Here is a 71,654-nt window from a genome sequence, read left to right as displayed (position 1 = left end):
ACGCAGAAAGCAAAGGAGAGTGATCTGTTACCTCTTTGTTACTTTGTAATTTCGGACAGAGGAGCTTGGAATAGACCTTCGTTCCTTGCTTCTGATGAGTTCGTAGCTTCAGAGATCGAAAATAAATCGATCTTTTCACTCTTCTTCTTCTTCGTGATTTTCGTGGAATTTCTGTGAATTCGTTGTTGTTTATGATGAGAATTGATGAGGATTGAGTGATTCAATGATGATCTGCTGCGAATTTGAGAATCTGGAGAAGTTAGGGTTTCGAGTTCTTGACGAACTTTGCTGTTTGATTTGTCTTCTTCTCTTTTCTTCGAAATCCCTTGTGATCGCGTCGAATTCGTCTCGATTATTGACGGATTCACGCTTGAATTGCAGGGAACAAGCTCAATGATGATGATTACGCCGGTAATCACTGAGAGCTTGTTGAATCCGAAAATGTTTTTGGTGAATTGCAAGCTTTTGATTTTGATTCTGAGAAACTGGTGTTGATTTTCGTGTATTTGGCCATGAATTGATGAATTTGTGATGATTTTGGACGAATTCAGAAACGGTTAGGGTTTGAGGAACCTTCAAACCTTCATCGTGTTCTTGAGTTTTTTCTGTTTTTGATCTGTTAATTCTGGAGAGAGAAGTGGAACGGTGTTTGTTGAGTTGGCACCTTGTGATTGCTGATTCTGACACATTGCAGTAAATGCTCCTTTTATAGGGAGCCATGTGTAGCTTCTGGACCAATAGAAAACTGCCACCTGGACTTGGACTATGGTTCGAACAAAATGACTGCATTTGGACTTGGGACCCCTTTCTGCAATTTTTGAAAGTTGGAGGACTATTTTGCAAAACTAAAAAACTAAAGAGGACTGAATTGCAATTTTAATAAAAAAAGACTTAAAAAGAAAACTGAAACAAAAAGGACTAACATGCAAAAATGCGAAATTAAAAGGCCTAAAAAGAAAATTAAAAGGGACTTGAATGTAATTTTGGACACTTTGGACTTAGAAAAAAAACTAAAAATAAAATTGGAATAAAAATGGTAATTTGACTAAACGTAAAGCGAAACGATTAAAATTTGACGAAATGGACTAAAACGAACCAATGGCCTAAATGAGGTACTTTAAAGTAACCTCTCTCTGCCGAAATTTCGTGTGAAATGACCAAAATGCCCCTAGGGCTAAAACGACTGAAAATGACTCAGATACAAATTTTAAAATGGATTTTTTACAAGAATTTGAAGCAAAGACTCATACAATCAAAATTAAAAGACTCAGAGACAATTTTTTAGGATTTAAACAGGATTTTGACACATGAAAAGACCAAAATGCCCCTAGGGGCAAAACTGACTCAAAATGACTTCAAATGCAATTTTTGGCGAGGGTTTCGACATAGAATGAAACAAAGACTTATTCACACCACTTGAAAAGGGTGTGGTTATGGTGCATAAGCCAAACTTATGCACCATGCATAAGCCCTGTATGGGTCCAGCCCATTAACACCACCCATTAATGAAATTGCTTTCTCCACCACAGAAAATTGCTTTTTCAACGCTCCTCTCTCTCTCTACTCATTCTTCTTCTTTGTTCATGACCTTCAACATTTTCCAGATTCCGGCACGGTGGCCGGCCGTTTTCCGGCGCCGGAGCCACGGTGCCGGAAAGTCAAACAATTCTTTTTTAAAAAACAATCACAGTTTTAGATATCCTTTTTCGCGTAGAGTTCAAATCCGAACTTAGTTTTTCAAAATCAAGCTCACAGCATCCTAGATCTACAATTGGATTTCGAAATTCGGACAAATTGCATAGCAAATCTGTGCTCAGCAATCTGGAACTTGGAGTTGTTGCAGCTGATGATGCTCGATGTTCTGCTATTGGTGTTTCAATGCTTAAGCTTGGTGGACATGTTGTTGATGTTGCGTTTTGCGTTTTGCTGCTATTGGTGTTGTTTTTCAAGCTTCAGTTGGCGGAATAAAAATATTTCTTCAATGAGATAGCCTCACTGCACCACCTCATCCTCACCATGAGATTATAGATAATCTATTTCTTCAATGTAGTATGATATATGTTATTTCGGATTGGAATGTTTTTATTTTATTTTATGTGGATTAATCCATCCATATAAAACATTATTTCATGCTATGTTATTGTTTTCTTTTATTGTATTTGCATGAAAAGATGATTGAACATCCACCCTGTTGAAAAATTCTTCTGCATATGTGGAATAACAAGGGTCGTATCCCCCAAAAATTCTCATCCTCTTCATTCTATAATTATTTTTCGCCTGCAATAACCAAATTTTCCCTCAATTTAAACAAACATATCGTTTTGTAAATTAGTTTTTTTGAGTGCTTTTTGTAAATTATTTAATACCTGATTCATATTAAGTTTCTTTTGTAACATTTGAGTTCTATTGAAGAAAACAGAATAAATTACATGGATTTAGTGAAGAATCTAATTTCAATCGAAAGAAGTTACAGATTCTAAGGTTCATGCTAAAACTTTGTACCTTAAAAGGAAACACGAGTACATTTTACTCATTTTTCACCGTCTGACAGCTCATACAGTTGGGTTGCAACTAAAGTGCAACAAAACCACAATGGAACTAACAACTCCACAATTATGGTTTAATGGTTTTGATAGTCTTGTATGTGAAACCAAAATAATTGTCTAATAGTTTTGTAACAAAAGAAAATACTTTAAACCATTATTCACTAACTTCAGGGTATAGATTACTGAAACCATAAGTATGGTTTAATGGTTTTGATAGTCTTGTATGTGAAACCAAAATAATTGTGTAATGGTTTTTAATGAAACTATTATTGGTACATGATTTTAAATAATGATTAAGATGTTATACACTGAAATTATTACTGAAACCATAAATATGGTTTAATGATTTTGATAGTCTTGTATGTGAAACCAAAATAATTGTGTAATGGTTTTTAATGAAATTATTATTTGTACATGGTTTTAAATAATGGTTAAGATGTTATACATTGAAATTATTACTGAAACCATAAGTACGGTTTAATGGTTTTGATAGTCTTGTATGTGAAACCAAAACAATTGTGTAATGGTTTTTAATGAAATTATTATTGGTACATGGTTTTAAATAATGATTAAGATGTTATACACTGAAATTATTACTGAAACCATAAGTACGGTTTAATGGTTTTGATAGTCTTGTATGTGAAACCAAAACAATTGTGTAATGGTTTTTAAAATAATTGTGCTGGTACTCCAAAACCATTTTATTGTGGAAATGGTTTATGTGAGTTGTACTTCAAAACCATTAAATTTCTCACAAAAACACTTTCTCACAAAAACACTTTCCCAATTTCTTTCCCATCATTATGCCAAAACCATTTTGTTGTGAAAATGGTTTCTGTGAATTGTACTCAAAAACCGTTGGATGTATTTAATGGTTTTCAGCAGGTAACACAAATTCATCGATCAAAACAAAACCAAAATTAACTCGTAACAAATATCAATTAACTCGTAACAGCGATACTTTATATCAAAAACATTTTTGTTTTTTGACACTACCACGACACCAACGCATTTAATTATATTTAATCACTTTGATTTTTTTCAAATTATTATCGAAGGTCGCTGTATGTCCATTGTTCGTGTATCTGTTTGTGCATATATATATTGATTTTTTTCTTCTTCATTTGATTGATGGATTAATTTTTGGTTTGTGCATACATGAATATTGCAGTGTTCAAGTATCCCGGCAAAATGATTATTTAGTCCCTGGTTCAGTCAAAATGATTATCATTATTGATATTTTTCAAATAAAAAAAAAAGTATCCCGCTGAATGAAGTTGATTCAAGTATATTGCAGTGTTCAAGTATCCCGCTCCAGGAAATTCCATGGTTGTTTCCAATAATTTACATGTCGCAGGCAACAACAACGCTCGTATTGCATTGGATAACGAGGTCACCATCCTTGTATAATTCATACAATCAAAAAACAACCTTTGTAACAAACTGAATCAAAAAAATTCGAAAATCATTTCTTAGATCTAGGATTTTCTTTAAGCTTTCTTTGAAAAACGATGTTGGATTCATACTCAGAAGGAGAAATCGATTTGAAACATGTAAAATTTTGTAAAAAAGGTCGACGTTGGAGCTCCGGCCACCGCGCCGGAGCTGTTTTCCGTCGCTGGTTTTTTGGTAGGGATGACCGGAAGTTGCAGAGAGAAGGAGATAAGAGAGGACCGGTTGGATGACAAGATTAGGACACGTGTCCCTGATCTGACGGTTGTGATATGTTTGAGCTGAAGCACCAGATTATAACACATGTCCCTCATCTAATGGCTGTGATTAGCTTATGCATGATGCATATAAAAATCCTTATGCATAATAACTTACACCACTTGAAAAGACTCAAACAAAATTTTGAAAGACTGAGAGACATTTCTGACATAGGAAATGACTAAAATACCCTTGCATGTAAATTTTGCAAATAACATTGAAATAAAATGCAGAGAAAGATGCAATTGATCAGAGACATATCAGATGACTTATAATGCAAGAAAAGAAGAATTGAACAAGTATTTTTAGGTCCAAAATTAGGGTATAACAATATGCTATTTTTTAAGAATGAAAATACAAAACATAATGAAGTGTATCATTTGGTTTTGTTACTTTTAATTTCAAACACAAAATAATTTAGATATAAATAGATTCGTGTGTATATGTGTGTGAAAAGAAAAGATTCAATTAAAATAATAGTTCAGATATATTATATATTTAATATTCCATGAATAGCAACACATGAAATTAGAATAATTTTATAAAACTCAAATAAAAATAAAATTAACAGCATTAAATGTCAAATTCATTGTGAGCAAAAGAAAACATATATATATATATATATATATATATATATATATATATATATTAATAATATGGCTCGTTGATATAAGTTATAAAACATTTAAAAAAAACATAAAAAAAAATAATGCATGTTTTTTTGTTTTTTGTTAATAACATGGCTACTTGATATAAGTTATAAAATATACAACGACAGTCTTAAATTTAATCGGTTTCTCTAAAAAAAAAAAGATTAGTTTAAATAGGGTATCAATCGGTCAATGTTACAACAATATTTTTCATTAAAAAAATTATTATTAATTTCTTTTTTAGAGAATTTATATATTGCATTACATTATAATACAAATAATATAACACAATGATATAATATAATTGATACATATGATACCAAAAATGAATTACAAAAATTAATAGTAAAAGTTATAATAATGCAAAGTTATAATAATTCCAAAAATAATGCATAAGAATAAAACAACATTAGAGTGCCACGTGTCGTGACTTGAAAGAAATTCTAAAACATTAAAATGTGGTGACACATGTCAAGAAGAGAAGAGAAGAAAAATGAAATAGGTCCTAAATTTATATAATATAGATTCCATTTTAAAGAAGTTTACTTTTAGTTTATTTTTATTAAATCCTTTATCTAAAAAATCTATTAAAGCAAAATGAAAGAAAATGAAAAAAAAGGAAACGAAACAAATTTTTTTGAGAAAAGGATGTTCGCCAAATGATTTATCAAACATCAAATAAAAAATTTAAAAAAACTGTTGTTCGCCAAATCATTTAACAAACATGGGCATTTCTATCATTAAATTTCAACAGGGGGCTTATCCATCAATTTTTTTTCAATTGAAGGGTAGAAGAATAAAAAATTCTTGTGTTGCATTCCTCACCGACCTTTTGTATGTTCTCTGCCCATTGGAATTAGAATTCTGCTCTTCTCCCATCAAGTTTTGCTCGCGCCCAGCTGAAATACGCAAACTACCCCTGCGTTAGTTAACTAACGCAAGTACAAAATTATGCGCAAATTAAGTTACGCTGCGTGACTTTTTTTAATTTATTTACTATATTCAAATTATTCTATTTACTTTATTCTAATTTATTTTTTCACTTTATTCTAATTTATTTATTTTCTAATTTATTTGTTCACTTTATTCTAATTTATTTATTTTCTAAATTATTTGTTCACTTTATTCTAATTTATTTACGTATTTACTTTATTCTAATTTATTTATGAACTTAAAATAAATATTGATTCGATTTTATTCATTAAATAAATACAAATATAAATCAAAGGAAATGAACTAAATTAATATTTATTCATTAAATACAAAATTAGAAAATAAAAGCAAATATAAATAAAAAGAAATGAACAAAATTGAGGCATATAACAACTATTCATTTTATTAATAGAATTCATACAATACAATAATTGATACAATAATTTATTCGAATTCACTAAATCTACTTATTTTCTTTTTACCCTCTTGGGGTAAAAAGTGACCAGCCTTCTTGGGGGTAGAATAATGAGCAGCCTTCTTGGGGAAAATCCATCATCAACCCTTGGGCTAAATTTAAATATGTTTTTTTTTATACCCCAAGAAGATTCTTTTTACCCACGGTAAAAAGTTTCTTTGGTAAAAAAAAGCAGATTTAAACTTATCCCAAGGGTTGATCACTCCCCCAAGTCGGCTATTCACTATTTTGGCCCGAAGAAGTCTGATCAGTTTTGCCCCCAAAGAGACTATTGGAAAAAAAAAGAAGAGAAATAGAGGGAGAGAGTGAGGAGGGAGGGAAAGTGATATGATGTGAGGAAATAGGGAAGTATGAAGGGTATTTATAGATGGGAATAGTAGTATAGGTTATAAATATCATTAATGTGGTCAAAAAAACATGTAAAATTGATTAAAAAACGTGTAGATTGAATGTTGAAAAACTAACCAAAGACCAAAAAACGTTTGTTCTTCACCTCTAACTACCGGCCAACGTGCGTGAGTTAACTCGGGCACATCCCAGTGGTGCGTGACTTAAGTCACGCAGAGCTTATAAGGTGCGTGCGTGACTTAACTCACGCAGGGGTATAACAGGAAATCATGTTGGGCGCGAGCGAAAAATGCAGGGAGAAGAGCAGAAATTTTGAAATTAGAGTCAATGAAAAATTGATAGATATGTAGGTTTCTATGAGATATGAGGCTTTGACCTTCAATATGGATCATGATGGATTGAGTCTTAGTCCAGTCTCTGAAACTCCTAAGCTCAATGGATCAAAAATAAACTTTGATATTTTCGTAAAAATTGAGTTCATGGACCAACTTAGCTTCATGAAACTAAGTTATTATACCCACGAAGTCAACTTTAATTTGACAATTTTTTATCCCACCATAATAGCTTTTTGCATGCCCTATAACATTTCATATTATATAATTTGAAACAAAACACCCTCCAACACCCTATATTTTTTTTTCTTTATGGATTTCATAATTCGAACTAGGTGCAAAGGGTGGGAAAAGAAATTGTCCTTTAATTCTTGACAAGAAATGATTCTGTTTATATAAGGACAAGTAAATTGAATTCATACAGAAAAACAAATTAAATTTTACTATTTTTACACTACTTTAATTTCTACTATTTCATTTAATATATCATCATCGTAAGTATAAAGAAAAAATGAAGTTTTTATTATATTTTTTTTTGTTGAGAAAATATATGTAATAGGAATATATACAAAATCAATGAGCATATTCCTGTAAAGTTGAACGAAATTTGAGGATAAAAAATCGGGTGTGTAGTAAGAAGTTAGAAGAACGTAGGAACAGAGAAATGATGCCAACCACTTCTTTCATTTTCATGTCTTTCTTCCATCTCTCTTTCTGACTCTATCCGTGCGCGTCATTTCCGTTCTTCTTGGTTCTCGGTGTCTCCTCCTACATTTTTCCATCGCCATCATGAGCGATGAACAACGAGAACCACCACAACCTTCTTTCTCGAGGTAATACCACCTTTTCTTATAACATTTGGTGTTCATTTCTTTATACGTGCATGCATGCGTGCAACGTTATTTCCATCTCATTCATTAATCAATATGGTAATGTTTCCTTAATAATGATCTATATTGATTTTACATGCAAGTAAATTGACTTTTTTTTGCTTAATGTACCATTTTTTATACATGTGTATTGATTGATGTTGTGTACTTGTGTTGATATATTTTGTTTCGGACATGTCTTTGTGTACGTTTGGTTTCGGTTCCACTTTTGAAAAATATAAAATCATTTCGAGATTCATAGAATTGATTTTGACACGTTTATATCCTCTCGAGTAGAATTTAGAGCTAGAATTTGGAGTTTTTGACTCTACAATTGATTTTCAATCTTGAATTTATTGCTTACTCACTTTTATATTTAGATGAATGTATTCCAACATAAATGACGTTTTACATGTTTGATATCACGTAGGTTTGCCGGGTTTAGCGTTTGCAAAATCATGGTGTCTCAACGTGATTTCAACAACCCCACCGTAATACCAAACTTTTGGCCTATCTTGTTCCTATGTTATTAATTACTATTATTATGCTGGGTCATTTTATTGGAAATTTTGACAATGTACATTGTGTCACATTAATTCTTTAGTGTGTGCTGACAATGGAGATTGATATATTGGCAGAAATGACGTTCACAAGTCAGACAGAAAAAATTTAGAAAAAAAGGAGAGTACCAATTTATTAAGAGGCAGTAGAGGCAGACGACAACGACCTGGATTTTCTGATTCTTTTTCTAATATTGGTAATAAATTAATTTCAATCCTTTTATCTTTTCTCTTTAATTCCATCTCTACTAAAAAAAGGTTAAATTACCGACCAAATTAGAGACGGATTTCATTTTTTTTCCGTCTCAAATTTCCGTCGCTAATTCAATAAGATAACAGTTCAATTATTTATTTGGTGTACTAATGCTTGAATGAATGTACCATATATGCTATTAGACTTGTCAGTTTTGGAGATTGAAGACGGAGACCTATCCGAGTATTCACCTAGAAGTGAAGAATCCGATACACCAAGTTCAAGGGCAAGCACTTCTGATTCTGAGGGAGGTACAAGACAGTGGCGTGGTTTCTTTAAATTAATCAAAAAGGGATCACAAATGCCATTTCATCACCTTCATCCACTGAAAAATGTTCCAAAACTTACTAGAAGAAAAAGCAAAAGAATTCGGGAGGATTTCATTCCATCTCTCAATTCTCCAGCTCTTCAGTCTTCTTTTGATTCTGAGTTTATGTGCTTCAAATCTTCATGGAAAAATTTCACTCTCGCAGAAATCCAAGCTGCAACCAATGACTTTAGCCAAGGTATGACAATGTAAAAGACACACCTTTGTTTTCTTTTCATGTTGACATCATTCTTGTTAGCTATGTCACATCGACACTTTAGATTGAATATGTGTTCATTGCCTGACACGTGTTAGTGTCAGGCACCGATAAGTTTGCTTACATTCAATCACTTATGTGTTTATTTTTGAAGATAATTTGATTGGGGAGGGAGGCTATGCTGAGGTTTACTTAGGAAAACTGGAAGATGGAAACTTTGTTGCCATTAAAAGGTTGACAAGAGGTTCCCAAGAAGAAATGACAGCAGATTTTTTGTCTGAGCTTGGCATTATAGTGCATGTAGATCACCCCAATATTGCTAGATTGATTGGATATGGTGTTGAAGGTGGAATGTTTCTTGTTCTTCAATTGTCTCCTCATGGAAGCTTGTCATCCTTACTCTATGGTATGTTTCAAAATTTGCATTTCCATGCAAGTCCAAGAGTCTGTTCGAATTAACTTATTTGAACTTATATACTGGCATAAACACTTACTGGATTGTTTGAGAGAGCTTATAGAAACTTCTCATTCATGATTAAATTGTTTTCATCTTATTTCTATAAACTCTCCAAGATAGCTTATGAAAACAACTTATAACTTGTATGAAAATAGTCTGACTTTATTTTATCTTTTGTTATAGATATAACCTATACAATCTTATATGATAGTCACTTAATTAAGGTTGATTTCTTTCCTTTTCTGGATTTCAGGACCTAGAGAGAAACTGAATTGGAGCCTTAGATTTAAGATTACTTTGGGGACTGCTGAGGGTCTTCGCTATCTGCACGAGGGATGTCAAAGAAGGATTATTCACAAAGATATCAAAGCTTCTAACATACTTCTCTCAGAGGACTTTGAGCCTCAGGTGCCTCTTAATTATGCCACACAAATCTGAACATGCATTTTTCAGCAAATATTATAATTCTTATATTCTAAATCAACAACAATTTGTGCGTTTAACAAAATCAGTGTAACATGATTTTGTCGAGAACGTTTGCCAAAATCACAAATGACACCTGATTATGTCAAACTCACTGTCAATCCAAAGATGCACTTTTGTTTCATCGAAGTTTCTTCTAACACTTTTAACTGCTATCTTAAACCAGATATCTGATTTTGGGCTTGCAAAGTGGTTACCTGATCAATGGACTCACCATACTGTTTCCAAAGTGGAAGGCACATTTGGGTTTGTATCATTTAGCAGCTTCACAAGTTCTTCACATTTTCAGTAATTACAATATTTTTCTTTTCACCTCTTCTTTAACTTATAACAATTTTTTCTTCTGGTGAATGTCACAACAGCTATCTTCCTCCTGAATTCTTCATGCATGGTATAGTAGATGAAAAAACTGATGTATATGCTTATGGTGTACTATTATTGGAGCTCATTACTGGGAGACAAGCATTGGATAGTTCACAAAAAAGTCTGGTGATGTGGGTAAGTGTCTGCTACTGCATTCTGTTTATTGATCATCTTGATGTTGAAAAGGTTAATTCTTATACACTCTATGAAAAATAAACGTGGCAGGCAAAACCTTTGCTAACTAGTAATAACATCAAAGAGCTAGTTGATCCAGTTTTGGGTGATGCTTATGATGCAGAACAGATGAAACTTGTAATATTAAGTGCTTCGATGTGTATAGATCAGTCCTCAATACAGCGACCGCATATGAGTCAGGCATGTCCTTCTATACATGAGATATTTTAGTTTAATCCAGTAGTTATTGAACTAGATTGCTAGAGTATGAAAGATGATTGGACAAGCTAATATCTCTTTTTTAACTAAAGAAAAAGAGTTTGATATTGCATGTTTGCTTATCCAAGTATCTTTATAACTAAAACTAATTTTTACCATATCTATTCTAACTTACTAAACTTCATGTATGACTAATGTGAGTGGGGGTATTTTAAATGGAATAGATTTTTATAAACTGATTTCATTACAATTGAGTTTGAAGTGAAATGATTACCTTTGGATATTACTTATTTGTTGTAAAATTTAGTGTAAACTTTTCAATCTGAAACAAACAAGGTCTACCCAAGGTCCAAGTTGGTAAAAGTATTATGAAAATTAAAACGATCTCAATTTTTTGTCAAGACCGCTCTTTTGAGTTCGCTTTAAGCCTCTCAATAAGTGTTGGGCCGACTCTGAATGCAAAAGCTACTTTTCCATCGGTTCTAATCGAATTGAGGTTTGCAGGCAAAAAAAGTTTGACTTGTAGAAATCAAACCCTTATATTTCTACTAAATCATGTTCGGCCTAAGACAAAATTAATTCTAATATTTGGCTAGAAAGAAAAACTTGGTGTCTGTTTGGAAATCATTTTCTATCATGAAAAAAGCTACACTTTTAAAAGGAGAGCTACCGTGTTTCCAAACATACACTTAGTAGACTCCAGCAGACACCTTACTACAATATTAAATTCTTACAAAAATACCTAAAGGGATCATAGAAGCAAAATTGATTAATTACATTGTTGACGATCTTACTGATATAGGACATATACTTTTTCTTGAATGAATGCAGGTCTTACAGATACTAAGAGGTGAAGAAGAGAGTTTGAGAATGTTGAAAGAGAGGCAGAAGTCAAAACTTCATAGGACGTACTCAGAAGAACTATATGCTGCAGAAGATTACAACTCAACGAAGTTTTTGAGCGACAGGGATCGATATATGGAGATGATTTTAGGCTCCAGCAATCCAAATTAGATTATGGTTTGTGATTGATTCAGATACATTAAAAGGAAGTGATGTATATGAGCTGATTCCACTTGTGGATTTAGTGTTGGCCAGAACATTGGTTGAAAGGGTTAACAACAAACACAAAATGAAGACGAAGAGGCAGAACCTTATGTGCATGAATCATGTATTTTATTTAATCAAAATGGTTTAGGGTGTAATTTGTGAGTCCCAATTAACCCTTCCTGCCTAAATGAGGACTGTACTTTTCCATCTTATTCAAAGAGCTGAAGTGATTAAAATGAATTGGACATACCTTCTTTAGCAAGCAACTGTATTTAAGAAATCCTGGAATCTTTTAATTCTGTCAAGTGGTTTGTATTTAATTTTCACAATTATTACCTTTTTTAGCTGAATAGAAAATAATATTGTGATTATTACATGCTTGTGACACAATTTATTTTATATTATAACAAACATACTACATTAATTCATAATCTTTGATCAGAATTGAAGTACCTTATACAATCACTTACTGTACTACTATTTAAGAAATTATTATAATCTTACTTCAAAAACTGCAAAGATTAACATATCTTTATTATACCTAACAAAATCACCTATGTGGCAAGGTAAAACGTATAATGTCTCAAGTTTTTGTCAATCCAACAAAATATGGCATCGAAAGACATTTAATAGTAACTCTTTTTTACTCCTTGTTTTACAGAGATTTCTCCCTTCACAAGAGGTAACATGAATTTAAGGACAAAAATTTGATGCATTTCTTTAAATGTTTTTCTCATGATTATTAATTTAAAATACACTTTTGTGATTACCACAAACTTTGAAAAAGTTACAAATTTGTGGAAATCATAAGCAGTTAAGTTAAGAACCATACATAAAGTACTTGAGGAAATGCATTTATACATGGATAATCTCTATTATATATATTTGCCTTATTTTTTTTTGAAAAGTACACTTGGCACTCTTTCTTGCTTCATCTCATTAATTACTTGATCAAAGATTCAAATCACCATATATTTACTCACATTCTTTTTATGTCATTTGCATCATTCACACAAATTTAATTTATTTCAATTAATTTATTAAAAAGCAAAATGAAAATTATAAACATTTTAATAGCCTTATCATGAATATGTTTTGTATTATCAACCAATAAAAATTGATCATGATTCATGGTTTAAATTATCAGCCAATCATGATTCATGATTAAAATTACCAACCAATCAAATTTAAGCATACATGTCATCTTTTTAACTTTTACTTAGGTTTTTTCCCCCTCTATATAGTCAATATGTCTGTCATCATTTTCATCTTCATCGTAGCACACATCCTTTCTCTCTATCTTCATTGTGACACACACCTTCTCTCTCTCTCTCTCTCTCTCTCTCTCTCTCTCTCTCTCTCTCTCTCTCTCTCTCTCTCTCATATGTTTATAATTTTATTTGTTTTCGTTTCCTTTATTTTTCGTTTTTTTATTACAACAATTCTTTTTAAATACGAAGAGACAACTCTCTAAATTTTTGTAACGCCTTTCATAGTTTATGCAGCATGAAAGGAATGATATGATACATAATATGTTTATACACATTTTTAGTTTTTTTTTGTTACACATTAAAATTAAATAAAAATGTATTTGGTCAAAAAATAGTGTGCGTACGTAGATGTCAAATATATGGTTACCAATAAAATAAAATTGTCAAAAAAAAAGTTATCAATAAAATAAAATCATTTGGTTTGAATTACTACGATTTTGTTTCTAAGATCAAATGCACCAATTGATGAATATTAATGTACAATTTTTTTTCCGTTACGGTATGCATGAATCAAGCACTTGATTATTTTGGTTACTTTATGTCTTTGGCTATAAATATCCGTTTTGACTCTCACATTTTTCACACCACTCTCTATTCACAATTCATATTATTGAAAGTCTTCTATGAACCTCTATTTTCTCTCTTTGTTACAATGTCAATTTTTTTACATATTTCTCTTATTAATGTACATGACCCATGTATTGTAACAACTTATTTGATTTCTTTGATATATATAAGAGAAACACGAGTTTCGGTAATTCATATTATTGAAAGTCTTTTCTGATTATGTTTTTCTTTTTTTAATAAATACAATGTAGTTTTTCTTCTTCGGTATAAAGTTGTGTTGTTGAATATTTTATAACTTTTTTGTTTGTTTTGACTTTTTAACTTGCAGAAATTATTCATGAATAGACAATATTCATGAAGATTGAATTATGGAAAGAAAAAAAAAGTATAGTCGAGATCCAAAGAGAACAAAAGACAAACGTGCTTCTTTATTCTTTTAATTGGAACTTTTTATTTGGCATTGAAAAAGATAATTATGATAGTAGCTATACTACCATTTCAGTTGTAAGATAGATGTCAATTATAATTATAATAGGTGATGACGTTATAAATTGAATCAATATTCTATATTTTTAGGAAATTGTCTTAAGGATGTATCTAGCAAGGGCAGGAACAAGACGATAGACAATACTACTATTGTAATTGATCACACATTAATATGACAATTGATTCTTGCACTTAAATTCATGATCAGAATAAAACTTATTTACTACGTTGACTACCCTGCCTTAACTATATTAGAGTAAATAATTGTAATTACTGTTTATTAGGGTATTAAATTATTTTGATATTGATTGATTTACATTTATTAATATATATCTTTTCATTATTGTGCACTATTTTTTTTAGAGAAGGAAATTTGTATTAATGATGTAATTGTATTATTATCTTTTTTTTAAGCAAAGAAAATATATTAAATAAAAGCAAGTATAAAAGCTGAGAGTATATAAACCTGACCCAGCAACCACGAAATCAACCTTAAAAGTATATTAAAACATATGATAAACAACAAATTGTATTGCTATCAATATTGATTAAACTCATAAAAATAAGTAATGTAGAATAAATTGATTTTGATATATCAGGAACTAAATTAAAAACTAATTATTAACATGATCGTAAAATAAATCAAAATTAATCAATTTAAGAGTAGTACTCATCACTTTAAAAAAATGTAGCACAATTGTCAAAAACAAATGTAACACTCATCTGACATTTTGGAGTATCCTCTTTGATAGATAATTTTCAAGTATTTGTATAAACGCTCTTTGAATCATGAGACATGTTATGATCCCGGTGAGCAATTGAGAATCAAACTCATCTACATTTTTTATCTTAAAAGAAAATGTATTGTTTAAATTTAAAAATTTAAATTTCAATATTGGTCATTGCAAAGCCTCAATTTTTTTTATCCAAAATGAAAGCCTTAATTTTGATATTCTAAAAGAAAAAAGATTACTCAAGAACATAGAAAAGTCATATGATTATAGAAATGTAATAACAACAAGAGTATAAGGAAGAGTTGAATGATACCCAAAATTAAATTTAAGCAATAAAACCATTAATTTTTCAAATTCCAATTTTAGTTTTTTTTTTCCTAAAAAATTGTCTTAAAAAAAAATCAAAGTACATCGTGTCTTTTAGTAGGATTTGAATTCTCTACATTGAAAATTCTCTCAAATTTTCTCCAGTGTAGATTGGAAATGGATAAAAATTGAGAAAATTTTCAATGGAGATAATTCAATTCCCTTTTAGTAGCATAGTGCACATAAAAGTCTTTTATAATACAAAAAAAAAAAAATTTATGGTTAATTTTATAAAAAAAAAAATATAAATGGAATAACACCTTAATGATCTTTGCGCCGTAATGATTTTTGAGGTTTAACATTTAATGTCGTTATTTAAATAAAATTAAAAACCACAATGAATTTATTTCTACCAAAACCATACAAGACATTAGTTATATTGGTCTCCTCACTTATATGTTGCTCAAAATATACTTTTGAATTTAATGTTGAACTTTAACTCATACTTGATGACACGTCAACATCTTTCCCTTCAGTGTGAGACTCTTTATGTTTGTGCTATAAAGATATAAACAAATAAGATCAGACAGAGACACAACATGCTAAAAAAGATGGGTTAGTTGTGTTTTCATGCAAGAAGATTTTCGTTCCTTTCTTTCATGAGAAGAGGGAAATAAACTTAGAAAATATAACAAAATGACAAATGAATTTACACCTAAGAAAAATGATAAATGAAAAAAAAGAAGTGTGTGATATGTTCTTAAGGGTATAGAAAATAACGTGAGTTGCTGGTAATTTTATGAGTTTGGCAAATAAGCTGGAGATTTACGAGTAATTATTTTAACAAAAAAATTAGACTCATTTAGAAAATGCGACATCATTTTGAAATATCTAATGAGCATGTATTTCGTCAAATCAACATCATATATATGCCTCTTTCCATTTTCACATTCACCAAAGACAAAATGTGAAAGAATTTGAACTAATGGAGGTTAAATAGAAAAAATAGCATAAAAATGAATGACATTGAAAGACTTGATTTTTTTTTTTTTTGGTTGCATTGAAAGACTTGATTTTAAGATAAATGAATTAAACAAATGATATACAATCTCACTAAGAAGTCATAATGTTGGGGCTTCATGGGGAGCCTCGATCATCATATTAGGCTAAGAGCAATCACACAAGTGAGATTAATACCACATTTCACCTAAAATGTCTTATAAACATGTATTTGTGAATTTAGCACAACACAACTACATTTTGCCATTGTCAGATCCCACTACATATTAATAGTGAAGAAATTTGAAATAATATAGGTTGAATAAAAAAATAGCATCAAAATCAATGACATTCAAAAGCTAAAATTAAGGCGATCAAATGGAGCATGTTCAAAAAGGTGGTCTGGTGGTGGTTTGAAGGAGGGAGGTTTATGTTCATTCTTTTCAAATTAAATGAAAATAAACAGATATGAAAAAATAATTTAAACATGAGAGAAGATAAGGGAAATAAAATAAGTATTGTGTGTTTTGTTTGTAAGAGTATAGGGAATAATGTGAGTTGCCAATAATCTTATAGGTCTGTCGAAGGAGTACGAGATTTTTAGGTAATTATTTTACCAAAAAATTAGATCTAATTAAAAAACCTCACATTATTTTTAATGTCTAATAAGTATATATTTTGTCAACTCAGCATAACACGTCTGCAATTTTCCACTCTCATTTGCCACCAAAGACAAAAATTGAATGAATTTGAAATAATAGAGGTTGAATAAAAAAAAAATCACATGAAAGAGGAAGACATCAAAAAACTAAATTAAAAAATAAAATAAACAAATGACATCCAAAAATAAAATACAGTTCATCGTAATGCTGAGACTTTCAAGGGATGCTACATTGAATTTGATCATTACATTAGACTAAGAAAACCCACTTAAGTGAGTTTGACACCATATCATCATCCTAAACCTTAAGACATTAGGTATATAGATCACATCACTTATGTGTCGCTCAACATACACTCTTACCTCCAATATGAAACTTTAACTCAGACTTGACACATTAACTTCTATCCCTCAAGTATGAGACTATCCACTTCAGGGATCTACCACTAGGAACCTTATGGGGTAGTCAACAGTGGTGTGCATTTATCCATTGAACAAAGATCAACCACACAAATGAAAATGATACTAGACTATGCTTGGCGCAGGTGTTCATACTAAAGAATAAACATTTACCTTACCAAAAATTGAGGCTCGATTAAAAAAAAAACACAACATTTAAAAGTGTCTAATAAACACGTATTTTGTTAACTCAACAAATCACATAAGAGTTTAGCCGTGATTAAATCCATCAAAAACCAAAAGTGAAGGGATTTAAATTACTAGAGATTAATTTAAAAATATTGCATGAAAGTGAACAAAATCTTAAACCTTAAATTTAATATAAAACTTAAACATCTACTCTTATATTGGTCATCTTTCTTTTTTTAGCAGAAAGAGGTAGCAGGATGACTGCTAACCTCTAAACTTCATTAACAAAAGAGAAAAAATACAAAAAGAGACTTGATACATCAATTATGAAACTTTATTGGTCATCTCACTTATATGCTTGTCAACATCTACTCTTGCATCAACTATGGAACTTTAAGTCAAAATTGACACATTAACATATTTCCCTTATGTGTGAGACTTGATGCATTTGTGATTTGGTGACATAGGCACAACATGATAAAAAAGGTGGATTGATGGTGGTTTATGTAGGTTTATGTTCCCATATTTAATGAAAAGAGAGAAAGGAAATTAGAAAAGGAAAGGATATGAAAAAGCAATTTGAACATGAGAGAAATGATAAGGAAAAAAAAAGTTTGTATTTTGTCTGTGGAGGTATTAGGAATAGAGTGAGTTATTGGTAATTTTATGAGTTAGTTGAAGAAATTGGAGATTTATGAGTAGTTTTTACCAAAAAAATAGATTCAATTAAAAAAGTCCCACATCATTTTAAAATGTCTCTTTGTCAACTCAACATAAAACATTTGTATTTTTCATTGTTAGATTCCACGAAAGACTAAAAGTGAAGGTGCAATAACAACCAACAACAACCAAGTCTTATCCTCACTAAGTGGAGTTGTCTATAGAGATTCAATTTTTTTTTTTTATGTTTGTTGTAGATGCTGACACAACCTTCTTTTATTTTATTTGGGATTGGGACCAAGACTACCATAAACAAGATTAAAGTTCAAAAGTGGATGTATTTGAAAGAACATAGGTTGAATAAAAGCAATTGCATGAAAGTGAGCGTCATCCAAAAACTTTTATTTAATATAAAAAATTAAGCAAAGAACATCCAAAAACTAAGATAACAATTTATCATAATGTATGGAGTTCCGAGGGAGCCTGTAATGACTTGGATCATCACATTTGACTAAGAGAAACCCCATAAGTGAGATTGACACCACATCTTCATCCAAAACCTTAAGACATTAGGTATATTTGTCATTTAACTTATTTGTTGCTCAATATATACTCTTGCATCCAATGTAGAAGTTTTACTTACAAATGACACATTACCATCCCTCCCTTAAGTGTGAGATTCTTTGTGTCTATGATATGGTGAGATAGCAAAATAAGATAAGAGGAACAACATGGTAAAAAAATGTGAGTTGGTGGCTATTTCATAGATGGGTGTCATTGTTCCTTTCTTTAATGTGGAGATAGAAAGTAAATTAGAAAAAGAAAGAAGAAAAAGGAATTTGAACAAGAGAGGAATGATAAGAAGTAAAACTAAAGAGAGTGTGTTTTATCTATGACAATTTAATTAAGAGATTCAATTGTTGGTAATTTTATGAATTTATTTAAGGAATTGGAAATTACTGGGTAATTATGCTACCAAAATAATAGATTCATTAAAAATGTCGCATCAATTTAAAATGTCTAATAAACATGTAATTTGTCAACATAGCAGAACACATCTACATTTTTCCATTGTCAAATCATACCAAAGACCAAAAGTGAAGGAATTTAAAATAATAGAGGTTGAATAAAAAATTGCTTGAAAGCGAATGACATCCTAAAACTAAAATTTAAGATAAAAATTAAACAAATGACACCCAAAAACTAACAAAACAAATCATTATAATGTTACGACTTCCATGGAACCTACATTGAGTTGTATCATCATATTAGTCAAAGAGCAACAACACAAGTGAGATCGATATCACTTCTTCACCCAAAGTCCTAAAGCATTATGTATATGGATAATCTCCCTCATATGTTTCTCAACGTCTACTCTTGCATCCAATGTCAAATTTTAACTCATAATTGACAGATTAACATATCTCCATTAAGAGACTCTCCGTGTCTGTGATAGACCACCAAGAAGCACTCCATCCGCCGTCCACAATGTTGAACCGGGATATGATACCACCTCTGGGCTTTATAAGGGAGTCAACATTGATGTGATTCGACACATTACAGAAAGAGAAACCACACAAGTGAGAACAATACCACATCTTCATCGAAAAATTGAAGACTAAAATATGAGTTTTATTAATTTATTTGTTGCTCAACCTCCACTTTTTTATTCAATATTGAACTTTAACCGACACTTGATACATCAGAGCATTTTTCCCCTCAAATATGACGAAATTCTAGCCCGTGCTTGACACGGGTTTCCATTTGGGGCGTTTGACACTTGATAATGCATCGTTATTGTTTTGAGGTGTTTGACCGAACCATGCACGATATAATGTCTTATGATGGTGTCGATAATACAGACAAACCATTTGGGGGTCTTTCTGTGGTTTAGGACGGTGATTTCAGACAAATTTTGCCAGTGATAAGAAAAAGATGCATAAAAGACATACTTGCTTCATCCATCAACTCATCAAAGGTGTGGAGTCACTATAAGGTTCTGACACTTACAACAAATATGCGTTTACGTGCTTCAATCGTTCGTGTCGAGGAAGATGAGATAAGAAAGTTTGTCGATTGGATGCTTTCAATTGGAGATTGAATAGGATCCACCAACGAGAGTGGATAAATTAACGTACCCATTCCTGATGAGTTGTTGATAAAAGATTCCTCTAATTTGTTGCGTTCTCTGGTTGATTTTGTATATCCGAATTTTTCGCAAAACATGAAGATCTTGGATTTTTTTCCAAGCACGGGGGATACTTGCTCCCACGCTGGACGCAGTTGATCACGTAAACAAATTTCTTCTATCATTGGTTCCAGGAGACAAAAAGGAATATACCAGTTCTGATTCGCGGTTTGCAAATCAGACGAGAATAATGAGGTACAAAGCGAATGGTTTACCACCAAATTCTTAAACAATATCAAGTTTTCCGGTATTCCAAACCACAAGTTGAGATTTAAAGTTGGATGTCGAGTTATGTTGATGAGGAACATTGACCAAGCAACTGAATTGTGCAATGTGACTAGGTTGATTGTAGACAATCTTGGGAAGAACTTTATCGGTGTAACTGTTATTACCAAAAAAATGATGGTGAAAAAGTAATTATTCCAATACTGAACTTAGTTCCAGGTGATCTTGAACTGCCTTTCAAATTTACTATGAGACAGTTCCTGTTGGCTGTGTGTTTTGCAATGACAATAAATAAAAGTCAGGGTTAGTCATTGTCTCATGTTGAAATCTATCTTTCCAAACCGGTTTTTACTCATGGACAGATGTATGTCGCTGTGTCAAGAGTCACTTCCAAAAAGGGATTGAAAATGCTTATACTGGATGAAGAAAATCGCGTGTGTACTGAGACCACTAATGTTGTGTACCGTGATGTTTTTCGGAATGTTTAACCTGTCGTTCTTGATGACGCAGGTGGGTATGAGTTTTTTTTTCTCTTTTAAACTTCGTTGTAATATATATTTTTTATTTGGATATGAATTGGTTGTTTCTACTTGCGACCATTCTAATAGTTGCGTAAAGAAAGAGTAATGGATTGGTCATGTAGATAAACTACAATTCTGGAACCTAACAATTAAGATCACACTTCTTATTTCATTGTATAAAATCCAATGACATTTATTGTTGTGCAAAGAACAGGCCGAGTGATCAATTTGTTATAGGGACTAATATGTTATATGGAGTAATATTTTTGATCCTTTTTGACAATATTTTGATCTCATGTACCTTCAGGTGCTGTCTGCTTTGGGTGAGGTGATATCATTCAGATGTACACAGGCTGACGTTAATGGAATTTCTATGACATTGAAATATCATTGACCAATTGCAATAGGTGCAATGCCTTCTCTCCGACTCCAAAATTTGTCTGATACATTAAGGTGTTTATCTATTGAGATTTCGGTTTTTCTATTATCTGGTAGAGCAACTTCAATATTCTCATACTCAGTTTAATTTTATTTATAATGTCAGCATCCTTCTGATCATTCTCATTTTTTCTAATGTAAGCCGTACTCTTTCAGTGACCATATTATCAACTATATACTCTGCTTCATTTTTTATACAATCCGCTATATATCCGTCTTTTTTTTTTCTTTGTTCTTTGGAGCGCCTATGTCTATGTGCATGCACATGACAATTTTGTAGTCCTTTTTCAAGCCTTATCTGTTGTGTTTTTATAATATGCTTAGTTAAAAAATGCGATAGATAGTTGGTGTTTTTGTCGCTGTTTGTTATACTTATTTGTTACACGATTGAATAATTACAAATTCGTGTTGGATATTAAGATGAATCAAGTGTATGCACGATGTTAACTTTGTATATATAAGGGTATCCGCTATAGAAATCATGGAATTTGAAAGAAACTAATCTGATAGAGACGATCCGTTGGGTAGGGACAATTAATTGTATATACAGCAGTAGGCCTCGAGACTCCAACACCCCCAGTTATATGCAGAACATAAAAAAAAAAAAAAGACTCATGTCTCCGTAATAAATTTTAGCCATCCATGTAAAATATTCCCGCATTAAATACTAATATTTCGACGTTGCATCCGTTAAATCATTCCTGTTTAACGATACGAAAATCCAAATAACTATATACGCATTGATATTTGTATATATAAGCAATCGAAAATACGATAACAATGCGTTCTATTTATATATTGTGTATAAAATAATGAATTTTCTATTTAATTAGATTTTATATATAAAAAATAGTCGTAATTCTAGCCCGTGCTTGGCACGGGTTTCCAAGCTAGTGTAAATCATTTCTACATGTACGTGTAATCAAATCACTTCATGATATCACTTTTTTAGGTAAGTTCATAAAATATCATTAATACACATTTGACACGATTTGATAGGATACATGTGCAAAAAAGATTTACACCGTCAATGCACAAAAATTAACCTTTTGAAACAAATATTCAAATAGGCCAATGCATTCTATATGTTTAAATTGATTTTACACTAACATCAAATATGAATCAACTATTTCTACCTATCATACAATTAAAATAACATGTAGTTGAGTAATTGGGTGGTATACACGTTGTTATTAGACGACAATGTAAAATCCGTGTATATCCTATTTTTCTCATATTCAAATGAGAGAAATGCTAGGAACACTCTCTTTTTAGCACTCTCTCTAACACTCACTCTTGTATTGAGTGAAACTTATGTGGGTCTCGACACTTTATGTGGAATCCATTTCCAATGTACGGTTACCCACATGAATTTCATCCAATAAGAGAGTGAGTGTTAGAAATAGAGTGTTCATAGCACTCCTCTTCAAATAATTATTGTTTGGGCTTAAGCTTCTTTGTAATAAAAAACTGATTATTGCTAATGATTGGATTAATTTTGATTTTATCAAAGAAAATGTATTTCTTTCTTCTACTCAAAAGTTCTTTTTGAGAAAACAAAAACCTTTAAATTTATTGGCTAGTGATAATTGAATTTTAAATCCAACACATCTAAACTTTTGGTATTAATTAAATAAAAAAGGGTCATGTTAACTTGTACCCTAAGGGCAAATGTTAAGGAACCCAAAAAGAGCAATTTTATATTGGAAATCATGATAGTTTAACTTTTAAAAAGTTAAATGCACGACTTTTGATACGTTTATTTCTATTATGAGTTCCTTAACATGTGCCTTTGAGGGCACAAGTTAACATCTGCCAATAAAAGAAACTGCAAATCTAGTTATAGAGTTCCATTAAATGGGCTAGGACAATAACTAACTATATACAGTGATTAAGACAATTGGTAAGTACTTACTAGTCTAACTTTTTTTATTTATTTATTCAGATTAGATAAAGTCAGCATTAACAAGTTGCATAACATAAGCTTTTCTCTCTTTCTTTTATTGAGTAATAGTAGTTTGCATAAGCTATAAACCGAAGTTTGAATCTAGTTAGAAATTAAGAAAGGAAGAAGAAATGAGTGTGATTTGTAGGGTTTGGTGTTCAATAATAGTACCATTGTTATTGATCTGCAAATTCCACTTCGCATTAGGTTCCTACGCAGGCACCAGTGCGATCATCGATCCTACTAAGGTCAAACAAGTTTCATGGAAACCAAGGTCTCTTTCTCTCTATTTTCGCTTCTCAAATTCACAATTCCAAATTTTGTTGTGAAAATGTGTAATTAGCGAATTCAATTCAATTCAATAGTTATTGCCTTTTGATTTGGTGCAGGGCTTTTGTTTACAAAGGTTTTCTGACGGATTTGGAATGCGATCATTTGATTTCGATTGCAAAATCAGAGCTTAAGAGATCTGCGGTGGCGGATAATTTGTCCGGTGAGAGTAAATTGAGTGAAGTTAGAACCAGTTCTGGAATGTTCATCTCTAAGAACAAGGTTGGTTGGTTGGTTTTGCTTTCAATTCTTCTCTTTCTATAATTGCAAATTCTTTAGGAATTATATATTATCTATTTGCAAGTTAGACCCAACATCAATCTTATGCCAAATTAGTGTTTGGTGTGTACTGTGTGGGGCTATGACTGTATAGGAATTATCTATTATCTATTTGGTATAAAAAAAAAACTATGTTCTATGATCAGCACACTATGAAGCACGGATACGGACACCAGACACGACACAGACACTGACATGCCGACACAGCTAATAATTTGAAAAAATCACATAATTCAGTGTAATTACACGTGTCGGACACAACATGTGTCCAACACCGGGACAGGCCTAATCCAAGGAGTGTCCGTGCTTCATAGTCAGCACAGCTTCTCGTAAGTACAACTTAGATGGTAGTTGCATAACCGTATGATATGTTGGGACGCAGGTTTGATCCAGTAATTCCCCAGTTCTCAACACTGAGTTTTGCCGCTAGGCTCTTTTGAACAACAAAAAAAAAAAAAAAAACCTTTTATATGCTTTGTTGTTGTTTAAAATTACATATGCTTCGTGTTCTGGGATTTTTTATTTTATTTTGAAGGTCGAGTCTTGCTTTATTAGTTGTGAATTGTGTGATGATAGACCCAAGCTCTTGTCTTTTCCTTTTTGTCAAAGAGCACTGTTTTAAACAAGGATTCTATACATGAATAACATGGAATGTTTGGGAGAATATTTGGATTGCTGTTTGTGAGTTGTCTGAATTTTGGACGGCCGTATAAAAACTGCGGGAGATTTTTCGGTTTTTTGTTGTTTGATTGCTTCGATTTTTTTATTCTTACCCAAAACAACCATACTTTCTGAATTCTATGAACATTTATCTTACTCTGTGTTGTTATTTTATAGGATGCCATTGTTTCTGGTATTGAGGACAAAATTTCATCATGGACCTTTCTTCCAAAAGGTATGGCATATACAAAGTCATGAATAAAATCAGTGGTATTCTTCTAGACGCTCCTGAACTTATATCTTTGTCCTAGTGAAATAGATACAGTGATTATAATTGTTCCCTGTTATTACTAATTTTATTTTTTGTTCTATATTGTCTGGTTTAAATACAAACCATTTGTTTTGGCTTGATACATAAACAATTAAAATGAGTGGAGTCCGAGCTTATTATTCTCTGCATTCTGCGCTCGACCCTTGCTATTTTGGTAAGTACGGTCTTTTGCTTCAAAATAATGTCTTCTAGCAAAGGGCACAAACAGGCATGGGAAGAAATCAGCTCTGTACTAATCGTGAATATGTTTGCTTGTTGAATAGAGCTTAGACAAATGAATTCAGAAATGAACTGTGAATCCGTGATTCTAATTTTAGGTTTGAGTTATTATGATATACGAAAATTAAAGGGCCCCAATCTATCTATTCCATCTGTATGTGTACCGTAGCCATTTAAAGTTTCTTAAGTCTGATTCTGCATATCAGGAAAGCCTATTACCTATTTTGAGTTTGACTATGAAGTTTGGCACTGTTATTGCAATTCTATATTCATCTAAGCTTCCAATAAAATGCCCCTATGAACTTTGAACTTGTACTAGTTAAATAATGACGCTAAACAAAACAAAGCTATTGTCATGTGATTATTTAAATAAGGAAACTGTTGTTATCTATTGCATTTAACTACTTATATGTTATGTACAAATTTACTTAATATCAGTTTTTGAAGGTTTTAAACCAACTCCATTAAATTATGTTCTGTGCTCATTTTCCACTTTTAGCATTGAATTTAGTTTTCAAACAGGCCCTATATTACTTGTCCAATCTGTATATCTCAATGTCGGAAGAACTTAGTTTATATGGAAAGACAGAAATCATTAGTCTAGTACACCCTTTTCTCCCCTGGGTATGGTCCCATCAAGCATTTGATTGGCTACTAGTTATATTTAATAGAACTTCAAACATGAAATGCAAAGTCAGTATTCAAGAAGTGCTTGAAAAATTACCAGAAGCACCTTATCCACCAGGATATTATAGTGACTCCCAAAACTGAAATAACAATTTAGAAGCATTCAAAGTTTACTGGAGAAAATCGGAAATAGAGGGACCAAATTAAGAAGTATTGCATTTGTATCATTCGAGATCAAAAGAGTAATTTATTCTTAAGTTGTTATTCACTAGTTCTCTTATGCAAACAATCTTTCATACTATCATGTACCATAACAAAATATTCACAAATTAGCATGATCATTAATCAGTTAATGCATTTCCACCCTCCCCTTGCCCAATACATAAAACAGAAAAAAAAATATGAACTTGGAGGCAATAGTCAATTGCTTACAGTATTTGACTACTGAATTTCAGAAAATGGCGAAGACATACAAGTATTAAGATATGAGCACGGACAGAAATATGATCCACATTATGATTACTTTGCTGATAAAGTTAATATAGCTCGGGGTGGACACCGGGTCGCCACTGTTCTCATGTATCTCACCAATGTGACCAAAGGTGGTGAAACAGTGTTCCCTAATGCAGAGGTTTGTCTAAGCATCTAATGCACATGTTTTCATAAAATTAAAAACATAATTTTGGTAAATCACTGCCTTTATAATTTTTCAATTTTTTTTTTTGGCATCTCCTTATACAGCCTTGAGGTCTCTAGTCTCTACCTTGGATCCTTATTCACTGCAATTTTCTGTGCAAACTGAATTTATAAGTATGAATTATTTGATTTTTGAGTGAGCCAAATTATCTCGTCTGAGGATTGTAGTTACGACTTCATGTTGAGTATCTCTCGTCTTTCTTTAGTTGGTCATAATCATTTTGATAGTAACTATTTTTAGACTAGAGACGAAGCAAAAAAAATTGAAAAGTTTATGGTTGATGGGTTACCACTTTTCCCCGTGCTCAAATATTTTGACTATACTTATGAACAATGGATGCTAAGAACACTACTCATCTTTTTTGAGGGAGATGTTTAGGAGATGCAATATTTTCTTCAATATGAATTCTATACCAAATAGTTGGGAGTTTCTTGGCAAGGGAAACTGTTTATGCACTTTCTTTTCCCTTCTTGTAGCTAACTTTGATATCTTTTTAACGCTAGTTACAGGAATCTCCACATCATAAATTGTCTGAAACGGATGAAGATCTCTCTGAGTGTGGAAAAAAAGGAGTTGCAGGTGGGTAACTGAACATCAAGTCACTTAATGGTTTTTCTTCTGTATTATTTTGTAAGGAGAGAATAATGTTCAATAATCGTTTTTTTCTTTCCTTCCTCCCCCGGACAATTCGCAGTGAAACCTCGAAGGGGAGATGCACTTCTATTCTTTAGTCTCCACCCAAATGCTATCCCAGACACTCTCAGTCTTCATGCAGGATGCCCTGTTATCGAAGGAGAGAAATGGTCAGCAACGAAATGGGTTCACGTGGACTCATTTGATAAGACAGTGGGAGCTGGAGGGGACTGCACTGATCAGCATGAAAGCTGTGAAAGATGGGCTGCCCTTGGAGAATGCACTAAGAATCCTGAATATATGGTTGGAACTTCAGGCCTTCCCGGCTACTGTAGGAAAAGTTGCAAGTCATGTTAGAAGTGTAATGGAATGCTTTCCAGACTCCAAGTGATGATTTTGGATGACTTTCCATTTTCCGTTGGTCCTCGTTTTGTATTTTTTTTTCTTCTTCTTTTTCCGTTGTGGATTGTAATGTATTTTATGTCTCATTATACATGTTAGCTCTCTGATAGTGTTCTAGTCTCATGGTCACATTTTAAGAGGTACATTTTTGAGTTGGGAAGCTGTAATTGTAGGTGATGTGTGATTCGAATTTTTTTTTCATTGGTTACTATGTAAAATGGCAAAAAAGAAAAAATATACTTTAAATTTCTTCCTTAGTTCTCCGATTCGAGTTTTATAAATTTATTAAAGCAGTCGGTTGTTGATTTCGTGGAATGAGAATTGATTTATGAATTTAAAAGCAAAAGCTTAGTTGTGATTATTAATTAGATATTGAATCAAGAGAAGTAAAAAGAAAATTTGCAATTTGTTAAATATTTCTATACAGAAACAAAGAAAATGCAATATGAAAACCTTGTAAATTTTATGTTTTTTGAATTTTTTTTTTTGTTTTCAGTAATTAAGCTGTATATTTCTCACATTGAAGTTGTATGACATACATTAAATTGAATAAGATATGACATGAAAATGTGTCTATGAGTGAATGTCATCCATTATCTTACAATGTAGTGTAGAGTAAGACGTAACTCAGGTTTTAAGATAGTATCATAATGCTATCAAATTCAAATATTTGTTAAGTTATTTGCTATCGGTCACGCTCCATATTTTAATAATCTATAATTTATTATACATGTATATAATAATAATAATTATTGATTTGATTATCAAGAATCAATTCAAATTACTTATATTACTCTCGAAAATAAATTACTACTACTGAAGCCAAGACAAAACCGTTATCCTAATACGAGAAAAATACCAAAGCAAACGTTGAATTATTGATGTGGACACTTGGTGCAATTATAGCCTTCCAAATCTCAATGAGACATTTTGTCTGAGTATATATTATGGAGAGACTGGAACTTGGAAGACCCTAGAGGCCAGAGGATCACAAAGAATCCTGTCAAATCAGAGGAATGAGAAAGATGCCCATGTTTTGTGGTCCTTGTGTTCCATTTAGTTGATGCTTAGCTTTTGCTTCAAAAGATTGATTTTGGTCCTATAAGTTCATTGTATTTTACCTGTGAAGGATATACCGCTACCTAGTATTACTTTTTTTTTTTCCATTGCATTTTTTGTTTCACCCATCTTTGTCTTCTTTCTCACCCTCAATTTATAATGGAGTAGATAATAGTTGAGAGGATTGACAAGAATAACCTTTGATGTAAAAAGTTGCTAAACTAATTTTGTATTTGGATGACACCTACTCGGATAAGCTCTTCTATGAGCTTTGTTACATAAGCTTAGAGAGCAGAGAAGTTATTAGAATAAATTTTTATAAAAAAAGAAAGAGATTTTTCTGAAAATGTAAAGTTAAAAAATGACTTATATTGTGAAAACACTCTAAAATACATTTAACCTTTACTCCAAATGGACTCAAAGGCAATATAAAGGGTTTTGCAAGAGCGTATTTGAATTTTTCTCATGACATGAATATTTTAAATATTTAGAATAACTTACTAAAAGTAGAATACAATATATGTACAAAATATTTTCAGTTTTATTTTATAAGTAGGTTCAGATAGATTATTGTAAAGTTAAAGTTATAGTATTTTCTTATTCTTGATTGAAAGCAAAACATTTAGTTACAACTTTTATTCTACATCATTGGTGGCCAGATCTTTTTACGGGTTTCAGTAATTTTTCTTAGTTGTAGCTTTTTTGTTCCTGTGTTATTTTTTTTTAATCACTTTGTGAACTATTTAGTTCTACCCTTACACTCCTTGTATTAGGTAAAACCTTTCGTTTCATTAATATATTTCATTATAGTTTGTCAAAAAGAAGTAGCTTATGATAATCTAATTTCATCAACATTGGTTCGAATGTAATTAGACTCTGACCCATAAACACGTCTCAGTTTATACATTGTGGATTGAAAAATGTGATTAATTTGGGAGGGAAGATCTCACTAAGTATAAAGTAATTAGCAGAAAATAAGTGAATAATTCACATTAATGATGTAGTTAATAAAATAGACTATTTCCATCTAATTAAAGGTTTACCCAGATTCTCTATTCAGTTGCAAAAACACTTGCAATGTGTTTGCTTTTAGAGAATTTGAGAAATGTTCGGAAGAGAGAGTTGTAAAAACACTTGCAATGTGTTTCTTTAAGAGAATTTGAGAAATGTTGGGATGCCATCCAAAAAAACTAACGTGCTCTTTTTTTTTTTTTTTTTCTTTTTTCTTATTGTAAAGTAGTTTAGTGGCTATAACTCATACACACATTTTAAATATGGAGAAGTGAGGTGTCTGAGATTCGAACCTCAGCTCCTGCATATAATATGCAATATCCCTACCAACTGAGCTAAGATCACGGGGATACTAATATGTGCTCTAAAGACACATGTTAAGATACTGAAAATAGCAAGTATTAATTGAGAAAAGTTATTTTCTAACTTTAAAAAAAAAAATTAACAATCCCAACGAGCTTAGCTCAGTTGGTAAGACAATGCATAATATACGTAGCGGTCGGGGTTCGAACCCCATACACCTCACTTCTAAGCTCAGTTGATAGAGATATTGGATAATATATGCAGGGGTCGATGTTCGAATCTCGGACACCCCACTTCTTTATATTTAAAACGTGTGAGCTATATCCATTAGACTAATTGATCAAAAATAAAATAAATACACAATTTTTAAGACATATTTTTATATTAAGTTCCTTGATATGTGTCCCAACCTTTCCCATAAACACAATTTTTAAGACATAATTTCTATATTGAATTTGTGCCTTGCCTTTCCCAAAAATATTTCACCACATGTATGAAGGTTGGATTCATAAAAAAAAAAAAAAAACATGTATGAAGGTTGGAAACATCACTTTCTATTTTATTTTGCATTTTTGTCTTGATTTTGGAAAATGGTATGAATGTGGACAACTAATTTCGTGTAACTCAAAAAATATGGTATTTTTTTGGGACAAAAGTAAAATGGTATTTTTTTAGTTATATTTCTTCTCACATTCTTTTATACTTAGATTGAATCTCCTCGTTTTTTTTCTCTTCTCACTCGATCACACACTTATTAAATACTCTATATGAAGTTTTAAAAGTTAGAGGAGTGCTATAAATACATTTTTTTTAAGGAAAATGTTAACCGGTTCCCCCGGGTACTGGTTAAGGAAGCAAATGTAGAAGTTTTTGCATTGAAAATTGTGTAATCAATACTTCAAAAGTCAAAAAAGTGTCTTTTTTAATTTAATTTTTCCTTTTTTAGATACCTTAATCAGTGTCCCGGGGGCACCGGTTAACACAACCCTTTTTTTAATACTCCCTCAGTCTTAAATTATAAGGAAAAAAAAAACTTATTTTCTTTGTCCTAAATTATAAGCAAAAAAGACCAACTTTTATCATATTTAATTATGTTTTTTCAAAAAATTATTTTTTCCAAAGGAAAATTAAATGCAAAGTGCATTCAATTTGCTCTCTTTTTCATCTCTATAATCAACTGCCAATGAAAATTGTTTTTACATCTTCCTATAAAACTTATTTCAAAGATAACACAAAAAACTATGTTACAAACTATTATGTTTTAGTTTTCTTAATAAGTGTGATTTTTTTTTTTTGCTTATAATATGGGACAGAGAGAGTATTCTCTAACTTCTGTTCCTTTATTCGGCGAAACTCATATGAGTATCGAACTTTAAAAATAAATGCCACATAAAATATTTAGCGTCACATGAATTTCATCCGATAAAAAAAGAGATAGATAGAGTGTTTTCTATTAAGAGAAGTGTTACATTGATGCAAAGTATTCACTAATATTCTAGTTCTATTATGTTAGTTGACAGAAGGACTAATATTCATGATTTGAAGGTGTGAGTATTTTTTTATGATGAAGTTCAAAATTGATGAAAGGAGTAATATTCATCCTCTAGTTCAACCGCCGACCCAACAATACTTGGCTGAGAAACTAACGAAGAGATCATAGGTTCATGTTCAACTATAAGAATGCAATGCAACCATATTAAATCTTATGAGGGATACTTATGTCATTTGTAGTCCTACTCAAATCGAGAGATCAATATATGCAATTGTGTACAAAGAATATCCAATTCACACAACAAATTAAAATTAGTTTACTCGATAATTTCTCAAACAACTAGAAATTCAATCGATTAGTTTTTTTCATTATGAGAAGTTCATCCGCTACAAGTTAATTTATCGTATAACTCTACAACGTTATGAAAAGTTCATCCGTTACGAGTTAATTTATAGTATAACCCTACAAAAACGTAGGTACATTGTATTTTAGTTCCCACGCGAGCCCTGTGTACTGTGATGACCTGTTTGTAGTGCGCAAAACAACAAACAAATTCCTACTTCCTACAAATAACTGATTGATATAAAGAAACAAGAAGACAACAAAGCAAAGCGCCAATATCACAAAGAGAGAGAAACAAGAATCAAATAAAGAAATAAACCTCTCTCTTCCAAGTTCCAACCTTCAATTTCGCAGTTCTTTCAATTTCAAGGTATACCCTTCTCTCTTTTCATTGACCCATTAATTTATTTTCCTTAAAGATCAAAACTTGATGACCCTAACTCAACTGGGTCACTCACTTTTTTGCTAATTTATGACATAACATTTACAACTATCTTGTTTGTAGAGAAACATGGAGGTGGGTCAGATGCGGAGACAGTGGGTGGACTACATCAAATCCATGTTCATGGAGGTTAGACCACAAAACACACATTAATTGACTCTTCTGGGATTGTGTTTTTTTTTGCTTTTGTTTTTGTTTAGGATGTTTTGTTTTTTCAATTGTTGATTTTGTTGGTTTTTGTTTTTCTGTTTTGTTTATGGTGAACAAAGGGTTTCTTGGATGGCCAGTTTCTCCAACTTCAGCAGCTACAAGATGAGAACAATCCTGAATTTGTTTTTGAAGTTGTTTCTCTTTTCTTTGATGATTCTGAGAGGATTCTCAAAGATCTGTCTTTTGCTGTGTGAGTACTACTACTATCTTTCTGTTCCTTTTTTCATTTCTCTCATGTTGCTTATTAGAGAATATAATGAATTTGGACAAGTGCATGATAAATTAATGAGCTCCACCTAGAATGAATCATTCAGGAGAACCCTCTTGGGTGGACCAACCAATTCTTGGTTATACTTTATTTACCTCTCGAGCGAACTTCGGATTACCAGGCCCCTTCCCCAGAACCGGGTGATTAATAGCAAGAGAGAGACATGATCTAATGTTGTTGGGGTTTTACATGTGCAGGGATCAGCAAAGTGTTGACTTCAAAAAAGTTGATGCACATGTTCACCAGTTTAAGGGTAGCAGTGCAAGGTATACAATTTTATTAAAGCCAACCTTAAATGTATAAATGCTACAGAATCTGAATAAATCGGACTTTTTGTGCGAGTAGCTTTTTATTTTCTGAATTTCATATAACAGACCATTTATGTTTTTTCACTTGTTTAAACCATGCTACTATATATTTTTGGTTTGCTGAGATAAGTTCGTATGTTTGATTGACAGCATAGGCGCACAAAGGGTGAAAAATTCCTGCGTTGCTTTTCGCAATTTCTGTGAAGAACAAAACATAGATGCGTAAGTTGTTAATCTTCAGACTAGTTGTTTAATAGTTTTGGCTTCTTGAAGAATTGACAGCTAGTGCAATAGTTTGAAGGACAAGCTACTTGAACAAGACTTTACTGCTTAGATGCTAGAGGAATCAACATGAATTTTTCGCTAATTTCATGGTCTGATCATGTGAAATTTCTAATTTATGCAGGTGCCGCAGGTGTTTGCAGCAAGTGAAGCAAGAGTACTTACTTGTCAAGAATAAGCTTGAAACATTGTTGAGGGTGAGTAAATAGATAAATAACTTGAGCTGAAGAACCTTATATTAAACTTATGGATTTGCAATTTATATGATTTCTTTTATGGATACTTATTGCAGCTTGAGCAGCAGATAGTGGCAGCTGGTGGCTCAATCCCTATGATGGAACTGAACTGAGTCTCTAAGTGAGTGGATCTGTAGAGATGCTTGTATTTTGATGCTATTCTCTGTTGAAGATTCTCTACGCCTCTTGTGAATGTTTGGATTTTTATGTGGATAGAAGTTTTCATCCAATGTACTTTGTTCTTCACAAGAAAGCACTTTCATAATTTGTAATATTTTGCATGTTTTAATGAAGGTTAATGACACCAATATTGATCTTGCCTCTTTGTCACTCTCCCCAAAAGGAAGTAGTTGTAGTAAGAACAATCTTGCGAACCTCAAACACTTGGATTCATCATAGGATATAAGTTAGATTATTCTACTAGATTTCTATCTTAACCGTCGGTTCGCGACGAAAAGAAGTTCTGGTAATCCGGAGTTTGGCCAGAATCTGGCCAAATATTGTTTTAGCAAAAGAATCATACTTGGTTTCTTCCTATAGACTTTCTTGAATTGATTAGTAGACTAGATGAAACCATTTTGATGACTATATCATTACATGGCAACATCCTATAGGTCAGTAGTTGGCATCACTTGTGGTTGAAAAAATTAAAGTGGCATAAGCTAATGGAGATGTAAAGTCACTTTATTTTGGAATAAGAAACTATAAGGACGGCAAATAATAATTTTAAATTTGATTTGCAAGATAAGAAGAATCATTCGAGGAGATTTGATTCTTTAGAAAACAAATCATGATGTGGTGGCGTTGTCCCTATGTCTGCTTCTTAATGGAGCAAAAGCAAGTCATATAAGAAGTAAATGCGGAAATTATATCCTTACTTTCTCTTTCCCTTTAGCAGCAAACATGGCCATTTTTCAGTTTTGATTTTTATAATATTCTTAAGTCTTAACTTAGGATGCCTTTCTGCAAGACAAGACTTGCCAACCCCACAGTGGTACTGGTGTCAACTCACCAACATCATGCTGTGAATGATTTGTAGTTTTCTGTTGATACAGTTAAGTTAAAACATGGCAATTAAGTTAAAACATGGCAATTAAATAGTGCTTGTTGATATGTACACACACTTAGACTTGGGTTCCTTGCTGTAGGGAAAATTTGTAGACATGTAGTGGAGTGATTTTGACCATTGGATGAAATTCAGATGACTTAACTAATTTAGCTTTAAAGTATGTATATATTGAAATATAAGTTATATATGATTTTCCGAGGCTTTGCATATGAGTTTTCCGAGGCTTTTTTCTTTATCTACTCAAAAGGAGGCAAAGGTGGGGGATTTGATGGTACTACACGGAGGTGTGAGGGTGTGGAATTTTATGTGGAGGAGACATCCGTTCATTTGGGAGGCTAATCTTATTGAAAATTTGAAAGGTCTCTTGGAGGGTGTTAACGTGGGGACCGGAGAGGATAGGTGGGAGTGGATGGCGGAGGAAGGTGGAAGTTTTTCGGTAAAGTCATCCTATAAAGTGTTGGAATCGATTTCCCTTTTGGATGATGATTTGGGTCCGCTTGAGGAGGGGGTTTTTTCTTTGATTTGGAAGAGTCCGGCTCCATCGAAAGTGGTGGCGTTCTCGTGGTCTTTGCTTCTTGACCGAATTCCCACTAGATCTAATCTAGCTATTCGTAACATTTTACATCCGGATTCGTCCCTACTATGTGTGTTGTGTGATAGGATGGTGGAGACGCCTACTCATCTATTTCTACATTGTGAAGTAACCGCACGTATTTGGCGTGGTGTCTTGAATTGGCTTGAGCTCAATTTTATTACTCCCCCTAATCTTTTTGTGCATTTTGAATGTTGGAATAGCGAGGTCACCTCCAAGCGTATTAAGAAAGGGGCGTGGATGATTTGGCATGCGACAATTTGGACGATTTGGAAAGAAAGGAACGAGAGGATTTTCAATGAGCAAGGAAGGAGGTCGACGAGTTAGTGGAAGATATTAAAGTGGTGTCTTGGTTTTGGGCGTTGAGTAGACTAAGGATAGCTTCCTTCCTCTTCTATGAGTGGACTTGGAATCCTAGAGAGTGCCTAAATAGAAGATGAATGCAGCTGTTTTTTGAATCTGCTTGGGGTCTGTTTCTTGCGGTTTTTAGCTGGCATGTAGCAGGTTTTTGGTTCTGCTGTTTCGGTGCTTTGGGGGGCTGTGTATAGCTGTTTTTCTCTGTTTTTGGTTGTGTTTTTGCCTTATTTTGTTGCTGGTTTTTTCCCTTGCCATCACCTGCGGCTGCTGTGTGTTATCAGTAGGCAGTGGTGTGTTTTTTGGTTGTAACAGCTTGTCACTTGGCACTTCTTGTGCGTGACCTCCAATATATATATATGCTGATTCAAAAAAAAAAAAAAGTTATATATGATTTTCATCTAACAATTGAGATTGTTGTAAGATGCACAATTGCATGACTGTAGAAAATTGAAATCTAATTACAGATGTTAAAAAAATTTGCTCTTTCTTCGGCGCGCTGCGCCTTGGTGTGTCTTATATAAGTTGTGTTGTGAAACACATATCCCATTTTTGATTGAGATATACAATAATTACGTTAGAAATTAAACGTTATCAAAGAGATGACAGCCAAATGGACTTCAAACTGAGGTCAATCAATTATTTGCATTTTGCTGTGGTCTATGTTTCTCTTAAGATTATTATTTTAAACTATTTTCCCTATATTATATGTATTTTTTGAACTTCTACCAGTTCATGATAAAAGCTATAGTTTGTAATACTAGAAAAATTTCACAATCATGAACAAGTGGCCTTCAACTAACTTCTATCACGTGGATGACTCCATTTCCTCTTCTGTTCTTTGAAGCTTCCTACTTTAGCTGATTGGTTCGGATCACCTAGCCTCTTTGCATATATCTCATGATAAGTCTTGGCATCAACATGTCTTAAAATTCTCACTAATTTTCCATATTTCTCATCCACCACCATTTTTCCATCAGTAGATTCAAACCCTTCTGCTAGGACTTTCACAAATTTGGACTCAAATTTTGCATCTAGAAGACTTGAATGACCATTAGCTAGGACAACAGCACCTAGAATTTCCCCCAAGAATGTGTCCTGTAACATATAAATATCATACACAAACAATTAAACAACAGAAACAATATGGAAAACCAAATGGACTATCTACCAAATACAAATTCTAATTAAAATCATTTTGTTTCTAATAAATAAATATGAATATATACCATATGGTGATATCTGTGGTGGATTTTCTTCAAACGGCGTAGCCTTGACAAAAGACGCTTGGAAAACACTGCTTCTGGTGTTTTTTCTGTCCGACTGAGCCAGTTTAAAGTACTTGAAAATGAACTTGCTTTGCGCTGGATACCGAGTGGAATGAGTGTAATGTTAACTTGTGATTGAAACACTGTCTTTGCTGCCAAAGGATCCAAGAGCATATTGAATTCTGCATACTTGTTGTAAGGGACAGAAAAGACGTTTCCTTTGTCAATGGCAGTCCTGCTGATATGTCCTCCCACAACATAAACCTCCTGAAAACATTTTGGAACTGTTATGCCTCATCACTACAAGTTATAACCATAGATTTTCTATTCAGTTGATTGTTAGTGGTCATTTTTTGACTATAAGTTTGTAAAACAAATGTAAAGATCACCAACTTGAATTCGGGAGCTTATTTTTTTAACTGATACAATCTTTGCCAAATTAGTCAATGGTCCATTGGTTAATATTGTAATCTTAGACCCTGGTTTCAATGTTTGCAATATAGACTCCCAAATTTCCATAGCTCGTGGTTGTCTGAGTTCCGGGTGATCAGTATCTCTAAGAGCTCCAAACTTCACAGAGTTTTCTGCTGTGTACCTGAATCATATGTCAAAAAGTTATTGTCTGCACAATACATACTAGAGTGGATTACAATTTCAGAAAATTCTACGGTAAGTGGTACAACATGGGCTGATTCTTGAAAATCGTTCGAAACTTCAACAATGACAGACATTGTCTTCTTAAAGTTGAAGTTCACGGCATTCCTCATCCTCACAGCTGATACACTGACTTGATTGTTGTTGGTTCGACAAAAGTAAGGAAAATGAGTATGTGTGCTTCTAAACATAACTCATTCGTTTTTCATCAAATCGACAATGATCTGGTCATTGACTCAGCTGTAAGGACAAGGATGATTGTGAGCTTTTACTTCCAAAGAGTCTCGTCATTCGTTGTTAAAGTTTCAATGATTTATAAGTACTGGTCTACTTTGGACCACCTATCAAGATGGTCACCATAAAACCCGCCTAAATTTCCAATAATATTCTCGTGGTGATATTGTATACATTTTGTCATTGTTTTTAACTAATATACCATTATTTTTTGGTAGTAATATCAGCTTTCATTCCCCACAAAACCGTAATGGTTTCAATAATATCCTATGTATCATAATGTTGATGAGACTTTTAAGGCATGAAACTAAAGTAACTAGTAGAAAGCACCAACCTTCTAGGGCTACGAGGCAAATCACGAGCAAGTCCAAAGAGAGTGTCAGAGTCAAGAAAGCCACCATTTCCGTGAGGAATGGCTTTAACATACTTGCAGTCTCCAACAGATGAGTAACTTGGGTTTGATTGGTTCATTGCAAAAAAATCACCAATACCAACTTTGATATCGTCACGACCCATCATGTGCAGTAAATCATAGATTACATCTATTGTTGCTGCATTTGCCCACCCAGTTGGACTTACAATGATTGCCTAAACCAACATCAAAAGTGCTATGTGAGTCTATGTGTCAATTATTCAGATGATCCAAATAAATAATGATAAATTTTGGACGCAACTTTATCCACATTACATTTCTCAAAATCACGCATGATTCCGTAAATGTACTTCCACGGAAAAACTCCTTTCATTTGGAATTACACATCCGGACGGCACAAAAATTCTGATTTTTGAGATGTCTACTTTTGAAGTGAATTTGGGAGTTAAAGAAGTTCCTCCCTAAATTTTGGATATTAACAGTGTTTCCATTGAGATTGTTGTAGTATTGGATTCTTAAAGGTGATTTGTTTGTACTTGATTTCACCATTAGACTTGATACTTGTAGTTGTTTTTTGTACAAGTAACAAGCACACTTTAGCTTTATAAAATCATGGCGCCGCCATGATTTGTCGATCTCACTGTCAATTCAAATATACATTATGAAGAAGATTGAGTTCAAAGTCGGGTAAGGTTGGACACATTTCAAGGGTTACATTGTTGGAATGAAAAATTGTTTAAGTTTTTAAAACTGATAAGCACAGAGCTCATGGTTGGAGATGCTCTTAAGTAACAGATAACAAGTGACATAACCTCCTAAGTTAAAAGTTGAAAAGTTTTGCTTTGACCTTGGCTTTGGACAATTTTGCCAATTCATAAAATTTTATGAACCAAAAAAAAGGAAAAGCATAAAGTTCCTTTGATTGAGCAAAAAAATCATAATGAGTTTTTTCATGCTGGCACAATTTCCACGTTGTTGTATGACTAATTCAAATAAGTATAAACATATGTGAAAAATCAGAATACCTCAAGGTTGATGACTTCAACAGGAACTTTAAGGAGGTAAAATAGAGCAAGAAAATCTCCTGCACTCATGTCCATGTCAAACACAACAGTTTTCCCAAGTTTTTTGTTCCGAAAATCTGGCTTATGAGTTACTTCTTTAAAGTAAGGAAACTGTGTTGTGAAATTGAACCTCCCAGATTGTTGTGGTTGCTTTAGAACCTGTGAATAACCATAAATCAGAATCAACAGATTCAGATGAACATGTTCATATCCTTTTTAAGACCCCAACAACAACCAGGGTACAAAGAATTCATTGCCAAGTTAGCATACATTAAAAAAACTTTTGAAGTATTCGCTGCCAAGTGAGCTCCTTTTATCCTTGTTAGGCTTTGCTTTTGTGGCAACAAGTATCTTCACCGAGTCTTGACCATTCACCTCTTTTGTATAACCATCCTATAAAATACTTTTCAATATTAGTGTAAAAAAGTTTTACACATGCATTCAACCATATCTCACCAGGTAGATATTTATAAAGATATTTTAGAAACTTATATAACAATGTGAGATAAATACGGGAAACGATTGAAATTTGAATAAGATTAAGGTTGCAAGGGAAGTGAAATCAAGTACCTGACATCTCCCCTTGCCATTATTGACAAAGCAAAATGGATCTGTTAGTCCTTGTTGAATATGACCACTATGCACACCACCTTTCTTAAGATTGAATTTAGGAACTTTGAGGCCATCAAATAAGGGATTGGAACCATCATGTATACCATATGGTTTATTTGAAGTAATTACAGTTATGTTCATATACTCCATTTCAGCAAATTCATTTTCCCCTTTGTTTCTATTAGAGTTCATAATTGAAGCTGCTACACCACTTGTGAAAGAGTCCCACATAAAATAACTCTGCCAATCCAACAATGAGTCATTTTCAATAAAATAAAAAACATAAAAAACACTATGATGTTGCAAAGAGATCATCATATGCACATAAGTTTTATTACCGTATAAAATTGATTGTCAAACCAAGTATCACGAACCATTTTCAAGGACTTGAAACAGTATTGTGCCTCATATGTGTCTTGACTCTTTTCAAATTCATCAAAGAATTCTTCAATGGTGGGGATTGTGTTTGTTGCATCAAGAGGAACAAGGGTAACCGGAATACCAGAATGAATCACCTATAATTAGAATAAGTATAAAAATATATTCATTTGTGGAGTTTATCTTCTCAATCAAAAATTTTGATTTAAAGGTTGAATCGTTGAAATTTAATGTTTATAATAAACAATTAAGCCGAGTAATTCTAGGCAAGAATACAATAGACTAACCTGATATGCTGCAAAAGGGTCTCCAAATATGTTGTACTCTGCATATGGGTTAGCATTGTAATTTGTGAGCACATTACCAGTGTCACCACATTTGCTTGGCATGCAAGAAGATGAAGCACTTTTAGTGCAACAAGTTTTTGTCCTTATACCACCACCCATGATGTAAATATGTTCTACATTTTTCTTTAGGTGTGGATTATTCATAAGGAAAATGGCTAAATTTGTATGTGTTCCGATCACAATCAGAGTTATAGGACCTGCAGATATTTTGTCAATCAAAACTTGCTGAGCAGTTGGTTGTCGTAGCGGAGTATATTTCCTTTTTCCCTAATTCCATGATTAAAATCAGAAAAAAAAAAAAGGATCAGTACTAGTTATTAAAATAAACAAATGAATAAAATTCATGCAATTGAGTTTGTATCAGCCTCATTTAACTGCAACTCTCTGCAATATAAAGAATCGCGAGACAATCAACCATATTATACCTGTGGTAGGAAAGCTTTACGGATGCCATAGTTAGTATCGATATCCAAGCGACCTCCAAAACCAACAGGTATGGCCTGCCTATATCTGCAATCTCCTGCTGTTGTCATTCCCTGATTGAATCAAATGTTATTTAACATATCAATCATGAACAGTTAGTTAGTGAATAAATTGCGACTCCATAATGAGAATAAAAAGTTAGTTAGTGATAAGCATAGATTAGAAAAACAGTTAGTTAGTTATAGTTAAGTTAGTTAGAGACATGATTCCCTGATATCAGCCATGTATTCTTTATAGCATATCATATATATTAATATCATTTATCTCTCAATTGTAGTCTAGCATAATAGGTTATTCATATAAGACAAACATGTCATCATGACTAGCATGATTCAAGGAATATGTCTTGCATGATTCAAGGAATGTGTCTTGTAAACAATGTTACATATATGTGTATGCTGTGGTCTGTACATATCATTAAGAAATACAAATTATTTTTCTATCTTGGCATCAGAGCATCCAAGCTGAAAAGCTCTCGATCCATATAAAAAAAAAAAAAAACATGGCTTCAGCTGCCAACTCCAACAACAAAAATGACCTACCATCATCCGTATCTGTCAAGCTGGACAGAAACAATTATCCCCTATGGAAATCTCTAGTTCTACCAGTGGTCAGAGGATGTAAGCTCGATGGATATATGTTGGGAACGAAAAAGTGTCCTGAAGAATTCATTACCTCTTCGGACTCAAGCAAGAGCAGCAACCCTGCCTTTGAAGAATGGCAAGCCAATGATCAACGCCTTCTTGGGTGGATGCTCAATTCGATGGCTACTGAAATGGCAACTCAGCTGCTGCATTGTGAGACCTCCAAACTGCTTTGGGATGAGGCTCAAAGTCTGGCTGGAGCACACACAAGGTCTCAAATCATTTATCTCAAGTCTGAATTTCACAGCATCAGAAAAGGGGAAATGAAAATGGAAGACTATCTAATCAAAATGAAGAACCTTGCTGACAAACTCAAACTTGCCGGCAATCCGATTTCAAATTCTGATCTGATCATTCAAACTCTGAATGGTTTGGATTCTGAATATAATCCAATAGTTGTCAAATTGTCCGATCATACCACACTCAGCTGGGTGGATTTACAAGCTCAATTACTAACTTTTGAAAGTAGAATTGAGCAACTGAATAACCTCACCAATCTGAATTTGAATGTAACAGCAAATGTTGCAAACAAATCTGATCACCGAGACAACAAGTTCAATTCCAACAACAATTGGAGAGGTTCCAACTTCAGAGGTTGGAGAGGAGGCAGAGGAAGAGGCAGGTCATCCAAAGCACCATGCCAAGTCTGTGGCAAGACTAATCACACTGCAATAAATTGCTTTCACAAGTTCGACAAAAACTACTCAAGATCCAATTATTCAGCTGACACTGACAAGCAAGGATCTCACAATGCCTTCATAGCCTCTCAGAACTCAGTCGAAGATTATGACTGGTACTTTGATAGCGGTGCAAGCAATCATGTAACACATCAAACTAACAAGTTCCAAGACTTGACTGAGCACCATGGTAAGAATTCTCTAGTTGTTGGTAATGGTGACAAATTAGAAATTGTGGCCACAGGTTCTTCAAAACTTAAGTCACTCAATTTAGATGATGTCTTATATGTACCTAACATTACCAAAAATCTGTTGAGTGTTTCAAAATTGGCTGCTGACTACAACGTATTTGTTGAGTTTGATAAAAATTGTTGCTTTGTGAAGGAAAAGTTGACAGGGAAGGTAATACTAAAAGGGCTACTTAAAGATGGATTATACCAGCTTTCAGGAACCAAAGGAAACCCACGTGCCTTTGTATCGGTCAAGGAAAGCTGGCATAGGAAACTTGGTCATCCTAATAACAAGGTTTTAGACAAAGTCTTGAAAAGCTGTAATGTCAAAGTACCACCTAGTGATAATTTTAGTTTTTGCGAGGCATGTCAATATGGCAAAATGCACCTTTTACCTTTTAAGTCTTCTTCTTCTCATGCCCAGGAACCACTTGACTTGGTCCACACTGATGTATGGGGTCCTGCACCAATAATGTCATCCTCTGGTTTTAAATATTATGTGCACTTTATCGATGATTTCAGTAGGTTTACCTGGATTTATCCCTTGAAACAAAAGTCTGAAACTGTACAAGCTTTTACTCAATTTAAAAACCTAACTGAAAACCAGTTCAATAAAAGAATCAAAGTAATTCAATGTGATGGTGGTGGTGAATACAAACCTGTGCAAAAACTTGCAATAGATGCTGGTATACAATTTAGAATGTCATGTCCATATACCTCTCAACAAAATGGAAGAGCCGAGAGAAAACACAGACATATAGCTGAATTTGGCTTAACCTTACTAGCACAAGCTCAAATGCCCTTACATTATTGGTGGGAAGCTTTCTCTACCGCAGTATACCTCATTAACAGATTGCCATCCCAAGTTACTCAAAATGAGAGTCCCTATTCACTCTTGTTTCATAAAGAACCTGACTATAAGTTGCTAAAACCATTTGGTTGTGCGTGTTACCCTTGCCTCAAACCTTATAACCAACACAAGCTACAATTCCACACAACCAGGTGTGTGTTCTTGGGATATAGTAACTCTCACAAAGGGTACAAATGTCTCAACTCTCATGGAAGGACTTTCATATCAAGACATGTCATCTTTAATGAAGACCTTTTTCCATTCCATGAGGGGTTTCTCAATACAAGAAGTCCTCTAAAAACAACAATTAACAATCCATCTACTTCTTTTCCTTTGTGCAGTGCAGGTAATTCTATCAATGATGCTAGCATACCAATCATTGAAGAAGAAAATCAAGCTGAGACAAACCAAGAAGACTCTCAAGGTGTTACTAGTGACACAGAACAAACTGACAATGGTTCATCAGAAGGTGACACCACTCCTGAAGAGACACCAGACATAGTTCAGCAGCAAAATGTGGGTGAATCACGCTTGGACACAAATACAAGTAATGAAATACACACAAGGAGTAAGTCAGGCATTCACAAGCCAAAGCTACCTTACATTGGACTCACTGAGACTTAAAAAGACACAATGGAACCTACAAACGTCAAGGAAGCTCTCACAAGAACCTTATGGAAAGAAGCAATGCAAAAGGAGTTTCAAGCTCTCATGTCCAACAAGACGTCGATACTAGTCCCTTACGAAGATCAAGAAAACATAGTTGACTCAAAATGGGTCTTCAAGACCAAATACAAGTCAGATGGTTCCATAGAAAGGAGGAAAGCTAGACTAGTTGCAAAGGGGTTTCAACAAACAGCTGAAATCGACTATGAAGAAACATTTAGTCCTGTAGTCAAAGCTAGCACAGTCAGGATTATCCTTTCGATTGCAGTACACCTCAATTGGGAAGTCAGGCAACTAGACATCAACAACGCGTTCCTAAATGGATACCTCAAAGAAATTGTATTCATGCATCAACCAGAAGGATTTGTTGATCCTACCAAGCCTAATCACATATGCAAATTATCTAAAGCAATTTATGGACTGAAGCAGGCACCAAGAGCTTGGTTTGATAGTCTCAAAACTGCATTGTTAAATTGGGGTTTTCAAAACACAAAAAGTGACCCTTCCCTTTTTCTTCTAAAAGGTAAAAATCATATCACATTTCTCCTTATATATGTGGATGACATAATAGTCACAAGCAGCAACAACAACTTCCTTCAAGCTTTCATCAAACAACTTAATGATGTCTTCTCTCTCAAAGATTTGGGTCGTTTACACTACTTTCTGGGCATAGAAGTACAAAGAGATGCAAGTGGAATGTACCTTAAACAATCCAAATACATCGGTGACTTGCTGAAGAAATTCAAGATGGAAAATGCCTCACCATGTCCAACACCGATGATAACAGGAAGACACTTCACAGTTGAAGGAGAGAAATTGAAAGATCCAACTGTGTTCAGACAAGCGATAGGAGGGCTGCAATATTTAACTCACACAAGACCTGACATAGCCTTTCCTGTTAATAAACTCAGTCAATACATGAGTTCACCTACCACTGACCATTGGCAAGGTATAAAAAGAATCTTGAGATATCTCCAAGGCACCATCAATTATTGCCTGCACATCAAGCCATCCACTGACTTGGATATAACAGGTTTTTCTGATGCAGATTGGGCCACTAGTATTGATGACAGGAAATCCATGGCTGGTCAATGTGTGTTCCTTGGTGAAACACTCATCTCTTGGTCCTCAAGAAAACAAAAGGTAGTATCAAGATCAAGTACAGAGTCAGAGTACAGAGCACTAGCTGACCTAGCTGCTGAGATAGCATGGATTCGTTCACTACTTAGTGAACTGAAACTCCCATTGCCAAGGAAGCCCATACTATGGTGTGATAACTTGAGTGCCAAGGCACTAGCTTCTAATCCAGTATTGCATGCTCGATCTAAGCATATTGAAATTGATGTTCATTACATCAGAGACCAAGTACTACAAAATGAGGTTGTTGTGGCTTATGTTCCTACAACTGATCAAATTGCAGATTGTCTCACCAAGCCATTAAGTCACACACGTTTCAGTCAACTGAGAGACAAACTTGGTGTGATTCACTCACCACCAGTTTGAAGGGGGGAGTTAGAGACATGATTCCCTGATATCAGCCATGTATTCTTTATAGCATATCATATATATTAATATCATTTATCTCTCAATTGTAGCCTAGCATAATAGGTTATTCATATAAGACAAACATGTCATCATGACTAGCATGATTCAAGGAATATGTCTTGCATGATTCAAAGAATGTGTCTTGTAAACAATGTTACATATATGTGTATGCTGTGGTCTGTACATATCATTAAGAAATACAAATTATTTTTCTATCTAAGTTTGTTCCTTAGCTAACAAACAGTTAGTTAGTGAATGAATTACACCATAATTCATTCACTAATGAAATTCAGTTGCAACAAATCATATTCTCTAATTTGCTTCTAATGCAAGAAAACATGTGCTACACTAACAATTGTACCTAAGTTTTGTCCTTACAAAAATTATCTAAAAATAAGAAAGATACATTGCACATAATATATATATACGGCATGCTCAAAAACAACACAAAATATAATCCTTGAAAATTAGGAATACATTGACTTGTGATGTGGCTCCCTCTTATTGCTTATTAATCAAGGATTAATATACCTGTTCTATAATTGGAAGATAACCACCAACATTTGGAAGTATGGTACCATTTTGGAGTATTCCACCTTCACCTCCCACTCCAACAGCAATGTCATCTCTCCCCATCATGTAAAGTATGTCATATACTTGATTCACTGCATGCCCACCATTTGTCCAAGCATTTGCACTCAGAGTCACTCCCTACACCATGCTCAAAAGCAACACAAAATATAATAATAATAATAATAATAATAATAATAATAATAATAATAATAATAATAATAATAATAATAATAATAATAATAATAATAATAAAATGCAAAACATAATCAAGCCAAATTTCATTGTCAACATCAGAAGATACAAACTGTCTGGTTTTTACAACACATTTTGATTTTTGAGACAAATAGTATACTATTGACAACTTTTAAAAACATACCCTTTATTTAACAAAAGGAAAAAAGTACACCCTTTTTATTCACTATGTTGGTTTCTAGTAGAAACAAAATTGAATCACTCAATCCCCACCAGTTAGATTTGCTTTAAAAAGTAGATATAATAATTTATTGTATATTGTTTGTTATGACTCATAGTTTATTGATAAGTGGCTAGGGGTAATTTTGTAAATTGAGTCGTAGTATATTTGAACATCCAAATGACATTTAAATGATATCCACTTTTGTGTGACTTTTGTTTTTTAACCGATTTACGTTTTTATTTTCGATCAGTTTGGATATGAACACTCATACTCACGGTCAAAACATCAATGATTACCTAACATTATACTGATATTGGTGAATTGGACTCAGATCCCTTAAACAATGTTTGGGGTTCAAGTCTTGTAAAAGGAAAAAAATATGGTTGGAAGGGAAGACTCTACTATACGTGACTAGTAAGGTTCCCTAACTGAGAGAACTGATCGACAAAGTTGGTGGGTACTTACACACCAATAACAAATTAAAAAGAAAAAAGCATTGATAGTTCACAATCAAAAACATAATAAAAAAGAAAAGAAAAAAGAAAAAAGAAAAAAAAACATTAATGACCAAACTCTGGATTATCAGGGGCTTTCCCGTTAAAACCGCGTTTAAAAAACACGGAAAAAAATGTGAATTAAGGCTACTTGTGTTATTAATGTTCAATTTGGTTTGTTTTGCTAACCTCTAATTGAAATTCTAATCTATTGAGCTTCAAAAGATATAGCAAAGCAAATAGATCATCGGTATCAACATCTGTATCCAAAAGAATCCTACGAGGCTTTCCTTCAACTATATTCAAAAAAGCTCCAAAAGTTCCTAATATGATCAACACAAAAGCTAGCATCCAAAACCTCATTGAAAACATTCTCTGTGATGATTCAATAGTACTGACTCAAAATTATTGTGTTCAATTAATATGCAGTATACAATGAGAAAGACTTTAATAGGAAACTAAATATATTTCATTAACTGACTGTACTTATAGCAATTTTATGTATTTAACCGAATTTCTTTTTTTGTCAAAAAAAAAAAAAAACCGAATTTCTTTTATATGGGATGAAGATCAATTAAAAGAAAAAAAGGACATCTTTTGAAAGAAAGAAAAAAGGACATCTTACTTAGGGTGTGTTTGGTTTGCAAAACAGTAAGCACTGGACATAACAGTACAAGACAGAACAGCACAACATAAGGCAGAACAGCACAGGACAAATTTTTATGGCATTGAATAATTTTTTGTTTTATATGATTTTTGGGGGACGAAATGCTATTTTGGATTTTTAGACAACTTGTACGTGGGACAAAAAGTTGTGTTGTGGTTTAGTGAAGGACAAAAATATGAGTTTTTGTCCTGTCCCTTGCATCCAATTTGTCCTGTACCTGAAACAGTTTTACAAATCAAACACTGGACAACTGAAGTTGTTTTGTCATGTCCTTCATTTTTTAGCAAATCAAACGCACCCTACCTAAATCATTGCTAGAGAATATAGTTAATCTCTAATGATAATTAAAAGGAGACGATTTGTTTTCCAACATTAATAAAAAAGTTACCTTAAAAAAATTAATTAAAAAAGTTACAATTTGACCCATACAACAAAAAAGTCTCTAAATAATTTATTCTTAAACAAATCAATTATTTCTTTTTTGACAAGAAATCAGTTATTTCTATTTTATAATTTTTATTCTGTTAAGCATTTTTATACTCTTTTTTTTTTCCAACTGTAAAGTTTCTAGATAGTTTGATTTCTTCTAAGCATTTTTTATACACTTTTATTTATCAACAGAAAAATCCCCAATTTTTCTTTAAATATTGTTGCATAAAATATGTTTAATATGTGATTATTTGTAATAACCTTTTCGGTTAAATATGTTTTTTGTCCCTATAAATATACCAACTTTTCGTTTTAGTCCCTCTAAAAAATTTCTTCAACTTTTAGTCCTTATAAAATTTTCAATCACTACTTTTGGTCCCTATTTTTAAGTCAAATTTTGTATTTTTTAATTAAATTGTGCAAAAATGTGTAGAATATTGTAAAACTCTCTCTCTAAAAAAATTATAATTTTTTAACAAAACGTAAATTAAATATGAACTTTTAACCACCAAAAATATAAAAATTCATATTTAATTCATGCTTTGATAAAAAATTCTAATTTTTTTGGGAGAGATTCTTATAATATTATATATTTTTGGGTTAAATATGTTTTTGGTCCCTATAAAATTGGGAACTTCCAAGTTTAGTCCTTACTTAATTTTAATAGGTTTTTTAGTCCCTACAAAAAAAAAAATTACTTATGATTTTAGTCCCTGTTACAACAAAGTTTGTTTAATTATCCTCAAACTCTTAAATTTGTGAACGATTTTTTTGAGACAGGTTTAGAACACTATGAAAGGTTCATTTACTAAAATTTAGAATTTTTTAACATGAAACGAATTAAATATGAATTTTTTAAAACAGCAAATGTTTAAGATAAAATTAACAAAATCTGGATGTAGAAATAAAATTTTACGACAATTTTTCACATAGGAGCTTTTAGTAATATTCTTAACACGTCTTCAAAAAATTGTTCAAAAACTCAAGAGTTTAAGCATAAATTAAACAAATTTGAATTGAGGAGGGACTAATATTGAGTGCAGAAAAAAATTAGGGACTAAAAGAACTATTAAAATTAAGTAAGGACTAAACTTAAAAGGTCCCAATTTTATAGGGACAAAAAACATATTTAACCCTATATTTTTCAGTCAAATTTTATTAAAAAAATATAAATTCTACAAATGAGTTTACTTTAAAGGAGGGACCAAAAGTGAAGATGTACAATTTTTAGGGACCAAAGGTCGAAGAAATTTTTTAGAGGGACTAAAAGTAAAAGTTGACATATTTACAGGGACCAAAAACATTTTTAACCCTAACTTTTTTTTATAAATGTGGAACTAATATTAAATTATAGAGAAAATTACAATACCATCTTCTACGATTATATATCACCATCCCCTAAAAAAAATTATATATCCACATATCAAATTCTTATTTTAATTCACAAACTTATATATTTTTTTTTTGTGGTGGTCAGGGTTTGAATCCCGAACCCACGTTCAAGGGTCTGTATGCCATGGCCCTCACTACATTTTTTACTTTCTCAATACTATGTTCATGAGATTTGTTTACTAGCTAGCATAATTATATTATTATTATTTTTGAAAGAAATTACTAGCATAGTCATACTTAATATTTTAAATGTAATAAAGTATATATGATAATTCCATCAAAACATTTTAAATATACAAATAATATATGTAAAAAAAAAATTCCATACATCCTCCGGTCAATATTATAAGTAAAAATGATTTTTTTTTTTATATTTATTAAATAAATGATGTATATGGTCTATAATATAGACCACATACATCATGTATTGAATGAATTTAAAATGTTGATTTTTAATTATAATAGTGACTAGATGATGTATATAATATATTTATTGTTAGAAACATATATACATATGGCCCTCACTATACGGTATTTCTCGGTCCGTCCGTGCCTGAACCTTAGATATATTATGCATTGTCCCTATCAACTGAGCTAAGCCCACGATGACACAGACTTATATTTTTTTCAATAAAATCGGAATTGTTAGTATATATCACAATTAATCCATCTAACTTCTAATTGGTTGGCATAATTTGTATATAACTATGGTTGAGAGACCCGATAGCAACATGTTACCATGTAACAGTTAAGGTTGGTTGATCAGAACTCTTACTCCTTCACCTAACAGGAAATTGTTTGCTCAAGCCGTTCAAAATGTTTGTGATGTTCCTGCTAGCAACTTCCCTAAACCTAGCTTGAAAGGGAAGTAATTGTCAATCAAAATTCCATACAGAGAGGGTTTGGATCGGTGCAAGAATAACCTCCATGTAGGAGTGATATTTATGGCCAAGGAAGACAAGCCTTTGCGTCTTCATGTCATGAGCTACGTGAGAAACTTATCAAAACTTTTGGCTCGGGTGCAAAAATGGCTTTGAAAGAGTATATGTTTGCATTGTCATTGACTTTGAAAGAGTATATATATGTCCATGTTACTTTGTCGTGAACTACATTTATAACATTTTGCATTTGATTTAGTCATTCCATTGAATGAATACATGACCTCGTAATCTGCCATGTGACATATTTTGATGTACAAGTTGATCCTCATATGTATGTTAAAAGAACAGTAAGGATATTTGATTGAATAGTTTTCCACAAACTCTTTCCATAACCAAACTAGATGGTCAATCTATTCCCGTTTGACCAACTAGGATGAACCGTCATCAGGTTTCAGAGTGATATTTGGCATTATTATTCTTTTAAAAATAGTGTTAAATTCAACATTCAGACTATGTGAGTTCAAAATATATAGAATGCATGAATGTAAAAGTAAAATCATTCATTCAATAGTATTTGTGGTAGATAATTTTAGACAAGTTTTTTGTATGTGCTTGACACGGGTGTCCATGTTAGTTTTCATAGATGCTACTAGTGTTTGTTTAGCATATTCTTGCCACTATATATAGAACTTTCAGGTAAAGTTATTTCATGTAAATTGAATTTATTTTGTGTGTTCGAGTCTAACAAATCTCCCACTATGGGTGAGTTATTTGCGCTGTTAGATGAGTTGTTCCACATTACTCATTTATTTTCTCTCTTCCCTTCATCTCCTTTATCTCTCTGCCTCTCCATTTCTGTGTTCTTCCACTTGCTGTGTTTTTTCACTAACCATTCCAAGACATCAATATCTAAATCACTTTGAAGTAACAGGTTTTCTAAATTATACATCCCTTTTAACCTCTAGTTTAAATTGTTGGATTTTGAAACACATGTCCCATTTTAGGTTGAGATACACAATTATTATGTTGGAAGTTAAACAGTAGCAAATAAATGGCAGCCAAATTGACTTTAAACTGAGTTCATTCAATTACTTGAGTATTGCTGTATCCTATTCTTTTTAAGATTTTTTTTTTTTAAATCTCTTTACTTTATATTATATATATATTTTTTTGAACTAGTATCAATCACATGTTAATAAAAGCTATAGTTTGTAAAATAAGAAAACATTCACAATCATGAACAAATGGCCTTTAATTAACTTCTATCACGTGGATGACTCCATTTCCTCTTCTGTCCTTTGAAGCTTCCTACTTTAGCTGATTGGCATGGATCACCTAGCCTCTTTGCATATATTTCATGATAATTCTTGGCATCAACATGACTTAAAATTCTTACTAATTTTCCATGCTTCTTATCAACCACCATTTTTCCATCACTAGATTCATCCCCATCTGCCAAGACTTTCACAGATTTGGACTCAAATTTTGCATCCAAGAGACTTGAATGACCATTAGATAGGACAACAGCACCTAGAATTTCCCCCAAGAATGTGTCCTGTAACATAAAAATATCAAACATAAACAATTAAACAGAAATAATATCGAAAACCAAATGGATTATCTACCAAATACAAATTCTAATTCTAATTAAAATTATCTACCATATGGTGATATCTTTGGTGGATTTTCTTCAAACGGTGTAGCCTTGACAAAAGGCGCTTGGAAAACACTGCTTCTGGTGTTTTTTCTGTCCTACTGAGCCAATTTAAAGTACTTGAAAATGAACTTGCTTTGCGCTGGATACCGAGCGGAATGAGTGTGATGTTAACTTGTGATTGCAACACTGTCTTTGCTGCCAAAGGATCCAAAAATATATTGAATTCTGCATACTTGTTGGAAGGAACAGAAAAGACATTTCCTTTGTCATTGCCACTTCTGCTGATATGTCCTCCCACAACATAAACCTCCTGAAACATTTTGAAACTGTTATGCCTCATCACTACAAGTTATAACCATATAATTTTTATTCAGTTGATTGTTGTTGGTGCTCATGTTTTATGACAAAATTTGTAAAACAAATGTAAAGATCACTTACTTGAATTCGAGAGCTTATGTTTTTAACTGATACAACCTTTGCCAAATTAGTCAATGGTCCATTGGTTAATACTGTAATATTAGACCCTGGTTTCAATGTCTGCAATATAGACTCCCAAATTTCCATAGCTTGTGGTTGTCTGAGTTCAGGGTGATCAGTGTCTCTAGGTGCTCCAAACTTCACAGAATTTTCTGCTGTGTACCTGAATCATATCTCAAAAAATTATTTTGTGTTTATACATACTAGGGTGGTATACATTCCAGAAAATTCTACAAATCGGTGGTACACCGTGGAATGATACTTATAACTCGTTCGAAACTCCAACAATGACAGACATTGTCTTCTCGAAGCTGAAGTTCACGACTGATACGCTGACTTGATTGGTGTCGATTAAAACTAGGAAAAATGAATATGTCTACCTCAAAACTCAACTAATTCGTTTTTCCTTGTTTTCATCAAACCAACAATGATGACGTCATAGTCTCAGCTATAAGGACGACGAGGATCATGAGCTTCTATTTCCGAAGAGTATTGGCTCATCATTAGAGTTTCGATAATTTTTAAGTGTCCGGTCTACTATGGACCACCTAACAAGATGGTCACCATAAAACCTGAAATTCCAATATAATTCTCGTGGTGATACTACATAATTCATCGGCTTAATTGGTTAGCCAGTCCCTTAACTTAACTGATTGTTGCAAAATGGTCTCATAACTAAAAAACATCTCAAATGGTCCCTTAATATCAGAAATGGTGTTGTGATTTTGGTATGTTTTGGGTTTTGAAATTTTGGGGATTTGTATGTGTGTGAGTTTGGATTTTGTTTGAAGTGTGAGATTTTAAAGGTTTTATTTTAATTCAATCTTATGTTTTTTTGTTGTTTGAAGATTTATGGGTATGATGACATTAGGTGTTGTTGTTAATGGTAGTGGTTTAGTGATGACATGATGATGATGATGATGATGTTAAATTTATGTTTTTTTTTGTTTTTCTAGGTTTTTTTTTATGGTTTTTCTAGGGTTTTAAGAACCAAAACCAAAGACATTTAGAGTTAAAAACTAACAAAAGGGAGCAAAAAATTTATGAGACCAGTTTGAGAGGTCTTTTAGTTATGAGATCATCTTGCAACAATCAATTAAATTAAGCGATTGGCCGATCAATTAAGCCTAGTTCATTTTGTCATTGTTTTTAAATAACATTTGCCATTATTTCTTTGGTAATAATGTCAGCTTTCATTCCCCACAAAACTATAATGGTTTCAATAATGTCCTATGTATCATATCATAATGTAGATGAAACTTTTAAGGCATGAAACTAAAGTGTACTAGGAAGCACCTTCTGGGGCTACGAGGCAAATCACGAGCAAGTCCAAATAGAGTGTCAGAGTCAAGAAAGCCACCATTTCCGTGAGGAATGGCTTTAACATACTTGCAGTCTCCAACAGATGAATAACTTGGGTTTGATTGGTTCATTGCAAAAAAATCACCAATGCCAACTTTGATATCGTCACGACCCATCATATGCAGTAAATCATATATTACATCTATTGTTGCTGCATTTGCCCACCCTGTTGGACTTACAATGATTGCCTAAACCAACATCAAAAGTGCTATGTGAATCTATGTGTCAATTATTCAGATGATATACAAATAACTAATAATAAATTTTGGACACAACTCTCTATCCATGTTACATTTCTAAAAAATCACACAGTGATTCCGTACGTATTTTCCACGGGAAAAACTTTTCACGTTTGGAAGTACACTTCCAGACGGCACAAAAACTTTGTTTTTTTTCTTTCAGATGTCTACTTTCGAAGTGACTTTGCGGTACGAAAATATCCTCCTTGAATTTTGGATAGTAATAGCATCTCCAATGTGATTATGGTTGGAGATGCTTAAGTAGCAAATAATAATTATTGAGAAAACCTAATAATTAAAAGTTGAAAAGTTTTGCTTTGACCTTGGATTTGGACAATTTGCCACCTCATAAAATTGTATGAAGCAAAAAAAGGAAAAGTATAAAGTTCCTTTGATTGAGCAAAAAGAACATAATGAGTTTTTTCATTTGAGCACATTTTCCATGTTCTAGTAGGCCTAATTCAAAAATGTATAAGCAATGAAAAACCAGAATACCTTGAGGTCAATCACTTCAACAGGAACTTTAAGGAGGTAAAATAGAGCAAGAAAATCTCCTGCACTCATGTCCATGTCAAACACAACAGGTTTCCCAAGTTTTTTGTTCCGAAAATCTGGCTTATGAGATACTTCTTCATAGTAAGGAAACTGTGTTGTGAAATTGAACCTTCCGGCTTGTTGTGGTTGCTTTAGAACCTGTGAATAACCATAAAGCAAAATTAACACATTCAGATGTAAAAAGAATTCAGTGATAGACGCCGAAGAAATTTGTGTAAACTATAAAAATGGACATACATTTAAGAAGCTTTTGAAGTATTCTCTATCAAGTGAGCTCCTTATATCCTTGTTAGGCTTTGCTTTTGTAGCAACAAGTACCTTCACCGACTCTGGACCATTCACCTCTTTTGTATAACCATCCTATACAACATTTTGCAATACATAATTATTAAGCTTTAAACATTTCACCATAAAGTTTAATCTAAGCATTGTCATTGTAAAAAAGTTTTACACATGCATCCAATTACATCTCACCTGGTAGATATTTGTGAGTATATTTTAGAAACATATATTAAATGTTGAATAACAGTGAGACGTGATTGCATGAATGTGCGAAAAAAATTTACAATGACAATGTATACCAATTGGAAAGAAATGCAACTACCTGACATCTCCCTTTGCCATTCTTAACAAAGCAAAATGGATCTGTTAATCCTTGTTGAATATGACCACTATGCACACCACCTTTCTTAAGATTGAATTTAGGAACTTTAAGGCCATCAAATAAGGGATTAGAGCCATCAGATATACCATAAGGTTTGTTTGATGTAACTACAGTTATGTTTATATACTCCATTTCAGCAAATTCATTTTCTCCTTTGTTTCTATTAGAGTTCCTCATGATTGAAACTGCTACACCACTTGTGAAAGAGTCCCACATAAAATAACTCTGCCAACCCAACAATGAATGAATATAAACTCTTTTAGTCTGAGTTTAATGGATATGCATTGTCTGTGTAAATTAGTTTTACAATGACATCCAATAAGAGCACTCCATCTTTCTATGTTAGTGTAAAATTGATAGTGCACATCCTTTAAATCTTTTAATCCATGAAAACATAAGATGTTCTTATAAAGAGAAAATCATAAAACATTATTTTATTACCGTATAAAAATGATTGTCAAACCAAGTATCACGAGCCATTTTCAAGGACTTGAAACAATATTGTGCCTCATATGTGTCTTGACTCTTTTCAAATTCATCAAAGAATTCTTCACTGATGGGGATTGTGTTTGTTGCATCAAGAGGAACAAGGGTAATAGGAATACCAGAATGAATCACCTATGACATGTTACTTTTTGGTCAATAATCAAACTTATCGATACATTTTATCCATGCAGGCAAGCTTCAAAACATTTAATAATTCATTATAAACAATGAATTTTATCGATCCAACCGTTTATTATCGTCATAGTATATTAATAATGATCATGCACTCAAATTTTATATAAATTCAACATTTCTTACAATGTAAGCTTTTAATAGACATTTACTTCTATTTAAAAAAAAAAACTATGTATAAGTCCATTTAAAGTTATTTGATAAAGTATCAAACAATTTTGAACTTTTATGAAATTTTTTGTGGATTCGATTTACTCAATTAGAACTTTTAATTAAATAGTTGAATTGGTGAAACTCAATCTTTATTATAATAAATTTTTAAGTCAGGTAATTTTGCATACAGCCAAGAATGCAATAGACTCACCTGGTATGCTGCAAAAGGGTCTCCAAATATGTTGTACTCTGCATATGGGTTAGCATTGTAATTTGTGAGCACATTACCAATGTCACCACATTTGCTTGGTATGCAAGAAGATGAAGCACTTTTGGTGCAACAAGTTTTTGACCTTATACCACCACCCATGATGTAAATATGTTCCACATTTTTCTTTAGGTGTGGATTATTCATAAGGAAAATGGCTAAATTTGTATGTGTTCCAATCACAATCAGAGTTATAGGACCTGCAGATATTTTGTCAATCAGAACTTGCTGAGCAGTTGGTTGTCGTAGCGGAGTATATTTCCTTTTTCCCTAATTCCATATGATTACAATCAGCAAGAAAATAATAATTAAAATGCAAAAAAATGAATAATTTCACTCAATTGTCTGCAATGTGATTATAATTAAGTCTTATTTTATTCCTAAACCATGATGCCCGAGCGTTCAATAGTTTTCGGTATTGCAGGATTTTTAAAAAAGTCTGCAACTGCAATTCGACTTGCAACATCAAGGTTTTCGATGTCTCTGCAATCTCAATGCAATTACAATTGAGTTTGTACCAGTAACCGCTTTTACCTGTGGAAGGAAAGCTTTGCGGATGCCAAGGTTAGTATCGATATCCAAGCGACCTCCAAAACCAACTGGTATGGCCTGCCTGTATCTACAATCTCCTGCTGTTGTGATTCCCTATTTCAATCAAAATTTATTTAACATATCAATCATGAACATAAACATAAACATAACTGCTTATAAACACATTTTTGCATTCTGCATAATCCAAACTATAATACAAGGCTAAACTTAGATGCAGGTTTATAAAAGTATTGTTCTTACCGTTCCTCTCACAAAAAGACCGTTATTTCACACTGTTGGCAACAATTATACCGCCTTTTTAGTAGAGAATAATAGTAGGAATGATGTCTAAACTCTAAAGCATTGTATTTGTACCTAAGTTTTATCCTTGAAAAAATTAATTAAAATGAAGAAAGATACATTGCACATAATACATACCTGTTCTATAATTGGAAGATAGCCACCAACATTTGGAAGTATGGTACCATTTTGGAGTATTCCACCTTCACCTCCCACTCCAACATCAATGTCATCTCTCCCCATCATGTAAAGTATGTCATATACTTGATTCACTGCATGCCCACCATTTGTCCAAGCATTTGCACTCAGAGTCACTCCCTACACCATGCTCAAAAGGAACACAAAATATAATCATTGAATAATAATAATAATAATAATAATAATAATAATAATAATAATAATAATAATAATAATAATAATAATAATAATAATAATAAAATGCAAAACATAATCAAGCCAAATTTCATTGTCAACATCAGAAGATACAAATTGTCTGGTTTTTACAACACATGGAGACAAATAGAATACTATTGTCAACTTTTAAAAATACATCCTTTAATTTATTTAACAAAAGGAAAAAGTACACCCTTTTTTTCACTATGTTGGTTTCTTGATTAAGCCAATAGAAACAGTTTTCAATCACTCAATCCCCACCAGTAAGATTTGCTCAAAAAGGAACATATAAAAAATTAATAATGCAATTTATTTGGTATGACTCATAGTTTTTGATAAGTGGCACTGGACTAATCTTGTAAATTGAACCGTAGTATCTAAACATAAGCTATAATTTGAAAATCCTAAGCTTTAATAAAAGAAACTCGTAATCTAATCTTGTGCGTTCTTGTTCGAAATTAAGAAGTCTCACATAGATGAATAAGAAAAACTAAGGTGTTTATAAGTGTTTGAGCGTTTGAGTCCATTGGTTTGAACTTTTGGACCACGAGCCTCCAATTTGGCCTGTCCGTTAATCCAACTTTTCTTTATTTCCGTTTTTCGCAATTGTTTTTTTAACTGTGATTGCTTGTAATGAGTAACAGACTTGAAGTCAAAGCATTAATGATTCACAATGAAAACCACAAAAAGAAGAAAGAAAAAGTGAATTAAGGAAACTTTTTCAATTTGGTTAGTTTTGCTAACCTCTAATAGAAACTCTGATCTATTGAGCTTCAAAAGATATAGAAGTGCAAAGAAATCATCAGTATCAACATCTGTATCCAAAAGAATCCTACGAGGCTTTCCTTCAACTATATTCAAAGAAGCTCCAAAAATTTCTGATATGATCAACACAAAAGCTAGCATCCAAAACCTCATTGAAAACATTCTCTGTGATGATTCAATGGTAAAAACTTTATGCTCAAATATGCAGTATAGAATGAGAAAGACTTGAAAGAGAGGTTTGATCAATATACAAAGTGATCAAAAACTTGAAACGGCATGCAAAGAAGACAAAGTTAATAATCTTCATGTGTCAAAGGCACGTAAACAAGGTAGCAGAGAAAGAGAGAAGTATTTGGTTGCTTTGTTTATTTTGACTCAAAATATTTGGTTGCTAAAAATGTAAAACAAGAGAAATTTACGTGTCCATTTGGCTTTTGTAGTGCATACTATATTTTTTATTTTATTTTCATTTATTCTATTTTTTATTTTATTTTCATTTATTCTATCAATCCATACTCGGAAAGTCTTACACGACGACAAGTATTTGGACACATCATTTAGACGGACACAATAATACATATAAATTAATTATTTTAAAAATATAGATTATTTAATTCGTTATTTTGCCTGTTCTCAAATGTGTGTGTTTAAATAGAGAGCAATTCTTAAATGGACACAAATCCAAATCAAAATTATTTGAACACAGACACACAAGTTTAAAGAATTAAAAGAGAAATTATTTAGTCACATCATTTAAATCTATTCTCTTTTAATTTTGTTCATTTGTAGATGTGTACCCAAATAAAATTAATTTGAGGCTATGTCTAAGTTAGAATTTCCCATAAATAGAATGTTCAAATAGTTGTTATCAACAAAATATTTGTAGTGAGTCATTCCCTTAAAAAAAAAGAGTAGTGAGTCATGATTTGACTTGTGGTTAACTTTAAGGGTCAGTGCTATTTTATTCCTTGTTGGCCCCTTTCCATAGTTGAATAAGTTGCAGCTGTACTTTATTTTTGGTGATGAAGATATGACAAAGAAGATTCAAATGTTTCGTGTTTTCTAATCGAATGTTAACAATATAGTCAAAAAAATTGAATGTTAATAATTGAATAAAAGTTTCTATACTCTTATCAACATTGAAGGTATAGATTTCGCGGATTGGATTCCTTCAGATTTTATATATACAATATAATTCTCAAAAGTGATGTGTTTTTTAGTGTTAGCAAGAGTGTCTTTATAGATGAAGTGGAAAATACCACTTAAAATCATACATTTATTCAGTTTCTGTTAACCAAACTGAACTACTATAAGTATAGGTTTAGAACCACGATGCGATTTAACATTGCGATTTATAGAATTACAACATGAAACCGCGTCAACGTGAAAGCTAGGTTTTCTATTTTTTGCTATTTCCACATCAACTACTCGTTAAGACAGAGATTGGCATTTCCACAGTCTAACCAAACATACCATAAGTGGAATAAATTGTTTATAATTATAGGTTTGCATGAATAATCAACTTCGATCGAGTTGTTGGCTTGTTGTACATATCCAAGAGATGGAGAGCCAAGGGAATAATAAATAATAAATTAATAAGACACATCATGGTCAAATCTTTTGTTCACTATATTTTTATTACAAAATTATTCGTAAGATATTTAGTAAAATCTTGAATAGTCAATGTATGACTGAAAATAAAATAGTTAAACACAAATTTTTAGGAAAATTAATTTCAAAAGGGATGAGACAGGTGGTAAACATATGGGATAACCTGATAAATTAAAGAAAGAGTAAAAGGAAATTTTTGTTTTCGTAAAACATTATTTATTAATAAACCAAAGATGCTCATATGTGGTGGCAACATGTCTAGCATAAAATTAAAGATTATATATTTGAAAGTATATTTTCCACAAACTCAGCCAATAAAATTACTCATGGAATATTCCGGTGCATGTGCATTTAATGACCTCCAGTTTATAGCTAATTGAGATGACCTCAATATTATTATAAATTGGTCACTCCCACAATTGTAAAAATTATATTCCAGATTCCTATAATAGCTAAAAATGGTAAGCCAATATCAAATGTTACTAAATTTGTATGTGCGTGTATATCATACGGTGGATATCTTTTTCCCTTTATATGAATGAAATAAAATCTCTACATTTTTTTCAACTGAAAAAAGAAAAAGAAATGTTTCTTTATTATTATTTTTTTTTAAAGAAGAAATGTTTCTTTATAAATTGTCAAAAGGTGAACTTATTTTCATAGATGCAAGGGAACCGGCACTCCTAGTGCTTAGCATACTCTTGCTATTTATTATATACAGCACTTTTCATTTCATGTAAAGTGGACTTATTTTGTGTGTTCATGTAAGGTAAGGAGGGAACTAGACTACATGTATAAAAAACTATGTACAAAAAAAAAATGTATGAATTTTTTTTTTTTTAAGGAAAATTGTATGAAAACTTATAATGCATCCCTTGAGAATGTATGGTGAAGGTGTGATCACTTAAAATGTTTAAAGATAAAGCCTCAAGAAAATTCGCCTCGTCATGCAACTTAAAATGTTAAGTTGCATTCCCTTGTGAATCTGCATAGGAAGCTTACAATTGCTTAGAGATTTGTGGATGAAATCACTAAAATATTATATATTTGTGGAGTTTTTGTGAGTAATGATGTGTTAGTTATAAATCTCGTATATTAGATAAAAAAATAGATGTTGAATAACATACAAATGAGATGATCCATATATTTAATTTGAATTTGGATGAATATGACATATACAAACTCATGTGTGTTTATTCTTAATACAATGTGATGATCCAACAACATAGTGTTGCCGCCACAAACCCACAAATATGTTAAGTGGAACTTCTAGAAATCATATTGACAAATTAAGTGTGTGATTTCTAACAAATCACACGAAGATACGCTTAAAATTATTCAAATGGTTTTAGTAGACAAAGCGTTGGACTAGTATGCACAAGAGGTGATAGATTGAGATCAGAAATTCGACCGGTCAAATTAAAGAAACCCCAAAAAAACATTGTTTTCAACTTAAATTAATTAGTTACTATGTTTCTAGTAAGAACAATTCAATGGTACAAACTGTCGGGATATTTGATATATTGGAACATTTTTCAGTATTTAGTGTGAGTGAATTTCGTCGTTAGACTCTTTAAAATAAAATAAATTAATAAATATCCTATCTCTTATGTAATAATTATCACATTTGCAGAGTGGTGGAGCTCCTCTAAGGCTCGGGTGGGCCACGACCCACCACACCAAAAAAATATTTTTTTATAGGGGAAATTAGTAAAATTTATTTTACTTTTAAATAAAATTACATTGTGGTCTACCCTCTTCTTCATCTTAGTATGCATTACTATCACACTTTACAGTTGCAAGTAATGTGTAGACAACTATTTTGAATTTTTAAGGTATGTAATTTAACTTTTTGATGGTCAACTTTGTGTTTTCTGATTTCGTTACTGCATTTCCTTGATATTTCTTGAACATAAAGGAATTTATCATAATTAATAAATATAACATGTTGAACATAAGAGTCGTGATCTTGACATTAACATGAAAACTGAGCATTAGAGATAAAAAAACAAAATAGAAAAATTTAGAATGTCGAAAACATCTTGTTTTTATTTTTAAAGACTAAAATCAAAATTGTTATATTTTCGAGGATAAAAACTTATCTAACTCATTTCATTTTATGGACTTTGGTTCTCTTTATAATATAAAATAAAAAAAATACAATATAACCTAAAAATGAAAGTTTGTCACCTTATAGATTCTTTAACCACTCAAAAATGAAACAAAAGTTTATCCACTTCAGGAATAACCTAACTTTAATCACAAATCCCTTTAAAAAAAAGAATTGACTTTGAAGTGAGTGTTGTAAATCATCTTATTATAGCTTAATTTATTTTCATATGGGTTGAAAAATTATCTTCCTCCAATAAGCCTTTCTCTTAATTCTTTGAATGGGGTGGTTGATTAATATGCGGCTACCACACTCCTTGACCCAATTACATTGTTAATTGGGATCTATTATTGCAAACCACAATTGAGTGGTTAAAGTCAAGGTTGACCCATTGAGAGTAATCCCACACAAGCGTTTCAAAAAGAAGCATTGCACACAATGGTGTGTATAATCTAGAAAATGATAGTAGTATAATGGTTGGATATATTATATATAGAAAATGATGACATGAATGAAAAAAATTGGCCAACCAGTCTCAATGAGAATGCACTTTTGGTTTGATTTTGGGTTAGAAAGTAGCTAAAAAGTTCATTCAAGAGCATGCTACAATCATTAATCCTCAACAAGGCACACACGAGCGCAGTGGCGGAGCCAGAAAATTTGAATAGTGGGGGCATCATATATATAATTTGTAGTATTTAATATATATTACATTTCATTTTTTAAAGCCGAATATATACATCACAATTGTTCTTTACAATTTGCCATATTTTAAAAATATTGAATAAGTAACACATCTTTCTCTCTTTTTAGGAAATCTCTCTCTTTGTACCAAAAAAGCACTTCCCACTTTTTCTTCATCTTCTTCCATGAATTTCAATTTCTTATCATGCTTTCTAATTTGTAGTTCATTCAATACGGTTGCCTACTACCACCGTATACACAATTTATTGCAACAACAAATAAAACTCCATGAAAATTAAGAAGAAAAAAAAAACTCCATGAAAATTGAAAGGGTCCGCAACATCGATAAATTTTTTAAGCTCTAGCAATGTCTTCAACTGATGCACTTTCATATAGGAGATTAAATCAGTTGCATACAAAGAAATAATACTCATTTTTTAGGTCGATGATAATCCATCATTAGCATCTATCATAATTTTTTATTAGATTAAATCTATTAACATCTATCATAATTGGTTATTCGATTAAAACTATCAATAGTATTAAAAAAAAATTGAAAATTTAGTGCAGGCAGGAGCCCACACAACCTTGTGTGTGGCTCCGCCCCTGCACGAGCGTGTTAGGATAGCATATTTTAAGATGCAGTATGTAAATAATACAAATAAAATTTGGTCATTGACTCAAATTCAGCTTTGAACGTGTAGTAGTGTTAAAACTTTTAGGAAAAAATATGCTGTTTATTTAGGTTTCGCAAGACTCAATAGATTAGTATCCGCGATTACACGCAAATCATTACAAAACAAAAAGAGTATATCTAAACAAAAATCATTTTTACCTTCAACTCAATTTCAGTCAGAATCAATTTTACATAACCAAACTATTGTCGCCATAAAACCAAACATACACTAAATATATTTCATACTAATATATGACTATATGAGCATGAAAAGGTACTCCATGATGACTTTGTCTATATTCACATGTAATGCGATCTTACATCATGTATTCATCATATTTCATTTAATTCAATGATAAATTTTTGATCCAATAGTCAAAACCAACTTATATATGATTCAAGGCTTATTCTTGTGCTCCATAACATTGACTCCTCAAGATTCATTTCTTTTGCAGTGACTCGATAGGTCAGTGTTCTCGTTTGGGATCCGGATCACTTTATATAAGTCGTCCCTATATTGTGGCATGACACTTTCAAAAATGGCACACACAAAAAGATCCAACTACCATTAGTGCAAGCATGTGTGGGTTGGCATCCGAAATTGGATAGTTTGATTTTCCTTTCTCTCTCTATCTCTCACCTAAAAAATATTAAACTAACATTATTTAAATTCATAAATCTTTCTCACTTTTTTTTAAATAAAATCTTCCTCAGTTCTATTGAAATTTTCCTCACTCAAAAAAAATCTTAACTCGTAAGATTAATTTATATATGGTTTAACCTAAAAAAGTGTAATCGCATCATACAATAATACAATTGTTGGATCAAAGATAAAATATTTATCGTTAATCCAACGGCTTTGCAGTTGTTGCACCATGTGCAAGCCTACGACAGATATATGGTAAAAGTCAATGAAAATATAAATATACAACTTCTTTATTAGATATTTGATTTGTAAAGGGTAAATGGAGCTCCCCTAACAAAAAATATTGTCATTGTTAATTAAGCCCAGCTCTGAATTTGGTGTCAACACACATGTTGAGAAGTATAATCGACTGAAAGTGAGATGCAAGTGTAATTTTCGGTACATGATCCAATGAACAATATACTCTTCCTAATATATACTCTTCCGGTTCAAGTCTAATATTTTGAGGTTACTTTTTTTGACCAAGTCGTATGAGATTTTTAAAAGTTTTAAATGAAAAGCTCCAATTGATTACTAGTATCATTAGTAGTATATTCTACGTGAAAGCTATATTTTGTTGGCTAGTAGTATGATATACTTCAATAATATATAACGAGGAAAATGTAGCCTAGACTTTATTCTAAATGGGTTAGAGTCTTTTTTATTTATAATCTTCTGTATTTTTTCCATTTAGAAAGAGTTACGTATGAAAAAAGTTTAAAAAAGTTATAGAATGATAAAAGATAGTTAAATCTATTAAGTAATAGGATCCCCTACATATTTTTTGTATTTACATCTCTGTGAATAAAATCTTCCATTTATATTGCAAAAGACCCATATCTCTAGCTTTATTTTCCTTGATGGACATTTTTCCCCTTTGTTTGGTTGGGGTACAAGGGGCCATGTGAAAGACAAAAAGAAAAAAAGATTATTACTTTTTCTATCCTATGATATTCTCCCATGCCCTATTTTTTTTTACGAAAATATTCATGGGATTTTTGGATTCTATAATCCGAAATGAGTTTTCCCTCTGTTTTGGGATGGAAAAAATGAGATTTTCACTAATTCGGATTTTATAATCCTGACACCCCTAAAAATTATGATGCGTTTCTTGCTTTTTTCGGATTATAAAATCAGAATACCCACTAAATACTCCCTCTTGTGCCAATAATTTAGAGGGAAAACACTTCAGATTAATTTGAATCGTACCAGCACAATTATTGAGCTTGTTTATAACATGGATGACTAGTTTAACGACCATATTAATCATCCTAACTCTCATCTTTATGTTTTAGGTCATTGTTAGCTGCTATCGCCTTGTCCAAGTTAAAAATCCGGTTTTTGAACTACTTGATCATATTACTCCGATACTTCCTAGAAAATCATAAAAAATTACATCGTTTATTCCAATTTTTAATTGTATTTATTTTTCATATATTCTAAAAAATTTGAGAAAAATTGTACTCCCTCCGTCCCGAATTAACTGAGCCATTTTCTCATTTCACACATATTAAGAAAAATGTATAAATAAAGGAGAGAGAAAAGTGGTTTTAAGTGCTCTTGTTAAGTATTGGTGCAAAGTGGAATATATTGAATTGGGAATGATGAAAGTTGTATTAATTAGAGTTATAAAGGGGAAAAAGTAATTAATATTGTATTGAAAATTGAAATGACACAATTATTTTGGGACACTTTTTTTTGATAAATGTCTCAGTTATTAAGGGACGGAGGGAGTATTAGTTTTATCTAAAATAACAAATAATATATGATAATATGAATACTTATCATATGCTTTATATTCACTTTCTTATATTTAAAATTTCATACTTAGTAACAAGGCTAATTAAATCTTTAAAAAAGTTACTAAAAAAAAATCTTTTAAAATGTTCTCGATCAAACTAAGAAGTAAAACAGTAAATAATTAAAAACATGCCAGTAGTAGGAGAGAAAGCCAATAACATATGCTCCAAATTTGGAGCATATGTTTGTAAAAAAAAATAAACATATGCTCCAAATTTCTCATTTTGTACTATAGAACTAAATGATAAGCATAAAAACAAATCATATATAGTCCAATAGACATAGATAAAAAGGGTTAGCACATAAACTACTAAATGTAATCATATTCTAAAATATATTTTAGCAAACCATAGTATTGAACATATATAGTCCAATAGACATAGATAAAAAGGGTTAGCACATAAACTTCTAAATGTAATCATATTCTAAAATATATTTTAGCAAACCATAGTATTGAAGAGTCGTAAAACTAAATGCTAATAACAAGGAATAAAGTCATTTACTCATACGAATTAAGGGATATAAAAAGCCTAAAAAAAATGGACATCTACACCATATTTAATATTAGGGAAATGCTAAAGAGTGCTCTTTTTTTTTTGACAAAAATAAATGATATTCGTTCATTCAAATTGATAGAGTACATCGATACAATGAAAATTCGCCAAAAACAAAAAGGATGAATCTGTGAACAAACTCACAACATCCATGTTAATAGCATAAAACGACAAAGTACTAAAGTCTACACATATGACTATATTTAAATCACCGGAATGCTCATGTTTCCGGATCTGTAACATTGATGACTATATTCAAATTGCAATCTTGAATTAGATCTCAAAATCAAAAAGTTTGAGCTGTGATTAAAGCACAGTTTGCACAAACACACCAAAACTCCACTGCCAAGACAAAAGAAACTGACCAGGGAATACTCAGTCCTAATTATTTGAGAAACAGCCAATATTAGACTCCAAACCACTACTTCAAGAATAATTGTTTGAATTTCAATCTCCTACTGCAATGCTATATTAATAACAAAGTGTAACAGATTTTCTTTTATAGTGATAAAAATAATTTCCGGTTTGATGAAGTGAACAACTAAGATCAATAATGACTTTAACAAAAAAAATTCTTTAAAAAAATGACTTCAACAAATTTCTTATTGAATAGTCATAGGTGGAACAAAATGAAAAAACTATAAATGAAATGAAATGAAATAAAGAAAAAACACATAGAAAGAGCATATGATAAATTCTCTCAACCATTTTGATAGATTCTTGATGCAACCAACCTTTGAAGCAATACTCAGTTTGATAAAATCTCTCATCCATTTTTCTGGAAGTACAATTACATGCCTCAAACTTTTGGTGAAAACTAAAACAACATTATGTTCAAACACGATTTGTGATGTCCAAGTCCAACACCAATAACGATCCTCAAATGCAAATATTTCACATATAAAACTTATAAATTAAAATAAATTTAATTCTCATTAAGGCACATGCACTCAATAATCATGGCTGGGTAAATTACCTGCATATTAACAAAGAAAAAAAAAACGTTTATAAAGCAAATATAAACTTTAAATTTTTTTAAAAAAAATCCAACCAATATAAACTTCAAAGTAAAATAAAAACCCCATAATTTTTTTGAAACAAAACGCCAAGAGAGAGTTCTAAATTTAAAATTCATAGGAGAGTTGATTGTATTAGCAAAGTACCATGGTGCGAAGTCATCCAGCATTAAGCGAAACTCCTGCAACATCTCCCATTCAGCTATGACGACAAAAAAATAATATTAGATTGACATAAAAAAAGGCACAAAGACATGTCGAAAAAGTAAATGAGAGGCATGGAGAGAATAATGTTTGAGAAGGCATATTTCTGAGAAAATGAAAGGCTGAAGAGATTAAACAATACTTCTGATTGTAACATATTTGATTTGATTTATATGAAATGGTAGAGAGAAGTATCTCCTTTGTCATTTGAGCTTTTTTTTTCTTGTCAGAATTTAAACCCTCGATCTCCAATCCCTTAACCAATAACTCAAATCAGTTGAATTATTCAACCCCGTTTACTTTCTCATTTGTGATTGCACCTTAACGGACGAGTCAAGCATAAAAGTACCGATGGAACGATTGGTGTGGCTATTCATGCATGTAATTAACCGCAGAGTCATGTGCCAAGGAGGGTCTGATGGAAAAAGGCAGGCAAAATTACATTTTTAGTCCCTTAACTTAATTTCAGGTAACAGTTTGGTCTTTTATCTTTTTTTCATTTCAATTTTGTCCTTTTAGTCCATTTTCATATGGATTTTCAAGCTTGAAATCTTATATTCTTATGCAAACATAGATGAAGACCATAAATTTGAAGATTGAAATGCCGTAAGAAAATAAAACCATGAATTTGAAGCTTGAAAATTCATATGTAAATGGACCAAAAGGACCAAATTGAAATGGAAAAAAGATAAAGGACCAAATTGTTGCCTAAAATTAAGTTAAGGGACTAAAATTGTAATTTTGCCAAAAAGGCAGGATTAGAGGCTTAAGTGCACATGTTTGTAGCAGTTTTGTGCATTAAGGTTATGGTTTAGGGTAGCAAGACCAGATCGGCCCAATGCATTTGTAGGTCTAAAACGAATTTTAAACTGAGGCTTTTTAATTATTTTGATAGATAAACATAAAAATTAAGAACATTAAATTTGTAATTTTATTTGAGGCATGTCGGACACTAAATATGGACATCACTTCCAATCAGAGTTCAAACATTGATTGGTAAGGCAATGAGAGTTCTAACTCCGTCCATTAGACTCAACCTCGTTAGTACAAAAACTTTTTTAAACAAAAATTTAGTTTCATAAACATTGTTTATCAATCGTTAAACCTTGAAATATAAAGGTAAAATTGAATTCTAATACCAATATAAATTATTTTTGCATATTTTGGTTACATACAACATGTCTTAATATATTTCAAACAACTAACATTATACTAATAGGAATTTTAAGAGAAAAAAGGAATTTAAGATACTATAACCAGTGAAATAACTCCTTTTGAAATCAAATTTGCAACATAAACTACAAGTACACAACTCTCCATTAACAACTACGAACCGAGCTAGACGCAAAAATGTTTAAAAAAATTGACTTCCAAAATTATATTTAAAGGGAAATAGATTTGAGGCCTAATATGAGGCCTAAAACCCTTGCTTTACTAGCAGCCCCTTTCGGTCGGCCCTGAGCAAGACTAACTTGGATCTATAACTAATAGATAGATAGATAATGTACAATATTCATCTTAAAAAAAAATTTAAAAAAACTTAAGCAAATAATGATAATGCTCTGTGAGAGGAATGGTGATTTTTTTTGTTACGTACTCATTATCAATGCTATATGTTTTTATTTTATAAATAAAATTAGAAAATAAAAAATTAATCAACCGACGACTTTTTTATTTTCTCCAAGCACTGTGTTTATTTATACTAGCGAAAAGACGAGCACTCACGTGCCAGTCTTTTCACTCTTTTTTTTTTTGAGAGGAAAAGACTTATAGCATTTCATTACTTAAAATGTGTTCAATACAATCTGGTATAGTAACCAAAATCTGGAAACTAGCTGATAATGTGGCCGCCTTAGATAATACATGAGCAACCTCATTTGCTTGTCTCCGAACAAACTCCACACTAGAGTTTTCATAATATAAACCGAAAAGAGTTCTACAATTGTTGATAATACTTCCAAATTCGGTAACATCATTGTTAGTGGATAAGAACCTGTCAACAACTCTTTTCGCATCAAGCTCGAAGTCAATAGGTCCAAGCTGAAGTTCGTGAACCCATTCTAAAGCCGATAATAAACCAAGAGCTTCCCCAACATGAACGTCACATAGAGGGCTGATCCATTCAGTTTTTGCCAACACAAATGTACCCGAGTCATCTCTAATGCACATACCAATGCCAATCCTATTTAGACGTCTGGAGAAGGATGCATCAATATTGCATTTGAATCTCCCTTCCAAAGGTTTCTGCCATCTAGGATTTTCAGTAGGCCTTTGTATATTGGCAGATTGTTGGCGAAAATCCTTAGCTGCCAGCCAATCCTGAAGTAATGTCTTTGCGCGCTCAAAAACAAAGCATTGTGCATCTATCACCTCATTCCAAATCTTGTTGTTTCGTTGTTTCCAAATGCTCCATAAAAGACAACAAAATAGCGCCGCATCACCACCATCTAGAACCTGCAAGATATTAAAAATAATCCCAGCACTAGTTTCCAAATGCTCCACAAAAGACAACAAAATAGCGCCGCATCACCACCATCTAGAACCTGCAAGATATTAAAAATAATCCCAGCACTATCTTGACCTTGATTTATAACATTACTCATGGCATGGAAAGCATCACACATGCTCCAGATGTTACAGCTGCTGGGACAGCGAAAAAAGAGATGAAAGCTATCCTCCTCATTCATATTACATAGAGCACATTGGGTAGAACAATTTACTCCTTTATCTATGAGTCGCATACGCGTAGGTAGACAATTTCTACATATACGGCAAATAAGATTTTTAACCTTTGGGGGAATTTTAAGCTTCCAAAGCAAATCCCAAGAACCTTGTACCTTGAAATGATTAACATCAAACAACTCCTGCATACACAACCGATAAGCGCTTCGAACAGAATACTCACCATTTGTTTCTTTTGTCCAGACAAATCGATATTCTTCCACCGAAGAAAATAGAGGGGTATTGGTGATTTGTTCAACAATGTTCTGATTGAACATCGATTGCAAGAGAGGGACATTCCACATTTTCTCACCTGGAAGGATACAATCAGACACTCGAAGTTCAGATAAAGGAAAATTACCATCATACTGTGGGGTTAGATAAGTATTGTTAGATATCCAGCTATTACTCCAAAACGGTATAGAGGATCCATCCCCTATCTTCCACTTACTGCCCGCTCTAAGAATAAATTTAGATTTGCAAATACTCCTCCACACAAAACTTGGTTTATGTCCCAAAGTTGCTTCAAAGAAATTACAGCGCGGATAATATCTTGCCTTGTAAATCCTAGCAATGAGGGATTCAGGATTGGTCATAATTCTCCAACCTTGCTTTCCGAGCATTGCAAGATTGAAGGTTCCAAAATTTTTAAAGCCCATACCTCCATCTTTTTTATGCATAGACAATTTATCCCATGACAACCAATGTATTCCTTTCCTATTTGCACCTGAGTGACCCCACCAGAAAGAATTCAACATTTTTTCAATTTCATCACAGAGGGTGGAGGGTAAAGTGAACAAACTCATGAAATAGGTTGGGATAGATTGCAGAACTGATTTAATCAACACCTCACGCCCTGCCTTTGAGAGACATTTGCTACTCCAAGAGTTAATTTTCTTCCAAACCCTGTCCTTAATAAAGTTGAAAGTAGCTTTTTTACTTCTTCCTATCATAGATGGTAAACCTAAGTACTTGCCAGTACCTAGCACAGCTT

At 32.3% G+C, this 71,654-nt stretch overlaps 6 protein-coding genes, 1 long non-coding RNA gene and 1 other non-coding gene across 10 annotated transcripts; 4 read left to right on the top strand and 4 right to left on the bottom strand.

Annotated features, from left to right (window-relative positions):
• Positions 1 to 7,668: 7,668 nt before the first annotated feature.
• Positions 7,669 to 12,251, top strand: LOC146944405 (Protein kinase superfamily protein). 2 transcript variants are annotated; one of them, XM_085742769.1, is made up of 10 exons: positions 7,669 to 7,827; positions 8,294 to 8,354; positions 8,502 to 8,620; positions 8,820 to 9,182; positions 9,355 to 9,606; positions 9,911 to 10,065; positions 10,307 to 10,386; positions 10,503 to 10,638; positions 10,729 to 10,878; positions 11,728 to 12,251. In XM_085742769.1, the coding sequence occupies exons 1-10, from the start codon at positions 7,791 to 7,793 to the stop codon at positions 11,908 to 11,910; spliced, it is 1,536 nt and encodes a 511-aa protein (XP_085598895.1). In that variant the 5' UTR covers positions 7,669 to 7,790; the 3' UTR covers positions 11,911 to 12,251. The 2 variants fall into 2 exon arrangements, with proteins under 2 accessions (XP_085598895.1, XP_085598896.1); XM_085742770.1 differs by lacking the exon at positions 8,294 to 8,354 and having other exon boundaries at positions 7,673 to 7,827.
• Positions 12,252 to 23,612: 11,361 nt separating this feature from the next.
• LOC146944404 (2-oxoglutarate (2OG) and Fe(II)-dependent oxygenase superfamily protein) lies at positions 23,613 to 27,970 on the top strand. 2 transcript variants are annotated; one of them, XM_085742785.1, is made up of 6 exons: positions 23,613 to 23,809; positions 23,925 to 24,087; positions 24,982 to 25,039; positions 26,437 to 26,612; positions 27,188 to 27,257; positions 27,373 to 27,970. In XM_085742785.1, the coding sequence occupies exons 1-6, from the start codon at positions 23,667 to 23,669 to the stop codon at positions 27,666 to 27,668; spliced, it is 906 nt and encodes a 301-aa protein (XP_085598911.1). In that variant the 5' UTR covers positions 23,613 to 23,666; the 3' UTR covers positions 27,669 to 27,970. The 2 variants fall into 2 exon arrangements, with proteins under 2 accessions (XP_085598911.1, XP_085598910.1); XM_085742784.1 differs by having other exon boundaries at positions 27,182 to 27,257.
• Positions 27,971 to 32,191: 4,221 nt separating this feature from the next.
• Positions 32,192 to 33,974, top strand: AHP1 (histidine-containing phosphotransmitter 1). The gene is made up of 7 exons (XM_085742783.1): positions 32,192 to 32,290; positions 32,426 to 32,491; positions 32,632 to 32,762; positions 33,038 to 33,106; positions 33,299 to 33,370; positions 33,555 to 33,627; positions 33,723 to 33,974. Exons 2-7 carry the CDS (start codon positions 32,432 to 32,434, stop codon positions 33,777 to 33,779), a joined length of 462 nt encoding a protein of 153 aa, XP_085598909.1. The 5' UTR covers positions 32,192 to 32,290; positions 32,426 to 32,431; the 3' UTR covers positions 33,780 to 33,974.
• Positions 33,975 to 36,295: 2,321 nt separating this feature from the next.
• Positions 36,296 to 41,356, bottom strand: LOC146944402 (nucleoside hydrolase 3-like). The gene is made up of 10 exons (XM_085742782.1): positions 41,037 to 41,356; positions 40,552 to 40,878; positions 40,225 to 40,401; positions 39,845 to 40,126; positions 39,545 to 39,667; positions 39,236 to 39,433; positions 38,172 to 38,425; positions 37,343 to 37,544; positions 36,911 to 37,216; positions 36,296 to 36,779 (listed from the first exon to the last, which is right to left on the bottom strand). Exons 1-10 carry the CDS (start codon positions 41,142 to 41,144, stop codon positions 36,480 to 36,482), a joined length of 2,277 nt encoding a protein of 758 aa, XP_085598908.1. The 5' UTR covers positions 41,145 to 41,356; the 3' UTR covers positions 36,296 to 36,479.
• Positions 41,357 to 42,069: 713 nt separating this feature from the next.
• On the top strand, positions 42,070 to 42,203 carry LOC146944401 (small nucleolar RNA Z247). The gene has a single exon (XR_015029562.1). It is a non-coding gene; the product is annotated as a small nucleolar RNA Z247 (small nucleolar RNA).
• Positions 42,204 to 45,739: 3,536 nt separating this feature from the next.
• NSH5 (Inosine-uridine preferring nucleoside hydrolase family protein) lies at positions 45,740 to 47,551 on the bottom strand. The gene is made up of 3 exons (XM_085747947.1): positions 47,378 to 47,551; positions 46,238 to 46,417; positions 45,740 to 45,757 (listed from the first exon to the last, which is right to left on the bottom strand). The coding sequence occupies exons 1-3, from the start codon at positions 47,549 to 47,551 to the stop codon at positions 45,740 to 45,742; spliced, it is 372 nt and encodes a 123-aa protein (XP_085604073.1).
• A 4,130-nt stretch (positions 47,552 to 51,681) lies between these two features.
• On the bottom strand, positions 51,682 to 59,005 carry LOC146944399 (nucleoside hydrolase 3-like). The gene is made up of 12 exons (XM_085742780.1): positions 58,579 to 59,005; positions 57,580 to 57,759; positions 57,145 to 57,255; positions 56,554 to 56,880; positions 55,953 to 56,129; positions 55,452 to 55,736; positions 55,085 to 55,207; positions 54,788 to 54,985; positions 53,988 to 54,241; positions 52,653 to 52,854; positions 52,219 to 52,524; positions 51,682 to 52,112 (listed from the first exon to the last, which is right to left on the bottom strand). The coding sequence occupies exons 1-12, from the start codon at positions 58,759 to 58,761 to the stop codon at positions 51,813 to 51,815; spliced, it is 2,646 nt and encodes an 881-aa protein (XP_085598906.1). The 5' UTR covers positions 58,762 to 59,005; the 3' UTR covers positions 51,682 to 51,812.
• Positions 59,006 to 67,405: 8,400 nt separating this feature from the next.
• On the bottom strand, positions 67,406 to 68,017 carry LOC146944398 (uncharacterized). The gene is made up of 2 exons (XR_015025923.1): positions 67,883 to 68,017; positions 67,406 to 67,695 (listed from the first exon to the last, which is right to left on the bottom strand). It is a non-coding gene; the product is annotated as an uncharacterized LOC146944398 (long non-coding RNA).
• Between the last annotated feature and the right edge of the window lie 3,637 nt (positions 68,018 to 71,654).

This window comes from Medicago sativa, chromosome 2 (genome assembly GCF_051527215.1).
Source record: "Medicago sativa cultivar Bolivia chromosome 2, Bolivia_mono, whole genome shotgun sequence".
Classification (NCBI taxonomy): domain Eukaryota; kingdom Viridiplantae; phylum Streptophyta; class Magnoliopsida; order Fabales; family Fabaceae; genus Medicago; species Medicago sativa.
Note: the sequence above shows the minus strand (reverse complement) of the source record. Positions and strands in the feature narration are given on the sequence as shown.

Coding starts and splice junctions, on each gene's coding strand:
- LOC146944405 (XM_085742769.1), top strand. CDS start 7,791: ATGAACAACGAGAACCACCACAACCTTCTTTCTCGAG. Junction 8,355..8,501: donor GTGATTTCAACAACCCCACC/GTAATACCAAAC, acceptor ATATATTGGCAG/AAATGACGTTCACAAGTCAG. Junction 10,639..10,728: donor AAAAAAGTCTGGTGATGTGG/GTAAGTGTCTGC, acceptor TAAACGTGGCAG/GCAAAACCTTTGCTAACTAG.
- LOC146944404 (XM_085742784.1), top strand. CDS start 23,667: ATGAGTGTGATTTGTAGGGTTTGGTGTTCAATAATAGTACCATTGTTA. Junction 23,810..23,924: donor CAAGTTTCATGGAAACCAAG/GTCTCTTTCTCT, acceptor GATTTGGTGCAG/GGCTTTTGTTTACAAAGGTT. Junction 26,613..27,181: donor CAGTGTTCCCTAATGCAGAG/GTTTGTCTAAGC, acceptor TTTTAACGCTAG/TTACAGGAATCTCCACATCA.
- AHP1 (XM_085742783.1), top strand. CDS start 32,432: ATGGAGGTGGGTCAGATGCGGAGACAGTGGGTGGACTACATCAAATCC. Junction 32,763..33,037: donor AAAGATCTGTCTTTTGCTGT/GTGAGTACTACT, acceptor TTACATGTGCAG/GGATCAGCAAAGTGTTGACT. Junction 33,371..33,554: donor GAAGAACAAAACATAGATGC/GTAAGTTGTTAA, acceptor TAATTTATGCAG/GTGCCGCAGGTGTTTGCAGC.
- LOC146944402 (XM_085742782.1), bottom strand. CDS start 41,144: ATGACAACAGCAGGAGATTGCAGATATAGGCAGGCCATACCTGTTGGT. Junction 40,879..41,036: donor GTAAAGCTTTCCTACCACAG/GTATAATATGGT, acceptor TCATGGAATTAG/GGAAAAAGGAAATATACTCC. Junction 37,545..38,171: donor TTGCCTCGTAGCCCTAGAAG/GTTGGTGCTTTC, acceptor CATATGATTCAG/GTACACAGCAGAAAACTCTG.
- NSH5 (XM_085747947.1), bottom strand. CDS start 47,551: ATGAGGTTTTGGATGCTAGCTTTTGTGTTGATCATATTAGGAACTTTT. Junction 46,418..47,377: donor GATTAGAATTTCAATTAGAG/GTTAGCAAAACA, acceptor AGCATGGTGTAG/GGAGTGACTCTGAGTGCAAA.
- LOC146944399 (XM_085742780.1), bottom strand. CDS start 58,761: ATGTTTTCAATGAGGTTTTGGATGCTAGCTTTTGTGTTGATCATATCA. Junction 55,737..55,952: donor TTGACAATCATTTTTATACG/GTAATAAAATAA, acceptor TTGGGTTGGCAG/AGTTATTTTATGTGGGACTC. Junction 52,855..53,987: donor TTGCCTCGTAGCCCCAGAAG/GTGCTTCCTAGT, acceptor GATATGATTCAG/GTACACAGCAGAAAATTCTG.